General features: G+C 38.7%; 1 pseudogene; it reads left to right on the top strand.

Annotated features, from left to right (window-relative positions):
- Window positions 1–43,667: 43,667 nt before the first annotated feature.
- LOC147632594 (uncharacterized) lies at window positions 43,668–45,076 on the top strand (annotated as a pseudogene).
- The last annotated feature ends 27,013 nt before the right edge of the window (window positions 45,077–72,089 follow it).

Raw genomic sequence — 72,089 nt, 5'->3', positions numbered from 1 at the left:
TTTACTTTCATGCATAGAAGTATGCATAAAGGATAAATTTTTATATCAAAAGTGTTATTTTTACCATTTTTATTTCATACATAAAAGTATGCATAAAAGAAAATTTTTATATCAAAAGTGTTACTTTTATCATTTTTAATTTTCATGCATAGAAGTATGCATAAAGGAAAATTTTTATATCAAAAGTGTTACTTTTATCATTTTTAATTTTCATGCATAGAAGTATGCATAAAGGAAAATTTTTATATCAAAAGTGTTACTTTTATCATTTTTAATTTTCATGCATAGAAGTATGCATAAAGGAAAATTTTTTATATCAAAAGTGTTACTTTTATCATATTGGATTTCATGCATATAGGTATGCATAAAAGATATTCTTTTTATACTAAAAGTATGATTTTCCTCATAAATGGATTTTATGCTTAACTTAGATGCATAAGAGAAATTCTTTTATTCTAAAAGTATAATTCCCTACCAAATTGAAATCATGCATAAGAAGATGCATAAAAGATTGATTTTAATTTCGAAAGTGTTAGTCTCCTTAAATGGAATTTATGTATAAATAAATGTGTAGAGAAATCTTATATCAAATAAAAGAATTCTCTTAAAAAAAAAAAGATATGAAATGTGATAAGATGTGATAAGAGGTGTATGAGATGTGATAAGAATTGATAAGATGCGTATGTGATAGGATGTGATAAGAGGTGATAAGATGCTTATGAAATAAGTTAGGATGTGATAAGATGAATTAAGATGTGTATGGGGGGATGAGGTAAGAAGTGTATGTGATAGGATAAGATGTATATGGGTTGTGATAGGGCGAGAATGGATGTGATGTAAAAGATTAGATGTGAAAGTATATGGGGTTATATAAATGGGAATGTGAAAATGGATGTATGTATGTGGATGTGTGGATATGGAGATGGGAGTGTGGATGTATGAACATGAAAATGGATATATGCATGAAGATGTATATGCATAGATGTAAATGTGGATGTAGATGTGGATGTATAGATGTGAATGGATGTGGATGTATAGATGTGAATGGAAATGTGGATGTGGATGTATGTGAATGTGGATGTAGATGTGGATGTATAGATGTGAATGTGGAATGTGGATGTGGATGTATGTATGTATGTGGATGTAGATGTGGATGTATAGATGTGAATGGGAATGGAGATGTGGATGTATGTGAATGTGAATGTAGATGTGGATGTATGTGAATGTGAATGTAGATGTGAATGTGGAATGTGGATGTATGGGAATGTGGATGTATGTGAATGTGAATGTAGATGTGGATATATAGATGTGAATGTGGAATGTGGATGTGGATGTATGTATGTATGTGGATATAGATGTGGATGCATGGATGTGTATGTATGAATGTGGATATGGGATGTGGATGTATAAATGAGGATGTGAAAATGGAGGTAAGCATGTAGATGTGGATGCATGTATGTGAATGTGAATGTAGATGTGAATGTGGAATGTGGATGTATAGATGTGGATGTATGGGAATGTGGATGTGGATGTATGTGAATGTGAATGTAGATGTGGATGTATAGATGTGAATGTGGAATGTGGATGTGGATGTATGTATGTATGTGGATGTAGATGTGGATATATGGATGTGTATGTATGAATGTGGATATGGGATGTGGATGTATAAATGAGGATGTGAAAATGGAGATAAGCATGTAGATGTGGATGTATGGATGTGAATGTGGATGTGGATGTGGATGTATGGATGTGGATATGGATGTGAATATATGATATGTGATGTGAAGGAATCTGAAGTGAAGAGATGGAAAAGGAGGTGATTGGATGAGTACACATATACATGGAATGTGGAATAAGTAATGTGGATTAATGAGGGATAATGTGGAAAAATGAGAGTTAATATAGAAACTGTATTTGTAAACTGTTTGTAAATGCTGTTTGTAAATGGCTGTTTTATGTCAAGAATGCTGGGGAAGCATTTTGACCGTCTTGTGATTAAGGTCGTGGAGACCTAACTGATAAAGTTGCAACTGCTGACGGAGAGTCAATGGAGGACGTCTCGCGTAGCAAGGTCGATCGAGGTCTTGACCAGCCTCGGTTCGATTAAAATGGTGAGCTTCCGGTACGGTGGATGAGGGACCAAGGAAGCGGCCTATGAGTGAAGCGCTAGGTCACCTGCGAAGGATCCTAGAGGGTGCTGACCATACGGTGCTCGGGCTCTGGGTCGCCTAGGATACCCACGCGTGCGTCGAGGAAGATATTGGAACAAGGAGTAAGAGTTGTTTTGTGAAACCGGGCATGGATCTGGTTGACTGACCTTGCTGGTCCTCAACGGATGAGTCCATGGCTCTTTTATATGGATCTGTTGGTTGATCTTGCTGATCTTCAACGAGAGTCCATCTTGATAAGTGATTATATTGCCGAGTATTATGGGCTAGGAACTATGGAAACGGCCTCTGTGTGGGCAGGTGGTGAGCGTTCTAGTTGCCAATGATGCCATAGATACTCTGATGAAGGAATGATGGAAAATTATGAATCAACTGGATAAATTGGGAGATTGTGATCAGTGGTACTATGGTTTCATTAAAGGATTGTTTTAAAGTTAGCTGATGCTAAGAAAAAGGCAATTTTCATATTGGCTGTGTAAGTGGTGTGGCTAGTTTTATGTTTGCATGAAATTCCGGCTAGGGGGTCTTGGAACTCTTTTCCTTGGTACCCGGGACAAAACCTAACCAAATTCCAAATTGGATCCCATCACTACAGTTGTTGGGCGGTTGGCTAACCCATGGGATCGGATGGGGTTAGGCTAGACTGATGGATCCATAAATCGAGACTCAACTTTGTTTTTACGATAGATAAAGTAAATCCCGGATAGAAATTGTTCTATGGATAGGAATCAACGGCTGTGCCTCTTGATGGAGAAAAAAGTGTTGATCCCAATGATCCAAGTGCAAGTTTCTACCTTGATTTGACCAAGTACCGTTAAAGGTGCAGTCAGATCAGTTGATCCGTAATGATCTTGACTACGTTAGAGTAAAGAGTTATCCTGGTGGAATCGCCCATGCTTTCCGAGTAAAGGAAGTTTTTCCAGTTTCGGTTTTGGACAAACCGACGGATTAGTCTCTTGTCCGGATATCCGTGGGCGAGGCCCCGAGTGTGAGACCCCTACCCACGCGTGATGTGCTACTTCCGCTGCTAGTACCCCGAATCCGTTGCGCGGTGGGAACAGGGATCTCACAATTGGTATCAGAGCATTTGGCTAATAAAGATCAACTGAGAAACCAAATTTGTCAAAAACTTATCAAGAAACACAAAAAGGTTGTAATTGTGTGATATAAGTCATACAATTTGATATTTAAACTGAAATTCGTAAATTGGTAATTGGGTCTTCAGATGGAAGTACCGCAATTATATAGAATCCCTGACTTGCTTGAGACCTAGACATGATGGTATTTACCTTATAATTCCAAGGGCCGTGACTACCCGTATATACCGAGAGTATACTGCAGCTCTTTACTGACAGTATATACGAGTAAATCTAAGACTTGAAATTATAAGCGTTAATGCTATCCAGATGACGAATTCGAATGTGGTTGATATGATTTTTAATTCTGTTTGAGAATTGATGAATTGATTTGGATTCTGATTGAAAAATGATGATTTTTAAAATTTAGTTGAAATGTAATAACTGAGCGAAACCACAATGAGGATGAATGGGACGAGTCCCAGTGATGATATTCATAACTGGAATGATGATAATGAATTCAGCAAATCACTATGAGATTAGTGGGTTGTGCTGTCAAATTGTTACTGTTAACACTTGATCAGTAGATCAAGTTAAGGGATGACAAATTGAGAACTTGCTTGACTGAAATTCCCGTGGAGGAATGTTCAGAAGGAAATTTTTCGGTCTAATGGACCATTATCATGTTAAAGATATGAATGATATGATCTGAATATTAATGATGAGTTCTATATAAGGGATATTTATCCCAGTGTTCTGTTGGGTTGACCAGAATATAAGGAACCCCAAAATAAAATTGGATGTTAAGAAAAAGAGTTGTCCTCTACCTTGCGAGATGAGGACATCTCGCACTTTTTAAGTGGGGTAGAATGTAAGATTCCTCCCCATCCTTCGAGGTATACAGGAGTAAGAATCTCCCTTTCTGATCTTATAATTATTCCCTCTCTAAAATAAAAGAAAGTTCTGTTTAACAAAGGAAGACCCTTTTCCTAGAATACTTCTCAAGAGTCCCACCTGTTTTAAGGATTCAGAACAATGAGTTCAGAAGTGAGAATCGATGTTTTGGATATCAAGGTTTTGGTCTTCATTCGAGTACGGCCCAAAAGAAGTTCTTTATCTCTTGGGGAGTATATGAAGTTATCCCCCAGATATTGTGAGCCTTATATCTGAATTCAATGAAAGTAGGTGACTTAGCCTACAAGCTTCTTTTATCTCTTCATCTCAAAATTCTTAATGCCTTCTATAGAAAAATGTGTCAAACCCAAATCATGGAAAGACGGTAAAACTTCAGTGGCAAGTTACCGTTGGCTTCTAAGTTACGCTAGCTCCTTCCTTCATATAAGTCGTGACTTTTACTTGTCGCTCACAGTAATCTTACTTCCATCTATCTCCTTTCTTTCTTAATCTCCTTCATGGCTTGGCAACAAGAACTAGTTTTATCCATAATGATTCCTCACCTTCAAGGCGCAAGTGAATCTGTGAAGAAAGATTTTATAGAGCAGTATGAGCGCTCACTTTTCCCTCACTTGGAAACTTCTGTAGCGCAAACCAAATGGCGGACCTATCAAAACATAACTAGGGTAACACCCTGGGGTCAGCAGCACTTTCGTAACAATGTCCGCTTGGCCATGGTTATTGAAGCTTTGGGTTTGGGTCCCCGATATTACTGTGTCATGAGATCAAGGCATCTTGGGTTTTCTGAGCGGGTCTTCTTACTGGCATGTTTTCTTCCTCATGAGAAGATATGCCTTTATCCCGTTTTTGGCTTGCCTCTCAGAGGTCCTTTTGTTAGATCACCTCATACCACTGAGATAGGTGCAGCAATAACCAACAGAATTATTCCCATAGATGAGTTACCTTATACTTGTGCAGCTTGTGAAGACTGCTTTTGTGATCATATGATGGACGGGCTTATGGAAGTGTAAAGAGTTCTTCTATCTTTACTGTATAAGTTCCGAGAATGAATAAAGTTTAAATCTTGTTCTTATTTTGAATCTTGCTCTCTTTAAGACGTTTCTTGGTGGTTAATCTTGATTAAAATTTTTCTCTAAGTCTCATATTCGTGCATCTTGCGAAATTATTCCAAGTTGCGAGATGAGGACATCTCGCGTTTTTTAAGTGGGGTAGAATGTAAGATTCCTCCCCCAACCCCCTTTTGATGTCTAGTATCTTTCCCTGTAATCAATCCCTCTTCAGAAATATAAAGACCTTGTTTCTATCTGTTTTAGCCTAGAGAGAGAAAAATATTCTAGAGAGAGAATATTCAGATTTTGAATATTTTTGGATAGAAAAATATCTCTTCTAATTCAGATGAGTTCCCCTGAAACAGAAATTCAAAAAGAATTTTCCAATGTGCAATTGGAATTAATTGAAAATAGCTATAAAGAACCTTAGCCTAAGGGTCTAGATTTTCAGAAATCTTTAGACTATGGTCCAATTAAGGTTCCTATGGACCAATAACATCAATCCATGTGTAGGGAGGAGATAAATCCAACTTGTAAAAAGAAAATACCCAAAAATGAGTAAATGCTCACATAAGGTGAAGAGTTGAAAATGTACAAGGTTTATTAGTAAAAAAAACTATGAGCAATATTAAAAGTATGACATATGTAAGGAAGAGGAGTTCTTTAAAGGAGGTGCATATTTCACATAAGATGAAGAGTTGAAAATGTACAAGGTTTATTAATAAAAAATTATGAGCAATATTAAAAGTATGACATATGTAAGGAAGGGGAGTTCTTTAAAGGAGGTGCATATTTCACATAAGATGAAGAGTTGAAAATGTACAAGGTTTATGAATAAAAAATTATGAGCAATATTAAAAGTATGACATATGTAAGGAAGGGGAGTTCTTTAAAGGAGGTGCATATTTCACATAAGATGAAGAGTTGAAAATGTACAAGGTTTATTAGTAAAAAACTATGAGCAATATTAAAAATATGACATATGTAAGGAAGGGGAGTTCTTTAAAGGAGGTGCATATTTCACATAAGATGAAGAGTTGAAAATGTACAAGGTTTATTAGTAAAAAACTATGAGCAATATTAAAAATATGACATATGTAAGGAAGGGGAGTTCTTTAAAGGAGGTGCATATTTCACATGCTTGAATGAGTTTTAAACTCATAAAAATTGAGATATTTCATCTCTCCTCTCTCCTCATTCAAGTCTAGTTCCAAAAAGTTAGCTTAACTGACCTAAAAATGGTCAAATATTGACCAAACTGATTTAGAAAATTCTAGAATCAGTTTGTTTGGTTAGGAGCTCAATTTTTCCTATAAATAGAAGCCTCACCCTTGTTGAAAAATATATAGTGTTTATGCATCGTTACTCTACTCCACCTAAGCCAAGAACTGTGAATTCATTTAATAATTCACTAGTTTTTGGAGCTTCCCTCTTTCTTCAATCCCCATTAGTGGCTCCATCAACATACTTAACCAATTGATTGGTTGGGGGCCTCTACCGTGAACAAAGAATCAAGCAAGTTGTAAGGTAATTAGTGAATATTCATCTTTCTATAATTTCTCAATGTTTCTCTCTTCTCAACCCCTCTCAAGCTTGAGAAGTTTAATTGGTATGGTTTTTTTTAAATGCTATTGAAGTTTGAATAGTAGTGAAGAGTTACATAATTTAATAAATTCTATTGAAGTTAATTTTTATTTATGTTTAAATTCTAATGATTCTTATGTAAATTCTCTCTCTCACTCAAGAAATGGTCATACTCATGACCCATTCTCAATCCAAATCAAGCTTTTCATAAAGCTTTTCCTTAACCCAAGATAAAGCTATGCTTGAGGCCAAATTAATGGCTTTTTCTTATGCTTTTAGTTTATGTATATTGATGATTCAATCCATTATGGATTAAGGATCCAATTAGAGAATCATTTTAATTATTTCCTTAATGATAAGCTTTATCCCTTAGAAAAATTGAGATTTATCAGTCATAGCAGCGGAGCTATGGCAAAATTTTTATAAAAATTATGCATAAAAAATTTTCATTCAAAGCATAAAAAGAGGACTTCCTACCATATTCTAGGAATCATCATTCTAGATTAATTGAAAGAATTTCATTATAATCATGGAGAAATTGAATTTTAATATTATGCATAAAGGATAAATTTTTATATCAAAAGTGTTATTTTTACCATTTTTATTTTCATGCATAGAAGTATGCATAATGGATAAATTTTTATATCAAAAGTGTTACTTTTATCATTTTTACTTTCATGCATAGAAGTATGCATAAAGGATAAATTTTTATATCAAAAGTGTTATTTTTACCATTTTTATTTCATACATAAAAGTATGCATAAAAGAAAATTTTTATATCAAAAGTGTTACTTTTATCATTTTTAATTTTCATGCATAGAAGTATGCATAAAGGAAAATTTTTATATCAAAAGTGTTACTTTTATCATTTTTAATTTTCATGCATAGAAGTATGCATAAAGGAAAATTTTTATATCAAAAGTGTTACTTTTATCATTTTTAATTTTCATGCATAGAAGTATGCATAAAGGAGAATTTTTTATATCAAAAGTGTTACTTTTATCATATTGGATTTCATGCATATAGGTATGCATAAAAGATATTCTTTTTATACTAAAAGTATGATTTTCCTCATAAATGGATTTTATGCTTAACTTAGATGCATAAGAGAAATTCTTTTATTCTAAAAGTATAATTCCCTACCAAATTGAAATCATGCATAAGAAGATGCATAAAAGATTGATTTTAATTTCGAAAGTGTTAGTCTCCTTAAATGGAATTTATGTATAAATAAATGTGTAGAGAAATCTTATATCAAATAAAAGAATTCTTTAAAAAAAAAAAAAGATATGAAATGTGATAAGATGTGATAAGAGGTGTATGAGATGTGATAAGAATTGATAAGATGCGTATGGAAAGTGATAGGATGTGATAAGAGGTGATAAGATGCTTATGAAATAAGTTAGGATGTGATAAGATGAATTAAGATGTGTATGGGGGGATGAGGTAAGAAGTGTATGTGATAGGATAAGATGTATATGGGTTGTGATAGGGCGAGAATGGATGTGATGTAAAAGATTAGATGTGAAAGTATATGGGGTTATATAAATGGGAATGTGAAAATGGATGTATGTATGTGGATGTGTGGATATGGAGATGGGAGTGTGGATGTATGAACATGAAAATGGATATATGCATGAAGATGTATATGCATAGATGTAAATGTGGATGTAGATGTGGATGTATAGATGTGAATGGATGTGGATGTATAGATGTGAATGGAAATGTGGATGTGGATGTATGTGAATGTGGATGTAGATGTGGATGTATAGATGTGAATGTGGAATGTGGATGTGGATGTATGTATGTATGTGGATGTAGATGTGGATGTATAGATGTGAATGGGAATGGGGATGTGGATGTATGTGAATGTGAATGTAGATGTGGATGTATGTGAATGTGAATGTAGATGTGAATGTGGAATGTGGATGTATAGATGTGGATGTATGGGAATGTGGATGTGGATGTATGTGAATGTGAATGTAGATGTGGATGTATAGATGTGAATGTGGAATGTGGATGTGGATGTATGTATGTATGTGGATATAGATGTGGATGCATGGATGTGTATGTATGAATGTGGATATGGGATGTGGATGTATAAATGAGGATGTGAAAATGGAGGTAAGCATGTAGATGTGGATGCATGTATGTGAATGTGAATGTAGATGTGAATATGGAATGTGGATGTATAGATGTGGATGTATGGGAATGTGGATGTGGATGTATGTGAATGTGAATGTAGATGTGGATGTATAGATGTGAATGTGGAATGTGGATGTGGATGTATGTATGTATGTGGATGTAGATGTGGATATATGGATGTGTATGTATGAATGTGGATATGGGATGTGGATGTATAAATGAGGATGTGAAAATGGAGATAAGCATGTAGATGTGGATGTATGGATGTGAATGTGGATGTGGATGTGGATGTATGGATGTGGATATGGATGTGAATATATGATATGTGATGTGAAGGAATCTGAAGTGAAGAGATGGAAAAGGAGGTGATTGGATGAGTACACATATACATGGAATGTGGAATAAGTAATGTGGATTAATGAGGGATAATGTGGAAAAATGAGAGTTAATATAGAAACTGTATTTGTAAACTGTTTGTAAATGCTGTTTGTAAATGGCTGTTTTATGTCAAGAATGCTGGGGAAGCATTTTGACCGTCTTGTGATTAAGGTCGTGGAGACCTAACTGATAAAGTTGCAACTGCTGACGGAGAGTCAATGGAGGACGTCTCGCGTAGCAAGGTCGATCGAGGTCTTGACCAGCCTCGGTTCGATTAAAATGGTGAGCTTCCGGTACGGTGGATGAGGGACCAAGGAAGCGGCCTATGAGTGAAGCGCTAGGTCACCTACGAAGGATCCTAGAGGGTACTGACCATACGGTGCTCGGGCTCTGGGTCGCCTAGGATACCCACGCGTGCGTCGAGGAAGATATTGGAACAAGGAGTAAGAGTTGTTTTGTGAAACCGGGCATGGATCTGGTTGACTGACCTTGCTGGTCCTCAACGGATGAGTCCATGGCTCTTTTATATGGATCTGTTGGTTGATCTTGCTGATCTTCAACGAGAGTCCATCTTGATAAGTGATTATATTGCCGAGTATTATGGGCTAGGAACTATGGAAACGGTCTCTGTGTGGGCAGGTGGTGAGCGTTCTAGTTGCCAATGATGCCATAGATACTCTGATGAAGGAATGATGGAAAATTATGAATCAACTGGATAAATTGGGAGATTGTGATCAGTGGTACTATGGTTTCATTAAAGGATTGTTTTAAAGTTAGCTGATGCTAAGAAAAAGGCAATTTTCATATTGGCTGTGTAAGTGGTGTGGCTAGTTTTATGTTTGCATGAAATTCCGGCTAGGGGGTCTTGGAACTCTTTTCCTTGGTACCCGGGACAAAACCTAACCAAATTCCAAATTGGATCCCATCACTACAGTTGTTGGGCGGTTGGCTAACCCATGGGATCGGATGGGGTTAGGCTAGACTGATGGATCCATAAATCGAGACTCAACTTTGTTTTTACGATAGATAAAGTAAATCCCGGATAGAAATTGTTCTATGGATAGGAATCAACGGCTGTGCCTCTTGATGGGGAAAAAAGCGTTGATCCCAATGATCCAAGTGCAAGTTTCTACCTTGATTTGACCAAGTACCGTTAAAGGTGCAGTCAGATCAGTTGATCCGTAATGATCTTGACTACGTTAGAGTAAAGAGTTATCCTGGTGGAATCGCCCATGCTTTCCGAGTAAAGGAAGTTTTTCCAGTTTCGGTTTTGGACAAACCGACGGATTAGTCTCTTGTCCGGATATCCGTGGGCGAGGCCCCGAGTGTGAGACCCCTACCCACGCGTGATGTGCTACTTCCGCTGCTAGTACCCCGAATCCGTTGCGCGGTGGGAACAGGGATCTCACATAAACCTTGTATATTTTTAACTCTTCATCTTATGTGAGCATTTACTCATTTTTGGGTATCTTCTTTTACAAATTGGATTTATCTCCTCCCTACACATGGATTGATGCTATTGGCCCTTAGGAACCTTAATTGGACCATAATCCAAAAATTTTTAAAAATCTAGACCCTTAGGCTAAGGTCCTCTATACCCATTTCCAATAAATTCTAAATGCACATTGGAAAGTTCTTTTTAAATTTCTGTTTCAGGGGAATTCATTTTAATAATATGAGAAATTTTTCTATCTAAAAATATTCAAAATCTCAAAATTCTCGCTGTAGAATATTTTCTCTCTCTATGTCAAAATAGGCAGAGACAAGATCTTTTATATTTCTGAAGAGGGGATTGATTCAAGGAAAGATACTAGACATTTTGAGAGGCTGGGGAGGAATCTTATATTCTCTCCCACTTGAAAAACGCGAGATGTCCTTATCTCGCAAACTGGGGTAATTTCGCAAGATGCACGAATATGAGACTTAGAGAAAAATTTTAATCAAGATTAACCACCAAGAAAAGTCTTAAAGAGAGTAAGATTCAAGATAAGAACAAGATTTAAACTTTATTTATTCTCGGAACATATACAGTAAAGATAGAAGAACTCTTTACACTTCCATAAGCCCGTCCATCATTTGGTCACAAAAGCAGCACTCACAAGCTGCACAAGTATAAGGTAACTCATCTATGAAAATAATTCTGTTGGTTATTGCCGCACCTATCTTAGTGGTATGAGGTGATCTAACAAAAGGACCTCTGAGAGGCAAGCCAAAAACGGGGTAAAGGCATATCTTCTGATGAGGAAGAAAACACGCCAGTAAGAAGACTCGCTCAGAAAGAAGACCCGCTCAGAAAGGACCTCTGAGAGGCAAGCCAAAAACGGGGTAAAGGCATATCTTCTGATGAGGAAGAAAACACGCCAGTAAGAAGACCCGCTCAGAAAACTCAAGATGCCTTGATCTAACAAAAGGACCTCTGAGAGGCAAGCCAAAAACGGGGTAAAGGCATATCTTCTGATGAGGAAGAAAACACGCCAGTAAGAAGACCCGCTCAGAAAACTCAAGATGCCTTGATCTCATGACGGAGTAGTATCAGGGACCCAAACCTAAGGCTTCAATAACCATGGCCAAGCGGACATTGTTACGAAAGTGCTGCTGACCCCAGGGTGTTACCCTAGTTATGTCTTGATAGGTCCACCATTTGGTCTGAGCTACAGAAGTTCCCAAGTGAGGGAAAAGTGATTGTCATACTATTCTATAAAATCCTTCTTCACAGACTCGCTTGCGTCTTGAAGGTGAGAAATCATCATGGATAAAACTAATTCCTGTTGCCAAGCCATGAAGGAGATTAAGAAAGAAGGAGATCGATGGGAGTAAGATTACTGTGAGCGACAAGTAAGAGTTACGACTTATATAGAAGAAGGAACTAGCGTAACCTAGAAGCCAACGGGGTATCTTGCCACTGAAGTTTTACCGCCTTTCGATGAATTGGTTTTGGCACATTTTTCTTTAGAAGGCTTACATGAAATACATTAAGAACTTTGAGATGAGGAGTTAAAAGAAGCTCGTAGGCTGTCACCTACTCTCTTTAAATTCAAATATGGTCCACAATATCTGGGGGAAAACTTCTTATACTTTCCAAGAGATAAAGAATTTCTTTTGGGCCGTACTCGAATGAAGACCATATCTGCTTCTTTGAATTCTCTGACTGTCCTCTTTTTATCTGCTTCTTTGAATTCTCTGACTGTCCTCTTTTTATCTGCATACTGCTTCTGTCGATCTTGGGCAGTCTTTTTATTGATGACCAAAACCTTGGCATCCAAAACACCGGTTCTCTCTTCCGAACTCATCGTTCATAATCCTTAAAACAGGTGGGACTTTTGAGAAGTATTCTAGGGAAAGGTCTTCCTTTTTTTAAAACAGAATCTTTCTTTTATTTAGAGAGGGAATAAATTATAAGATCAGAAAGGGAGGTTCTTACGCCTGCATACCTCGAAGGCTGGGGAGGAATCTTACACTATCTGCACCTAGTCGAGTTTGCCTACAATGCTTCTTATCACAGAAGTATTGGGATGAACCCCTTCAAAGCTCTGTATGGACAAGATTGCTTAACTCCATTAACTTGGTCCGACCCATTGATTAGGGTTGAGATGTCCAGACAAATGCTTGACGACATGGAGCAACAGACGTCACATCACAAAGATATAAAAGCTACCTAGGATAGACAAAAGCAGTATGCAGATAAGAAAAGGACAAACAGAGAATTCGAAGAAGCAGATATGGTCTTCATTCGCGTACACCCCAAAAGAAGTTCTCTATCTCTTGGGAAGTACAAGAAGTTATCCCCCAGATATTGTGGGCCATATCTGATATCACAATGGGATTTCCCCCCTCATGAAGAAGGCACCTATTTCACATGTGTGGTGGAGTTTTAAATTATCAAAAATTGAGATATTTCATCTCTCCTCTCTCCTAATTCAAGTCTAGTTCCAAAAAGTAAGCTAAACTGACCAAAAATTGACCAAACTGATCTGGAAAATTCTAGAATCAGTTTGCTTGGTTAGAAGCCAACTTTTTCGTATAAATAGAAGCCTCCCCCTTTGTTGAAGCTTAATAGTGTTTTATGCACTGTTACTCTACTCCTCCCAAGAGCCAAGAACTGTGAATTTCTTAATAATTCACTAGTTTTTGACCATTCCCTCTTCTAAAGAATTGGTGGCCACTCTTGTTGCAAACAAGAGTAGATCCCTGAAACCATCAAGCCAAAGGAAAGCTCCCAGAATTCATGTAAGTTAGAAATCTTATATTTTTCTTTACTCTTTTAATGGTTTTCTAATTTTTTTTTTGTTGAAATGATAAATCGATGCTATGCCTTGTTGGGAAGGCTTTCCACCTCTCTCATTCTTAAAATCATCCCTTCTTTATATCCTAGTTAAGTGATCTAATAGTTGGAATTAAACTTTTCATATTGTTTCTCTTTTAAAAGTGAAAATTGATTAGTTTAGAGTGCTTAAAACCAATTGGGGTTAATTTTTAAGTAAATTAAAGTAGAAAAATTTGAAAAATGGTCATCCATATAAAGGAGGTTATGGCAAAATTTTCTAAAATTTTGTGAAATAAGTTTCATCTTTTATTATTCTAAAAGAATAATCCCTATCGTTTGTGTATTCTAAAAGTGTCATTTTCATTCTATGCATAGAAAAATGCATAGTAGAAATATATTTATTCTAAAAGTGTTATTTTCATTAGATATAAATTCTATGCATAGAAAGATGCATATTGGTTATTTTTTAGAGTGATTTTCATTAGATATAAATTCTATGCATAGAAAGATGCATATTGGTTATTTTTTTAATTATAAAAGAGTGATTTTCATTAGATATAAATTTTATGCATAGAAAGATGCATATTGGTTATTTTTTTATTATTATAAAAGAGTGATTTTCATTAGATATAAATTCTATGCATAGAAAGATGCATATTGTTTGATTGTTTTTTATAACAAAAGAGTTACTTTCATCAATATTGATTTTTATGCAAAAATAGATGCATGAAAGAATATTTTTTATTATAAAAGTGTTACTTTCATCAAAATGGATTTTTATGAATTTTGATCTGAGGATCAAGATTACAGAATTCAAGGAATTCTACTTGGGAATCCAGACCTGTGATCTAGAAGTCTTCGGATACGAAATTAAGATATATCCATTGTATTCAAATGAAAATCAAAACTGAAAACTTGCACCCTGTTTTCTTAAAGGACTGTCTTACGCCAGAATGCTGGAGGGAGCATTTCGTATATGTGTTTTTTCTAAGGGAAGTTCTGTTACAAAAATAGCTGGCGGGGAGTGTTCAAAGGACGGCTCATGCAACAAAAACCTGCCTAGGTCTTGACCAGCTGGGTATGGTGTAAAATGGTGTGCTTCCGGTATGATGGGCGAGGGCCGACGAAGCGGTCCCTGAGAGTGAAGTGCCAGGACACCTAAGGAGGATCCTGGAGGGTTCTGACCAGGCGATGCACGGGCTCGCGGTGCTTAGGACACCCATGCGTATGTCATGGAAGATGTATATATGAATGATGACGAAAAAATTATTGTAATCTGTTTACTGGATCTCGTTGTTGACCTACTGGTCTCTCAACGGAGAGTCCAGAGTGATATTGTTTTGTGAGAAACAAGGATTGAATGGAAATTTTGAGTTATGACATCTGTAACGAGTAATTTTGTCAATGGATTGTTTTATAAATTAAAGTTTAATGAGGAGTGTGTGAGTATCTGTATTCTAAAGCAAAAGCTAAGAAAGGCTTTCAATTATGGGTGGGTGAGTACTTGTCTGGTTCTACTATTCCAGTGGTTGGGCGGTGGCTATCCCATGGGCCGGATGGGGTTAGGCTGGAATCAGTAGAGTTTTAATAATAAAATTGATTAATAGGAATACGCTTAGAACTCGAGTAGTTAAAATTTAGAATCCTAAAGACTTCTCTAAAGAATAAATCAACCATTGTGCCCTGATTCAATTAGGAAAAAAGCGTTGATTCCTTCAAAGTTAAGTCTGTAATAGTTTCCCTTCTATCTGGTTTTATCAGATGAAATTAGTTCAATATCTTGACCTCGTTAAAAGAATTTGTTAAGAAAATAAAAATGGTGGAATCGTCCCCGCTTTCCGGGCATGGGAAATTTTCCCAGTTTTGGTTTTCGGAATGACCACTAGCTTAGTCTCGTGCGCGGACATTCGAGAGCAAGGCCCTGAGTGAGAAACCCTGCCCCGCGCAAGAGGAAGCTACTTCTGTTGCTACCATCAGGGAATCCGGTGCGCAGAGGGGGCAGTGGGATCTCACACCGATGGTTACTGGCATGCCCAATGCATGATGGGTGTTACCTAGGCATGCCAGTAATTTTCAATGCATGCCAGTAACTCCCGACATGCAACGGAAGCTCCCAATGCATATCGAGTGCTACCTAAGTATGCCGGTAGTTCCTGGCATGAACCGAGAGCACCGAATGCATGTCGGGTGCTACCTAAGTATGTCGATAGCTTCCAATGCATGCCAGTACTCCCGACATGCACTGAGAGTTCCCAATGTATGCCGTGTGCTTCCTAAGTATTCCGGTAGGTACCTGCATGCACCAAGAGCACCAAATCCATGCCGGTAGCTTTTTGAAAGATACATGCCCCCTCTACGCATCCACCAGGGAAAAGAGTCTTCAGGCCCCCTAGCCAGCACTCAAGCAAATTACAAAATAGACACATCACTTATGCAACCAATATGAAATTGCCTTTTCCACAGATTCAGCTGTCTTTAAAACAAAGTTGGAACGAAAGAGGAACGAAACCATAGTGTTTCCCATCACGATCCTCAGTATTTCATTTCCCAGTCCAATTTCCAATCATTTCTTCCTCGGCATACCTATGGCATCATTGGCAACTAGAACGCTCACCACTTGCTCACACAGGGGCCTTTTCAATAGTCCCTAGTCCATAGTACCTGGGAATATAATCACATAAAATCTATATGGACTCTCCGTTGAAGATCAGCTAGATCAAACAACAAGATCCATGTAAAAGAGCCAAGAACTCATCCGTTGAAGACCATCAAGGCCAATCAACCAGATCCATGCCCGTGTTCAGAAAACAACTCCAACTCATTTTCTTCCCTAGCACACGCGTGGATATCATGGGCGACCCAGAGCCCGAGCACTGTATGGTCAGCACCCTTTAGGTTCCTTCGCAGGTCACCTAGCACTTCACTCATAGGCTGCTTCCTTGGTCCCTTATCCACCATACCGGAATCTCACCATTTTAATCGAACCGAGGCTGGTCAAGACCTCGGCCGATCTTGCCACACGAGACGTCCTTCATTGACTCTCCGCGTCAGCTGTTGTGCAACCTTTTCACTTAGGTTCTTAACGACCTTATTTGACAAGATAGTCAAAATGCTTCCCCAGCATTCTTAACATAAAACAATTTTTAAAAACAGGTCTCAATTACAGTTTCCAACAAACTCCCATCTTTCCACATCATTCCACGTCATTTCTCATCATTCCACATTCTTCTACATAAATTCACATCACATCATTCCACATCCATTTACATCGTCCTACATCCATTCACATCCATTTATATCATTCCTCATCCATTCGCATCCATTCTCATCATCCTATATCCATTCACATCATATCCCATCCATTCACATCATCCTACATCCATTCACATCATTCCTACATCCATTCTCATCCATTCACATCATTCCTACATCCACTCACATCCATTCACATCATTCCTATATCCATTCACATTCATTCACATCATTCCTACATCCATTCACATTCATTCGCATCATTCCTACATCCATTCACATCATTCCTACATCCACTCACATCATTCCTACATCCATTCACATCCATTCACATCATTCCTACATCCATTCACATTCATTCTCAAATTTCTTAAAATAAAATATGCTCAATATTCTTCTTTTTGAATAAAAGATTCATGGGACTTACAAAATCAATTATACCCATATTTACTCTTTTAGTATAAACACTAATCCATTTATCGAAATGAATTATTTTCATAATTCTCATAAATTAAATGACTTTATAATTATTTTGCATAACCTTCTTTATTTTTTGACTATTGAATAATGCTCAAAACTTCACTTTTAGCATAAATTTTATTTATGCATGTACATATGTAAAGATAAATATAACAAAAATTTCTCTTTTCTCTATTTAAACAATTATGCATAAATACTATAAAACTATTTTCCATAAATATGACAAAAATCATTCTTTTAGCATAAAAATATCTATGCCTAGAATATGATGGGAATTCCTCTTTTTGCTTTATTAAATTTATGCATAAAAATAAGATTTATCTTTTTTCTAGAAAATTTTGCTATAGCTTTGCTGAGAATGTTCAATTTTCTAACTTTAAATGAATATTCATAATTGAAATATGATAAGAACTCCTCTTTTAAACTAAAATTTATTTATGCATACATAACATAATTATAATCATAATTATAAGCATAATTACAATTAAATCTCTTGATTATTCTCAAATATCCATTCCTCATTTCTAAAAATGTTAGGATAACCCTCTTTCAGCTTAAAATGAATTAATATGATTTTGTTTAATCATAAACAAGCTTAAAGAAATTAATCATCATTTTTAACTAGATTAAAATCATAAAAATACCTAATCTTTTTTCTCTAGCTTGTCAAGCCTAGAGTTTTGTTTAAGATAATGAGTTTATCATTAAGAACCATTCTTCTAACAAGGATCTAACCATAAAGATGATTAATCTTTCCAAAAAGAGAGTTTTACTAATAAAAATACTATAATTAAGCATAAAGATTAGTATTAAACCATTTAAACATTATGAATCATTAGAAAGCTTTATTTCAAGAAAAAACCATTTAATTGAAAGCTTCCCAAGCATTAGAGGGGTTGGGAAGGAGATAACCATTGAGAAAGATAGAAAAACCATTAGATTAAGGCTTACCTTTGATTTTGGCTTGATTCTTTAAAGAAAGAAGTGAAGCCCACAAAGTAAGATTTGGCCACTAAGTTGGGAAGGGTAATCTCCAAGAGAGGATGGAGAATTGTGAAGCTCCAAAGCTTTCAAAAGTAGAGGCAAAATAGAGGGATAATAGAATCACACTAAAAATGAAGATAATATTGGCATGTAATTACTCAAAGATGAAAATACAAAGGAATGAGGATCTATTTATAGGTGAGGGAGACAATTAACAAACTACAACTGGGATCTAGAGGCTTCCAGCTTCAGTTTGTGATCCATTTTGGACAAGTTTTGGACCAATTTAGCTCATTGTTTGTAGGAGGAGAGAGGAGTGATAAAAATATCTCATTTTTTTGAATTAAAAATGCAAGGTAATGATGAAAAAAATGTGCCTCTTTCATGAACCCTTTCCCTCCTTACTATGGTGTCAAATTTTAATTTTTTTTTACTAATAAACCTTAATTTTTAACTAATAAACCCAATACTTGATCAACTCTTCATCTTAGTGAGAGCATTTGCTCATTTTTGGAGGATTTTCTTTTATTCTTTGTATTTTTGTCATCCCAACACTTGGATTAATCCTATTGGCCCTTTGGAACCTTATTTGGACCTTAATAAAAAATTTCTGAAAATGTGGACCCTTAGGCTAAGGTCTCTTATACACATATTCAATTAATTTCTAATGCACATTGAAAAATTCTTTTTGAACTTATGTTTCAGGGGAATTCATCTTAAATATAAGGAGGAACTTTGTATCCAAAAATATCTCAATTTTATATTATCTCTCTCTAGAACATTTTCTCTCTCTAGGCCAAAAACAAGGGAAAACAATATTTTCTTGCATTTCGAAATAGGGGATGATTACAGAAACTAAAGGGGAGGTTTTTACATCTTTAAATCTCAAAATATGGAGGGAGGAATCTTACATTCTACCCCACTTAAAAAATGCGAGATGTTCTCATCTCGCAACTGGAGGATAATCTCTTTCATCTCTTTCTTCTTCTATTACTTCCAGCGTTACTGCCTTGGAAGTGGACAGCTAGTTTGGGAACTTCTCTCTTTGATTTTCCCAATTTTTAGACTGAGGTCTTGCATTACTTTGCATTGAAGCTAAGGGTTGGTTAGGGGGTCTACCCCTGGGGCTTACCTTGATTACTCTGGAAGGAAGGAGCTAGAATCTGGAATCTTGGTCCCTCACTTCCTTGTCCTGAAAACCTTGATCCAAAAGGAGTAAGGCAATCCATACTATGATGACCATATCCTTGGCAGTTAAAGCATTTAACTTCTTTGTTCAAGGGTGGAACTTCTGAAGTTGAATTCCAGGGGATTGTGTTGCGGGAAAAAGACCTTTCTTCCATTCTGGAATTTCCCATATCCTGAGTTTGACCTTGCTGTCTTCTAGGAGGTGGAAAGTTGGAATCGCCTTTCAGAGCTAGGAATCTTTTGAAAGATGATGATGTTGGCTTCGGTGGGACCTTGACACAACAAATCCCTTGGCGAAATCCTTTGCCATCCGCACTGCTTCAGCCATGGAAACTGGCTTGGCATTCTTTACTAGGTTATCCAAGGGTTTGTTCATTCCCCAAATGAACCTCGCCACATCAACTATTCTTCATCCAACGGTGGCGAGTATTTGAGGAGGAGAGTGAACACCTGGTGATATTCCTCTGTGGCTCGGCTTCCCTGGGTTAGCTTCAGAAATTCATTCATCTTAGTTTCTAGGAAGCCGAGAGGATAGAATCTCTTCTTGAGGTAAGCTTTGAGATCATTCCACGTTTGGGTGTTCCGATCCAAATGGTTTGTCTCAGAGTGGTTCCTCCACACTACCCTGGTTATTTCTACGATCTTCAACCTGGCAAGAGCCACCTTACTTTTTTCATTGTAACCAATGACACATCGAAGTACTCTTCCATAGCTTCGATCCACTTCTCTACTGTTTCTCCCAAGTGCTCCCCTTCACCTTTGGAAGGTCGAGGCTGAGATCTATGAAGAGCTTTGCAAACATCTAGGTCGAGCTCTTCCTCATCGCGTCAGGGGCTAACATTTCTACCACGATGACCTTGATCCATGATCCTATCAATACGAAACTTCTTATTAAGTCCTTTTTTCCAACTTACCTAAGATACTCTGGTGAAAAGACCACTTTATAATTTGAATCCAACTTTAGATCTAACTAATTCTGGGGCTCCTTAAAGTTTGGTCAACCCTCACAAAATCCTGGAATAAAGATCCCTTCTATAAGAAGAACATACAAAACTCATTATCAGAAAATAGTTCATTCATATCCTTAACACAATAATGGTTCATCAGACCCGTAATTCCATCTGAACATTTCCCATTAAAATTTCAGTTATACAGGTTCTCAATTTGTCATTCCTCAATTGGGTCCACTGGGTGAAAGGTCAACTGGCGAATAATCTGTCAGCATAATCCACTAATCTCACAGTGATTTGCTGAAAGACTTGATCGTCTACCCAGCTACCAACATCATTACTAGAATTCTCTCCATTCATCATCATCATGACTTATTCAGCTCATCATTCTGAATTCAGAAATCATCATCCTTCAATCAGAATCCAAATCAATTCATCAATTCTTAACCAGAATTCCAAAATCATATCAACTAGCATTTGAAATCATAATCTAGGATAACATTTTTTCTTATAACTTCAAGGTCTGGGATTCACTCATATATGTCGTCAATAAAGAGCTTTAGTTATACCCACGATATATACGAGTAATCACGATCCTTGGAGCTATAAGGTAAATACATCATGTCTAGGCCTCAAGTAGTCAGGGATTCCACACAGTTGTGGTACTTCCATCTAAAAACCAAATTCCCAATTTATAAATCCCCATTCTGAATATCAATTCGTAGGAATTTCAACACACAATTACAATCTTCTACTAGTAACTCATAGATTTTGTACATTTCTTTCTTCTTGGTTTATCAACTTTAGCCAATTCACTCTGATACCAGCTATGAGACCCCTGCCCCCTCTGCGCACCGGAATCCAGGGAGCTAGCAACGGAAGTAGCAACCTCTTGCACAGTAGCAACCTCTTGCACAGGGCAAAGCTTCCCACTCCGGGCCTCGCCCCACGAATGTCTGAGCAAGGGACTAGTCTGGAAGTTCCTCCAAAATCGAGACCAATAAAAACTTTTCTCACCCAGGAAGCACGGGCGATTCCTCCAGCAAAATATTCTAATGTAGTCAAGAGCCTTAACTTCCCTTTTGCATTCCGACCGAACCCGCGGATCACATGGCCGGATCAAGGGAGGAAATTACACTTGGATCATAGAGATCAACGTTTTTTTCCTCGTCAAGAGGCACAACCATTGATTCTTTTCCATAGAACAAGGATTATTCGTTATTTACTTCAACTATTGTAACTTGAACATAAATGAATTTTATTATAGGAATCCATCAATCTAGCCTAACCCCATCTAGTCCCATGGGCTAGCCAACCACCCAACCACTGTATTGATAGGATCCATTATGAAAATTTGGTTATGTTTTGTCCCGAGTACCAGGGAAAAGAGTTCCCAGGTCCCCTAGCCGGCACTCAAGCAAATTACAAAATAGACACACCACTTATGCACCCAATATGAAATTGCCTTTTTCACACAGATTCAGCTGTCTTTAAAATAGAGTGGAACGAAACCACAATGTTTCCCATTAGGATCGTCAGTATTTCATTTCCCAGTCCAGTTTCCACAGATTCAGCTGTCTTTAAAACAGATGCACCCAATATGAAATTACCTTTTTCACAGATTCAGATGTCTTTAAAACAGAGTGGAACAAAACCACAATGTTTCCCATCAGGATCATCAGTATTTCAGTTCCCAGTCCAATTTCCAATCATTTCTTCCTCGGCATACCTATCGCATCAGTGGCAACTAGAACGCTCACCACCTGCTCACACAGGGGTCTTTTCAATAGTCCCTAGCCCATAGTACCTAGGAATATAATCACATAAAATCTATATGGACTCTCCGTTGAAGATCAGCTAGATCAAACAACAAGATCCATGTAAAAGAGCCATGAACTCATCCGTTTGAAGACCAGCAAGGCCAATCAACCAGATCCCTGCCCGTGTTCAGAAAACAACTCCAACTCATTTTCTTTCCCGATGCATGCGTGGGTATCCTGGGTGACCCAGAGCCTGGGCACCGTATGGTCAGCACCCTCTAGGTTTCTTCGTAGGTCACCTAGCTCTTCACTCATAGTCCGCTTCCTTGGTCCCTCATCCACCCTACCAGAAGCTCACCGTTTTATTCGAACCTAGGCTGGTCAAGACCTCGGCCGATCTTGCCACGCAAGACATCCTTCATTGACTCTCTGTCAGCTGTTGCAACCTTTTCCCTTAGGTCCTCTCATGACCTTTTCCCTTAGGTTGTGAGAGGACCTTTTCCCTTAGGTCCTCACGACCTTATTTGACAAGATAGTAAAAATGCTTCCCCAGCATTCTTGACATAAAACAATCTTTAAAAACATGCCTCAATTATAGTTTCCACCCAACTCCCATCTTTCCACATCATTTCACGTCATTTCTCATCATTTCACATCGCATCATTCCACATCCATTTACATCGTCCTACATCCATTCACATCCATTTACATCATTCCTCATCCATTCGCATCCATTCTCATCGTCCTACATCCATTCACATCATATCACAACCATTCACATCATTCCTACATCCATTCACAACCATTCACATCATCCTACATCCATTCACATCATTCTTACATCCATTCACATCATTCCTACATCCATTCACATCATTCCTACATCTATTCACATCATTCTTACATCCTACATCCATTCACATCATTCCTACATCCATTCACATCATTACTACATCCATTCACATCATACCTACATCTATTCACATTCATTCACATCATTCCTACATCCATTCACATCATTCCTATATCCATTCCAATCATACCTACATCTATTCACATTCATTCACATCATTCCTACATCCATTCACATCATTCCTACATCTATTCACATCATTTCTATATCCATTCACATCATTCCTACATCCACTCACATCCATTCACATCATTCCTACATCCATTCACTTTTATTCACATCATTCCTACATCCATTCACATTCATTCGCATCATTCCTATATCCATTCACATCATTCTTATATCCATTCACATCATTCCTACATCCACTCACATCATTCTTACATTCACTCACATCCATTCACATCATTCCTACATCCACTCACATCCATTCACATCATTCCTACATCCATTCACATCCATTCACAACATTCCTACATCCATTCAAATTTCTCAAAATAGAAAATACCCAATATTCTTCTTTTTGAATAAAAGATTCATGGGATTTACAAAATAAATTATACCCATATTTACTCTTTTAGTATAAACACTAATCCATTTATCTAAATGAATTATTTCGATAATTCTCATAAATTGAATGATTCTATAATATTTGTGCATAACCTTCTTTATTTTTTTTGACTATTGAATAATGCTCAAAAACTCCACTTTTAGCATAAAATTTATTTATGCATGTACATATATACAGATAAATATTAAAAAAAACATCTTTTCTCTATTTAAATAATTATGCATAAATACTATAAAACTATTTTCCATAAATATGACAAAAATCATTCTTTTAGCATAAAAATATCTATGCCTAGAATATGATGGGAATTCCTCTTTTTGCTTTATTAAATTTATGCATAAAAATAATATATATATTTCTTCTGGAAAATTTTACCATAGCTCTGCAACTTCTGAGAATGTTCAGTTTTCTAACTTTAAATGAATATTCATAATTAAAATATGATAAGAACTCCTCTTTTAAACTAAAATTTATTTATGCATACATAACATAATTATAAGCATAATTACGTTTAAATCTCTTGATTATTCTCAAATATCCATTTCTCATTTCCAAAAATGTTAGCATAACCCTCTTTCAGATTAAAATGATTTTTCTTTATCATAAACAAGCTTTAAAAATTAATCATCATTTTTAACTAGATTAAAATCATAAAAATACCTGATCTTTTTCTCTAGCTTGTTAAAGCCTAGAGTTTTGTTTAAGATAATGAGTTTATCATTAAGAAACATCCTTCTAATAAGGATCTAACCATAAAGATGATTAATCTTTCCAAAAAGAGAGTTTTACTAATAGAAACACTATAATTAAGCTTAAAGATTAGTATTAAACCATTTAAACATTATGAATCATTAGAAAGCTTTATTTCAAGAAAAACCATTTAATTGAAAGCTTCCCAAGCTTTAGAGGGGTTGGGAAGGAGATAACCATTGAGAAAGATAGAGAAACCATTGGATTAAGGCTTACCTTTGATTTTGGCTTGATTCTGAAGCCCACAAAGCAAGCTTTGGCCACCAAGTTGGGGAGGGTAATCTCCAAGAGAGGATGGAGAATTGTGAAGCTCCAAAGCAAAGCTTCCAAAAGTAGAGGAAAAATAGAGGGATAACAGAATTACACTAAAAATGAAGATAATATTGAATGAGGGTCTATTTATAGGTGAGGGAGGCCACTAACCAAGTCCAACTAGGATCTAGAGGCTTCCAGCTTCATTTGATCCATTTTGGACAAGTTTTGGACCAGTTTAGCTCACTTTTTGATCCAGTTTGCAAGAGGAGAGATACAAATATCTCATTTTTGAATTTAAATCGCAAGGTAATGATGAAAAAAGGCTCCTCCTTCATGAGCCCTTTCCCTCCTTTTACTGAGGTGTCAAAATTTAATTTTTTTACTAATAAACCTTAATTTCTAACTAATAAATCCAATACTTGGTCAACTCTTCATCTTCTGTGAGCATTTACTTAGGGAGATGTTCTTTTATTCTTTGTATTTTTGTCATCCCAACACTTGGATTAATCCTATTGGCCCTTTGGAACCTTATTTGGACCTTAATAAAAAATTTCTGAAAATGTGGACCCTTAGGCTAAGGTCTCTTATACACATATTCAATTAATTTCTAATGCACATTGGAAAAGTCTTTTTGAACTTTTGTTTCAGGGGAATTCATCTTAAATATAAGGAGAAACTTTGTATCCAAAAATATCTCAATTTTATATTCTCTCTAGAATATTTTCTCTCTCTAGGCCAAAAACAAGGGAAAATAATATTTTCTTGCATTTTGAAATAGGGGATGATTACAAAAACTGAAGGGGAGGTTTTTACACCTTTACATCTCCAAATCTAGAGGGTGGAATCTTACAGCTTCCAATGATGCGGATAACTACTGACATGTACTGGGAGCTACCGGCATGCACCAAAAGCACCCAATGCATGTTGGGTGCTACCTAAGTATTCTTTGTGGTAGTGGGTAATAGAAGATGAAGTGATGATGATGCAAACTTTGGTGACAAGGGTGCTGCAGTAAGTGAATGGTCATATACCACTCAGGACATAGCCCACTCTGCTCTCCATCTACCACTCAGGACACAGCCCACTCTGCTCTCCATCCACCACCTCAGGTACCGTAGCACCCTTGCATCAGAGCTTGCATCACCTCATCTTTCACTGCCACTACCACCTCGGAGTGCCTATACATCCACCACTGACGTGAGCCTTTAACACCGACCACCTTTGAGAGTGCTTTTCCTCACATTGACGCGTGAGCCTTTGTCATCGACGATGCTTCTGCTTTGCTGTGTTGTTTTTCAATGATCTCTCGTACATTTGGTCCTTTCGTCCTTTTGCCCTCACATGGTATCACATCTATCGAAAGCACACAGCATGGATCGTCTACCCGCACTCCTAGAGAACCAATTCTTCTCACCAGAAGTTGATTCTCCAAACTCTGATCTGGACCACACAGGGAATGGGACTTCTTACTCAATGGACTTCTTTGCCACTCGGAAACGGCAACACTCTCTACTCTTCATCTACCACCTCATGTACCGCAGCACCCTTGTCACCAGAGCTTGCATCACCTCATCCACTGGGACTACCACCTCGGAGTGCCGTTGAATCAACCAATGTGAGCCTTTGACACCACCCACCTCTCGGAGTGTTGCTTGGTTTGAGATGATCCCAAGCTCGTAGTAAACTGGCTACAAATCTGTCCTTACTAGCCCACAAAAATTTGTGGATCAATCATTGAACTTGCCTAATGCAGGCCTGTGAGAAGGCCCAACAAGAAGTGATCTACCACATGGTGGTAAGAAGAACCTGGTTTGCCACCACTACCTGGCCGGCTAAGGAAAGCCTCATTAAACTCCAGTATAATTGCTTCTTTTGATTGCTCAGAAGAAAAGGAGATAACTGCTGGGAGATATTGATGCCCACCTAGCATAGGAGAATTGATGCTTTTATTGTCATGTAGTAGGCCATTCTAAGTCAAAGCGTCCCAAGAATGTCAGTAGTGTCATCCATTTTTTGTTGCCTTCCTTTTCCTTGTGGTACATTAGTGATTAGTTGATCATCCTCCTCATTACTCCATAATCGTGGCATGGAAGGATCTATTCGATCGAGAGAGATATTCTGAGATATACACAAGAGACTCCTACATTAACCATCCCTCCACCATGCTTGCTTCTGACCTTGCTCTTTGTCTTACAGAGTCTTTTAAGGTTTTCATCAACCTTTCAAGGAAAAACATCCATCGAACATGAACAACACCACAAAGTGTCACTTCATCAACCAAATGTACCACAATATGTAATGGGCTAGTGAGTATTGTTCTAGGAAAGATTTCCTTGATCATACACACTACCTCAATAGCATTTAGATGAGCCATCTCAATGGATTTAGGATCTATCTCCTTTGAGGATATATACCTACATATATAGCAATCATGTATGTAGGTATATATCTCCTTTGAGGATATATACCTACATACATAACAATCATGTATACTATTTATCATACACAACTTGTGATTGCATGAGAAAACTAAATATTAAATGTAACTTAAATAGTGAATTCAATAGAAGATTCATACCTCACCAATCTTCCCATTTTGTAAATAGCCTCTCTCACCTTCTTATCTCAACAACCAACTATAGCTATTGGAAGAATACACTATGCTTTGAAAAAATATAAAGTTAGTATACAAGCCTTTAAATTAGGTACCATAATTAGAAAATGAATAAAAGAATGTTTGAATATTTGTAATATCTGTTGCCAATCATGTGTCTTCAGGCCATATAAATGCTCCTCTCCGGCTTTCTTTTTTGGTTTCTGTGAAGGAACCCTTCAATGAATGCATTACTCCCGTTGGTGTACAAAAAGAGACAATCATGCTTTTCACCTTTCTTTACTTCTTCTTCTTGATCAATACCCATGGTGACTTTGATGGGAACATGTTTCCACTCTCTTTTATAATTGGCCATGCACTTTAAAGGCGACCAATGTTTTACGAGTCATCCTTCATGCCCTTGGTATCTCTTTTACCAATTACATGGTACCAAATATTTGTTGCCACATTCTTGAGGATGTGCATAGGGTCTAAGAGACGATTGATCTTAAACTTACACCAATATGGGAGTCCAAAGAAGATTAAGTGTCTTGCCATCCCATGGGTTGGTGGATTTGGAATGCTTCTCCATACCTCAAACCAATCTCTACCTCTTATCACAAGTGGGGAGATATCATGCGGCACATGCTTGGGATGTGAAGGGGCAAGAAATCGATGATGTTTGTCATACACCACCTTCTTTAGTGTAGAGAGCCTCTCTAAAACAAGTTATGCTCCACAAATCGGACATGCATGATGTCTAAAAAGGTTGTAAAATCTATTATGAAATTAAGATGATTGAGAGATAGAGTAAGAGAAGTTTGAAGTTTAAAGCTAGAAGGTTCAAGTATGTACCTAAGCACTCTGAGAATTCGGGATAGTCATGCATCTCCAAAGAAAAACTCTTTTCACCTCCATATCACACCTATTTATTGGCCTTGAGACATCATGCACTTTAATACCTTGCCATAGTGCCTCAAACTCCTCAATCAAAGGCTCAAGGTATATATCCATTTTTTTCACCTTATACTTGCCTGGTACAAGGAGAGTACGCATGACATGATCTTTCTTAATTGCCACCCATGGAGGGAGGTTGTAATTCACGAAATAGGCCAAGTATACCATGATGTGGACTTCAATCCAAATGGGTTAACACCATCCATGCCTAAGCCAAGATGTGAGTGACGGGGCTCATCTTTAAAGTCTCTCCATTAATGGTCCACATGTTGCAACCTCAGTGAATCAACTATGATCGTCATGATGCCATCGACGTTGAGATTGATAGAAAAGTGTATTAACACCATCCATGCCTAAGCCAAGATGTGAGTGACGGGGCTCATCTTTAAAGTCTCGCCATTAATGGTCCACATGTTGCAACCTCAGTGAATCAACTATGATCGTCATGATGCCATCGACGTTGAGCAATGAGTTGCATGCCATGTCATGAGTTCTACAATACCCTTATATTTAAACATGTGTAGGATTGATAGAAAAGTGTATCAACACCTTTCGAGGAATTCTGTCTCCTTGTTGCAAATCATGTCTATATCGACTCTCTCCACATTGTAGACATTATTTTGCATCTTTATTAACCCCTCTAAATAGCATGCAATCATTGGACATGCATGTATTTTTGTATAATCCATACCTAGCATAGAGAGAAATTTACAAGCCAAGACCATATTAGGAAGTTTCAGAAAATCCCAATTTCCCCCTTTTAAGATTTTGTCAAAAACCCCTTATGTGACATATCGTTGGAAAGCTCTTGAAGAGTAGGTTCTAAATCCATATTCTCTAATAACTTTTGAATTGGTATGCTCAAGATACACCAAAAAGTGGATTGAAAAGTAAATTCCCAAAGTAATGGGATTTTTCCAAACTCCCTAATATGGTCTTAGCCCCATCTCATGAGTCCGGAAAATAGATTTTGAGGGGGAATAATCTTCTTGAGAAGACTACAACATAACATAAGAAATCATATGTTAAAATAAGGGACATTTTCTATTTCAAACAATATAAAAGAAAATTATAAGAGAGTATAAAACAAGAGACATTTTCTATTTAAGAGAATATATTGATTGGATATTACTTAAGAAGACTTGTAACACTTGCATCACTCCATGCATAAGTTTTTTGCAACTTTAATAGCTCCAAGTTTGCTCGGAGTGTAGAGTACGAACATCCAGGTCACCCCCTAATGTCTCAGGAGAATAGCTACCACAAGTATCCTAATGAAGTCGAGACTTGGTAGTGGCTCAAACGCGAGAAAGTGATCACACTAATCGGATATCCATAAAAACGAGCTCACTAGAACAGCTTAGTGAGTAGTTGAACTTGAATTTTAATTATCACCAAACTTGTTTTGCTTGTGGCTAACCTTTTTAAATTGTATCACTATTTAATGTAGCAAGATGATGTTGAAAGTGATGGTGGTGATGAAGGTGGTGGTGCACGTGGTGAAGATGTGGGTGTAGATAAAGATGAAGAAGAAGATGATGCATTAATTGAATTAGTTTTGAATGTCTTCATCTTTATTTATTTTTGGACATGAACACCTTATGTAATTTACAACTATGTATATAATTTGCAAAATAATCCATGACATTGTTATATTACAATTATTTTTTATGTTTTACATGTTTAAGTGTTTTTAAAAAATGTGATTGAGTAGTGTTTAAATAATGTGATTTTAAAAAAGCGTGGATAGAATGGAGGAGAGATGTGGAGACACATGTCCCCATATCTCTCCCCCATTCTGTCCCCCATTTTTTTCTTGTAGATAGTTAGAAGCTATACCCTGCTAAACAAACGCAACTATATATGCATTTATATGCGCGACTTTAGCCGTGTGCTCATAGCCACAGGAGTATAGCCACGTTGATAGTCACGTAAATTTTTTTTTCCATATATATATTCTTCTAGATGCGGCTGTTTGTTGTAGTCTCTCGCTCTCTCTCTCTCTCTCTCTTAGTAGTATAGGAATCACACATATTCTAGGCAAAGAGATCCCATGTTCAAGTTGCAATCCTCACACTTCAATGCCATTATATACACCTTATGAACTTGGCTATGATGTAATGCTCTCTCTCTCTCTCTCTCTCTCTCACACACACACACACACACACATGTGATGTACTTGGCTACACCCTACTAGACTCACTAGTGTCATCATTAAATAAAAAGTGTTTCTCTCTCAAGAAAAGGGTTAGCCTCCTCCACATCCAACAATGACAAAGCTTCAAAATCGAATTTCAAATTAAGTCATGGAGAAGAGTACTCAAGCTTGAGAAAAAAGGAGGTAAGCTAGAATTTCAAATTAAGTCATGGAGAAGAGTACTCAAGCATGAACACCCCCACAACGGGCACTCCAGCATCCCTCCATCGGTCTCCGGTGAACTGCCTCTCAAAACACCGGCCGGAGGAGATGACTAGGTGCCACTCTAGCCTATACATGGCTCTTCAACTTCCCATGCTTCCACTAATGGGATAATCCAAGGCACCTTCTAGCCATAGATCACACGCTCAAAATCGCCAACCTTCCAACACCCTCCCTCGATTCGAGGCTCTGCGCTGCCGCAAGCCACTGAGGCGTGAGGGGGTTGCACAGGACCACACATGCCTGAGCTGCCCAGGACCACACACGCCCGGGCTCTGATACCATGTCAAAATGTGCAGTGGAAGACTAATGCGCGTAGGAGACACATCACCATTGAGCTCCACGAACACCCCCACCATTAGGAACTCAATGGAGTCTTCTTGGGCCCTTTAATTTGCCATGAGGTTATGGAAATGTTTAACTTTTTGACAAATAGGAGCCCGCCATGTAAGCAAAAACCATTGGTTTGTAAGAGAGGTGTAAGAGTGGTCAAAGGGTGCACTTTTTCCCCCAAAAAGGGAGGGGGGCAATTTTATAATTTTCGGACCTCCATAACTTCTACATACAAGCTCCGATCTAAGCGGAGATTACAGATCCGTGATCTACGCATCAAGAGCTTTCCATAGATATGTTACATGATATGGTTTTATCCGCTAGATTTTAAATTCCATTTTTCCCCCCAAATTCAAATTCGAATAAAGTAGCCGTTTTGAAGCTTCAAATTAGAAAATGTTTCTTCTTAAGAGAAAAGGTTTGACTCCCTTAAACTGCCAAATAAAAGGGCCCAAGAAGACTCCATTGAGTTCCTAATGAATGGGCACTGCAGCATCCCTCAACTGGGCTCCCATCTCTTGGTGAGCTGCCTCTCCCAAAACACCGGCCAGAGGAGATGACTATGACAAGGTGCCACTCTAGCCTATACATGTCTCTTCAACTTCTCATGCTTCCACTTATGGGATAATCCAAGGCACCTTCTAGCCAAAGATCACACGCTCGAAATCGCCAACCTTCCAACAGCAGTTTCATACATGGCAAACAAAGACCATGTATTTGCTCATGAGGAAAAAATTGTGGGGGTTAGTTGAGAGAAGAGATGAATGCCCAAAGGTGATTGGGGAGAATGAGTGGAAGAGTAGGAATGAGAAAGCATTAGGACTCATTGCACTCAGTTTAAATGATGAAATCTTTCTCCACATCACAAGGATACAACGGGCTAAAGATGCATGGGACGAACTCAATAAATTATTTGGCACTCAAGCCAAAAATTCAAAGATAAATCTAATAATGCAATTCTACAAACTTGACATGAAGGAAAGTGAACCTCTAACCACACACTTTAATAAATATAAAAGCATTAAGCAACAACTGGCAGCCATTAGTAAGAAGGTAGAGGATGATGAGGCACTAGCAGTGCTTCTAAAGAGTGTGGACAAAGGAGAATATGAAAACATCATGGCAACCTTAAATAATGTACCAGAATTGAAGCTACATGAGATAGAAGGAGCTCTACTAGAGCAAGAGACCAAGGTCAAAGAGAAGAAAGAGGTGGACCCAACAACTAGAGAGGAAAAAACATTCTTCACCACCCAAGGAGGATTCTCATGAGGATGAGGATGGGGAAGAGGCAGGGGAGGAGGAAGGACCTTCACTTGCCCCACAACTGTGGGAATCCAGGACACATGGCAAGAGACTACTACTACAGAAAACTTCATGGAGACTCCTAAGGAAGTGGAGTCAGATCATCGTTTCTGAGAGAGAAAGAGAGAGAAATCTCATAACCCAATGTAACCTACCCCAACATAGTAAAACCACCTCTAAGCCACCGATGATGTAGGCCATGTGGTAGATGTATGTGTGAGCACTTTAGTCAAGGTCACGGGCACTTGTAGTAAGCCTTGGACACATAGAGAGAGAGAGTGTGTCAAGGACTAAGAGTTAAGGACTTGAGGCACTGGTCGCGGGCTACCAAGTAAGGGGGAAACTTAGTATAGGGTCCAGGTGTGCTAAGATTATTCACTTGAGGGGAGGATATACAAGTGAATGGGTGTGTGTGCGAGAACAAGCCCTTAGCAAGAGACTGTAAAAGAGAGTCTGTAAATGAGTGGGTAATAGTAGTGAAAAGATGAGTGGAATCTACTGGGAGAGAATAAAGGGTAGCATGAGAAGATCTAGGATGTGTGGAGATATTCTGGGAAAAGTGAAGAGGTAAAGTGAATCAAGGATGAGGTGTCCCCCCAGATGCAGGGGAGGTGGCACAAATCAAGGAACAAATCAAGGAGCAGATCATGGATGTAAACACTATAAATTGAGGGATTGGCCTAATGAGTATTTGCTAGTTTTTGAGTATCCCTGCCTACATCAAGCTATCAGCTCATTGCTCACTAATCTTATCCTAATCATTATCTAATCACTCACTAATGATGTTGATTCTTGCATTTGATCCACCATAGCTCATCACTTTGCTGCAAATTTAACTAGGCAGTGGGTAGCAGGTGCCAGCCGCCGCTATGATTGATCCTTTGCTTCAGCTAAGATGAGAACGTAGATGGCTCCTGCAAACTCGTGGGAGCCATTTGATTTGTGTTTTTTTCCTAATTTCCTAGTGTGTCACTTACACGACATCTGTATAAGTGATGTTGTGTAAGCTGCGCAATGTAGTATGTAGTCGTTTTGCTACTATTGTCCTTCAAATGATGATAAATGAGCCGTTGTGTGAATGACATCCAAAGAGACGTTTATTTGCCATTATTATTTTTTTAAACGTTGCTTATGCGATGTTCCATCATCGTTTAAGTGATGTGTTTGAATAAACTCGTCATTTTTACCCGGTCACTAAGGGGGGGTTTGTTCTAGTGATTGCTAACCACCACAAAACGCTAAGGACTCACTGAAAGATACTTGTAATGGTAGCAATCATCCAACCATACATGGTCTGCAAGTTTAGTAACTCCAAGGTTGCATGAAGGTTGGAGTATGCACACCCTTTGTACAGTGGAGTACAAGCAAATTGTCGCAATTGATCTTCGTCAAGTTTTCGGATCCTCCTCTCCTTATTTCTTAGAGAAGTCATCCATCATCTCGTCCATGACCAAATCTTCATCGAATTCATGTGCCATTGATGGAGGTGTTTCTTCCTCATGTCGAGCATGTGGACTCACACCAATTACATCATGGAGGTCTTTAAAGCCTTTACATAGGTGTCCACTCATCATAGAGTAATGAGACATAGACTCCCTCATTTTACAACATGTAATCTCTTCATCCTCTTCCTAAAAAACATGGAATACATTATCAATACCTAAATCATATGCATCAGAACATGCACATGATTTAGTGAATAATTTAGTGAATATATACACTCACCAAACTCTCTAGATACCGTCGTACATCTTAATCTTAAAATTGATCATAATCTTGCACATGCTTTATTTTGATTCATCTTAAACACATGATTATTCCCTTGCATATCTCACATGGACATGGAATGACATAGCCACTTATGTCGACTTTGCAGAGGTTCCATGTCAATATCAAAAGAAGAAGGCATCAACGGTCAACTATGCATGGTGGGCACCTAGTTGTCAACATCCAAAATACAAAAGTGGATGGACACTCCATTCCATTTCATCAAACAAAAAATTAGCTCTCTCATTAGGGGAAACTTGGACTCAATTTTGGGCCTTTTAAGCCCTTGGGGATTCTAGGGAATATTCCATGAGGACCAATGAGGATGAGGTTTCTGTTTTTACGAAACTTTTGAGATTATTTTTTGGTGGGATGGCCATAACTTGAGCATTTGAAGTCCAAATTTGTCGGAGGTCAATGCATTAGAATCTTCTCATTGAGATCTTTCCAATGATAGGTTACATGTACTCAATACCCTTAGCAAAAGGTAGCACATTATGCGAGTCAACTGCTAAAGTACAGTGCGACAAAGTATGGATCTGGAGGAAAGGCAAGATGGCTTGCAGGATTTGTAAGTTTTCTCTTTGGAAATTTTCAATAAATTTATTTTGTCTTTTGTCGTGAATTTCATATCTCATGCATGTTGTAATTTGTTGTAGGAAAGGACAACAAGTTGCCCCCCAATGTCTCAGGAGAATAGGTTACACCATAAGTATCACAATGAAGCTGAGACTTGGGAGTGGCTCAAATGCAAGAAATTGGTCACCGATGCAAATATCCACAACGAGTTGAGCAAGGCAACTTAGTGAGTAGTTGAACTTGAATTATAATTATCACCCAACTGGTTTTGCTTGTGGCTAACTTTTTTGCGTTGTATCATTATTTAACGCAAGAAGACGATGTTGAAAGTGACGGTGATGATGAAGGTGGTGGTGCACATGGTGAAGATGCAAGTGAAGATGAAGATGATGCATTAATTTAATTAGTTTTTGATGCCTTCATCTTTATTCATTTTTGGACATGAATACCTTATGTAATTTTCAATTATATGTATGTAATTTGCAATTATATGTATGTAATTTACAATATACTCCATGTCATTATTATACTGCAATTATTTTTTATGTTCTAAGTGTTTAAAAAAATATTAAGTAGTGTTTAAATAATATGATTTAAAAAAAGGTGGGGAGAGATGTGGGGACATGTGTCTCCACATCTCTTCCCCATTATGTCCCCATTTCTTTTTGCAGATAGTCTGCGACTATACATGCTGCTCTGCAAGCACAGCTATAGCCGTGCTGATAGCCGCGTGTATAGCCATGATGATAGCCACGTAATTTTTTTTTCCATATATAGATGCTTTTAAATTTGTGTTGCTCTAGACGTGACTGTGCTCTTCGTTTGTTGTAGTCTCTCTCTCTCTCTCTCTCTCTCTCTCTCTCTCTCTCTCTCTCTCTCTCTCTCGTAGCAATATAGGAATCATACATAGTCTAACGAAGAGATTTCATGTTCAAGTTGCAATCTTCACACTTCAATTATGCCATTATATATACTTTATGCACTCAGCTATGATGTGAAGCTTTCACTCTCTCTCTCTCTCTCTCTCTCTCTCTCTCTCTCTCTCGTAGCACTATAGGAATCATACATAGTCTAACGAAGAGATTTCATGTTCAAGTTGCAATCTTCACACTTCAATTATGCCATTATATATACTTTATGCACTCAGCTATGATGTGAAGCTCTCTCTCTCTCTCTCTCTCTCTCTCTCTCTCTCTCTCTCTCTCACACACACACACACACACACACATACTTATAAGCACCCTGAAATAGCACACAATTATTGACACATGCATGTATCTCGGGGGGTTCGCCTAAAAATATGTAAGTGTAGCACGTGAGTTCATCAAGAGGGGTATATTAATTAAAAAAAGTTACATAATTACATTTACAAGTGGGGTGTTTTAAACAAATTTTGAAAAAAAATCGTAACTTTATGAAGAAAAAGGGGTCATTTTATTCATAAAAGAATGTAAGTGTAAGGAGTCTTTAAAATACCCCTTGAACGTGTGATACATAAAATTTCTTAGAGGTGAAACCCTCAAGGCATGTATACGTTCGTAATCCATGCCAAGTCTTGTCAATACTCTCCTATCATGTGTCCCTATGTTTAGCATCTTGTTGTCGGAAGGAAGCATCCTTTTCATGAGCCTACAATGGATTTGAGAGAATTTCAAATATTATTTATTAAGGATATGATATGTCAAAATTATAAGGATATTGTAGGTTCTTGAAGAATGCTTGTGGCTAAGCTTTTTACATTGCATCACTATTTAATGTAGCAAGACGATGTTGAAAGTGATGGTTTGGTGATGAAGGTGGTGGTGCACGTGGTGAATATGCAGGTGTAAAGTCAATATTAGATAATTTGGAAAAAATCTCATATTTTGGGAATCAATTACTCCATATATTTTTGGCCATATCTTAAACATACAAACTCCAAATTTGTCGGAGATCATAGATTTAGGTTCTACTCTTCAAGATCTTTCTAATGATATGTCACATGAGGGGGTTTTGACAAACTGTTCGATAAGTTCACCATGATCCCATTTTTCAAATGGAAATGGGATTTTTCCCAAATTATCTAATATGGTGTTTGTAGATAAAGATGAAGAAGAAGATGATGCATTAATTTAATTAGTTTTTAATGTCTTCATCTTTATTTATTTTTGGACATGAACACCTTATGTAATTTACAACTATGTATATAATTTTCAATATAATCCATGACATTATTATATTACAATTTTTTTTATGTTTTACGTGTTTAAGTGTTTTTTAAAAAATGTGATTGAGTAGTGTTTAAATAATGTGATTTAAAAAAAAGCATGCATAGAATGGAGGAGAGATGTGGAGACACATGTCCCCATATCTCTCCCCCATTATGTCCCCATTTTTTTCTTGTAGATAGTTAGAAGCTACATACGCTGCTAAACAGACGTAACTATATATGCATTTATATGTGCGACTTTAGCCATGTGCTCATAGCCAGGAGTATAGCTGCGTTGATAGTCACCTAAAGGTTTTTTTCCATATATATATTCTTCGAGATGCAGATTTTTGTTGTAGTCTCTCTCTCTCTCTCTCTCTCTCTCTCTCTCTGTAGTATAGGAATCCTTAGTAGTATAGGAATCACACATATTCTAGTGAAGAGATCCCATGTTCAAGTTGCAATCCTCATACTTCAATGCCATTATATACACCTTAGGCACTTGGCTATGATGTAACTCTCTCTCTCTCTCTCTCTCTCTCTCACACACACACACACACACACACACACACACATGCGATGTACTTGGCTACACCCACTAGACTCACTAGTGTCATCATTAAATAAAAAGTGTTCTCTCTCAAGAAAAAGGTTAGACTCCTCCACATCCAACAATGACAAAGCTTCAAAATAGAATTTCAAATTAAGTCATGGAGAAGAGTACTCAAGCTATTTAGAAAAAAGAAGGTAAGCTAGATGTGAGGTGAAAATCTCAAAATTTGTAATTGAGGCTTGCGTAGAGCATCACTTTTTCAAAAGACAAGCGTGCTTTACGCCATAGAGAACATACCAAAGTACTCTCCATATCCTGAAAAGTTATTCATTGTCCACATCCAAATTATCTTCACCTCCGTGCTACATTGTGTAAGCGTTCGGGACACATCATGCACTTGGATGCCAAACCATAGTGTCTAAAGCTCCTTGATAAAAGGTTCAAGGTACACATCCATGTTCTTGACCTTGTGCTTGTTAGGCAAGAGAAGAGCTTACATCACATGACTCCTCTTTATTAACTTCCAAAGAGGGAGATTGTAGTTTACTACTACCACTAGCCATCTCGATTTGAGACCAAATGGATTGAATCCATTTATACTACTACCACTAGCCATCTCGATTTGAGACCAAATGGATTGAATCCATTTATACCCAATCCAAGTCATAGTGACATGGCTCGTCCTTAAATTCGTACCACTCCTCTTTTATGTGTTGCCATGCTAGTAGTGAATTAGTAGAGGAAACCTCATTGTGCCATCGACGATGGAACAATTGTATGCATGCCATGGCATGAGTTCGGAAATAAACTTGGCATGAGTTCGGCAATAAACTTGTACCAGAACATATGTTGAATATATGGAGTATGATAGAAAAATCCCTCGATAGCTTTTGAGGAATCATCTTACCTTGTAAATCACTTCGGTAATAAGACTTTCCACATTTCGGACATTGAGTTGCATCTTTATAAGCACCCTGAAATAGCACACAATTATTGACACATGCATATATCTCAAGGGGTTCACCTAAAAATATGTAAATGTAGCACGTGAGTTCATCGAGAGGGATATATTAATTAAGAAAAAGTTACATAATTACATTTACCAAGAGGGTTATTTTAAACCAATTTTGGAAAAAAACCATAAGCTTATGAAGAAAAATGGATCATTTTATTCATAAAAGTATGCAAAATACATAATGTAATAAGCTTAATGCATTAGTGCTTAATATATAATGCATTAAGCTTATGTATTATGAGCTATGTATGCACATGTTTATGTGTAGCTTATATTGCATTAAGCTTAATACATTATGCATTATGTATTAAGCATTAAGGCATAAGCCTAATACATTATGCATTATGTATTAAGCTTAATGCATTATGTATTAAACTTATTGCAATATTTATTATGCATAATGCGTTAAGCATATACTTAATGCATTACCTTAATGTATTAATGCTTAATGCATTATGTATTAAGCTTATTGCATTATGCATACTACATATGCTTAATACATGAATGCTTAATACATTATGAAATAATGCATTAAGCTTAATACATTATGCATTATGTATTAATATTATGCATTATGCATAATGCATTAAGTATATGCTTAATACATTATGCTTATACATTATGAGCTATGTGTGCATATGTTTATGCGTAGAGCATACACATAGCTCAAATGCATAAGCTTAATACTTAAGTTAATGCAATAATGCTTTATGCATAGGCTTATGCATAAAGCAATATTGCATTAACTTATGTATTAAGTTGATGCATGGTTTGAGCTATGTATGCATATGTTTATGCATAGAGCATACTCATGCTCTTTATAAGCTATGCATGCATATGTGAGCTATGTATACTTTATGTGGGCTATGTAATATCTCACTTCTATTTTGCCTACCCTTCACTCTTCCACTTTCCCTAGCATGCAGCATCCTCACGCGACGCTACTCAAGTGGTGATAGCTTGAGGGCTTCTTAGAGCTGTCAAAAATCTAGTAGTGGGGGAGGTGGGTGCGACAGATGCTTTAGGGTGAACTCTCACCTTCACCTATTGGCGACAAAAACATACCCGAGGAGGGTGGTATGATTTACTATACCCTTGATGAGGAGTGCGGTCCTTTTGTGGATGACACAAGGGATGACGGTTTTATTATACCTTTGTCAACCAAACCTCTAAGGATGCCTTAAAACCATGGGGAGAGTAGAAGGATAGAAATTTCATGTATGTGGTGGTGCAATGTATGCATGAGGAGTTCCCAAACCCACCACACATGCGTTTTTTTGACAAGTGGGTGAGGAATCACATAATACAGATCCTTAATAATAGAAAGTCTCACACAAGGAGGTGCACGAAAGATGGTTCACAAATACTCGCCAATTGCACCATTAAGGAGTGGAAGAAGGCAAAGAAAGAAGCTAGGGAGGATACTCAATACCCTCAGCAAAAGATAGCACATTATGCAAGTCAACTACTAAAGTACGGTGCGATAAAGTATGGATTCGGAGGAAAGGCAAGATGGCTTGCACGATTTGTAAGTTTTCTCTTTGGAAATTTTCAATAATTTATTTCGTCTTTTGTCGCTCGTGAATTTCATATCTCATGCATGTTGTAATGTCTCAGGAGAATAGGTTACACCATAAGTATCACAATGAAGCTAAGACTTGGGAGTAGCTCAAACGCAAGAAAGTGGTCACCGATGCAAATATCCACAACGAGCTGAGCAGGGCAACTTAGTGAGTAGTTAAACTTGAATTATAATTATCACCCAACTGGTTTTGCTTGTGGCTCATTGTATCACTATTTAATGCAAGAAGACGATGTTTAAAGTGATAGTGATGATGAAGGTGGTGGTGCACGTGGTGAAGATGCAAGTGAAGATGAAGATGATGCATTAATTTAATTAGTTTTTGATGCCTTCATCTTTATTCATTTTTGGACATGAATACCTTATGTAATTTGTAATTATATGTATGTAATTTAAAATATACTCCATGACATTATTATACTGCAATTATTTTTTATGTTCTAAGTGTTTTAAAAAAATATTAAGTAGTGTTTAAATAATATGATTTAAAAAAAGGTGGGGAGAGATGTGGGGACATGTGTCTCCACATCTCTTCTCCATTATGTCCCCATTTTTTTTACAGATAGTCTGCGACTATATATGCTGCTCTACAGGCACGGCTATAGCCGTGCTGAGATAGCCGCGTGTATAGCCATGATGATAGCCACATAAATGTTTTTTCCATATATAGATGCTTTTGAATTTGTGTTTCTCTAGACGTGACTGTGCTCTTTGTTTGTTGTAGTCTCTCTCTCTCTCTCTCTCTCTCTCTCTCTCTCTCTCTCTCTCTCACACACACACACACACACATACTTATAAGCACCCTGAAATAGCACACAATTATTGACACATGCATGTATCTCGGGGGGTTCTCCTAAAAATATGTAAGTGTAGCACGTGAGTTCATCAAGAGGGGTATATTAATTAAAAAAGTTATATAATTGGGTTGTTGCAAGATCAGGGTGTCCAGTTTTATCCAGTTTCTGCTGGACTGGGACAATGCTTGGAGATCAAATTTTGGGGGGTAAGGTACTTAAAATGAGATCAAGCAAATAATAGAAAATATGCTTGCCCTTAAATTAACCCAATATAACTTAAATTAATATGAATTAGTCTTATTAATCAAAATTAATTAAAAATATGATGAAATGATAAACAAATGATCTTTCCATACTTAGAGTGATCCAGTTTATTTTTCCATAGATGCACCATTACAAGTACACTAGTCCCTATAGGTTTTAGATGATTCACATCAAAAATGTAATTTTACTAATTAGATTATTAATATTTGCAGGCCTTCTGATAGTCTGGAAGAATTTTGAAAAAGAGATCATTAAAAATCCAACCATTGGATTTGCAATTTTTACTAACCACCACATTCTACTAATGTCTCAGTATCTACCCACTCTTTTGATCTACAAGATTGAGGATTTTAAGTGGTAGCTATTGTGGGTACAAAAAGTGGCGTATATTATAACACTTTAAAGACCTTGAAATATTTAAAGAAAATAGACAAATATCTTCAAATTTTCTCAAAAATTCAAGTTAAGCTCCATATTATGTGAAGATCTAAGGTACAAAGTGGGAATCTCATATGAGTTTATATGTAAAATATATTAGCATTTTATGGAATCAGCTCAAATTTGGGACAGGGTGTATACATTGACTTTGTACCTAAGAAAATGAGGACTTTTGACTATCTAATGCTTAATCAAATTATGCAACTATATTTCCAACTTTGAATATGATGTTCCAACAAAAGAACTTGAAACGAAATTCCTTCATTTACTAGGAGAGATTAGCCACTAAAGGTAAACAAATGCCTATTTTTTTACTGTTTACAGGAGGCTTGAGTGGACAAAACTGGGCACCCTGATCTTGCAACCACCCAATTACATTTACAAGTGGGGTGTTTTAAACAAATTTTGAAAAAAAATCGTAACTTTATGAAGAAAAAGGGGTCATTTTATTCATAAAAGTATGTAAGTGTAAGGCGTCTTTAAAATACCCCCTGAACCCCTGAACGTGTAATACATAAACTTTCTTATTAGAGGTGAACCCCTCAAGGCACGTGTACGTTCGTAATCCATGCCAAGTTCTGTCAATACTCTCCTATCATGCGTCCTTATGTTTAGCATCTTGTTGTCGGAAGGAAGCATCCTTTTCATGAGCCTACAATGGATTTGAGAGAATTTCAAATATTATTTATTAAGGATATGATATGTCAAAATTATAAGGATATTGTAGGTTCTTGAAGAATGCTTGTGGCTAACCTTTTTACATTGTATCACTATTTAATGTAGCAAGACGATGTTGAAAGTGATGGTTTGGTGATGAAGGTGGTGGTGCACGTGGTGAAGATGCGGGTGTAGATAAAGATGATGCATTAATTTAATTAGTTTTTAATGTCTTCATCTTTATTTATTTTTGGACATGAACACCTTATGTAATTTACAACTATGTATATAATTTTCAATATAATCCATGACATTATTATATTACAATTATTTTTTATGTTTTACGTGTTTAAGTGTTTTTTTTAAAATGTGATTGAGTAGTGTTTAAATAATGTGATTTAAAAAAAAGCATGCATAGAATGGAGGAGAGATGTGGAGACACATGTCCCCATATCTCTCCCCCATTCTGTCTCCATTTTTTTTCTTGTAGATAGTTAGAAGCTACATACGCTGCTAAACAGACGCAACTATATATGCATTTATATGCACGACTTTAGCCGTGTGCTCATAGCCAGGAGTATAGCCGCATTGATAATCACCTAAAGGTTTTTTTTCATATATATATTCTTTTCTAAACGCGGCTTTTTGTTGTAGTCTCTCTCTCTCTCTCTCTCTCTCTCTCTTGTTGAAATATACAAGTGAATAGGGTGTGTGCGGGAACAAGCCCTTGGCTAGAGGGCTGTAAAAGAGAATCTGTAAATGTGAGAGAACCTGTGAAAAAGCCTCTAGCCCTTGGCTAGAGGCTGTAAAAGAGAGTCTGTAAATGTGAGAGAACCTGTGAAAAGGTGAGAAGAATCTACTGGGAGAGAATAAAGGGTAGCATGAGGAGATTTAGGAGGTGTGGAGATATTCTGGGAGAGGTGGAGAGAATCAAGCAAAAGAGGTAGAGTGAATCAAGGAGAAATCAGTGGGATTAAATGCTTGGATGTAAACTCTATAAATTGAGGCATTGGCCTGATGAGAACTTGTTGGTTTTTGATTATCCATGCCTATATTAAGCTATTAGTTAATTACTCACTAATCACATCTTAATTATCATCTAATCTCTTTGTTAATGATGTTAATTCTAGCATTTGATCCACCATAGCTCATCACATTGTTGTAATTTTAACATGGTATCAGAGCCTAGCCTAGAATCAAAAATGTGCTCTTAAATACTAATTATATTTTTTAAATACTAATGGTGATCTTAATCACCCAACAAAGTGTTTTTTAACACTAATGAAGCTAATCCCCATCAAAATTAGTAATTGGGCACAAACCCTAAGTGTGCTAAACCGTAAAAATTACTATTTTAATCTCCTATTTATGCAACATTCTTGACTTGATTAGGGTTGTTGCACTCTCATATGCCTTTCTCTTTCTAATTAAGCCCGAATATCATAAAATTCTAATTTTTTTATTAGCTGCTTAATCAATCTGTTTCTATTATTTATATAAGTATATGGCTGGTCCTACTGCTGCTGCAGCCGATGCCGATGCCGATGCCGATGTTTCATCCGTACGCGGCATCGGGCATGAAGCTGGCTCTGTGCCTACTGCTATGCATGTCGACAACTCGACGTTTGGTGTTTGGTGGTGAGAAGCTGGTGATGATTGGGCCAGCACCGCACTGCCCACCCCCCGTAGAGGTGGTAAAGGTGCCCAAAGTGGTGACGGAGTACCCCATGCCGGGCGCCATGCAGACACACCAGATGGCCGTGGTGGGCGAGCACCTGCTGTTAGTGAGCCAGCAAACCAACAGCAGTCTGGTGAAGGTGGAGCTGGACCCGGCCACGGGGTGCCCGCTCTCCTGCACCAGGTTCACGGTGGGCAACTTCTGGGCTGGGTTGCACGGGCTTGCCGCGTCTCAGGAGCAACCGGGCCACGCTACAGTTCAAGGCCGCCCTCATCCGCCTGAGCCTGGCCGCGGGCAAGAAGGCCGCGGGCAACGATCCCGCGGTGGTGCAAATCATACAACTCCCCGCCTCCGTGGAGGGCCCCCACTGCGTCCTCGAGAATGGGGACGACCTCTGGACCAGCTGCAAGGACAGCCGGCACGTGGTGCGCGTGAACCACCGCAACACGTCCGACGTGTCCGTGTACCCGTCCAGCGGCCGCCCCATCTTCGTGGCCATCCACCCCACAAGTGGCGACGTGTTCGCCAGCCTGGACCAGAGCAGCAAGATCTGGCGGTTGGATTCGGCCACCGGCCAGGCCGTCGAAGAAGACATCCCGGCGTCCGAGGGCAGCACGCCGGTGGGGCTGATTTCCGGGCCAGACGGCAATGTGTGGTTTGTGCTTCTGGGTGGCGCCTCGGGTGGGACAGGGACGTTCGGTCGCATCTCTGGAACGGGCGAAATCAAATGGTTCCATCTCAGCACGCCTGCGGGAGCCAATGCCGGCCTCATCCACCTGGCATTTGATTGGGATTATGAGGCCGCCAAGAAGCTGAAGCAGGATGCCAAGCTCCAACCAACCTTACGAATATGGCTGCTGGGCTCTTCCTTGCTCTCCCACAGCACCGGTGCGGATGCCATCTTCGCCGTCCAGCTGGACGGTAATCGGGTCACCAGCGAGCACACCATCACTCTGGCAACGCCGCGCTGCTTCACGCACCGCATCCTGCCCCACCGCACGGGCCTGTTTGTGTCAGAGCTCGGCGTCTCGGCCCTTGCTCACGTTGCCGGAGCGGCCTCAGCAGAACCTGAGCGACTTCGAGGGGGAGACCACTGATGTGTACGCGGACTTCGGACTGGGCATAAGCTCATCACAGTACCGCTTCTCGGAGAAACACCCTCCCACATCCCTCGCAGCTGCTCCCGCAGTCGCCTCCCGCGTGGCGGCAACTTATGCTGCCGCCGCCGGAAGCAAGCGCCCACGCGAGTTCTAATAAAAATAAAATACGATCGACACCATATATATATATATATATATATATATTATGACTAGTATTATTTACTAATATATGTAGCAATGCGCGAAAATGATACAAAATGATACGATGTAACACTGTCTACATTAGTTAAACAATTAATTGAACATATCAATTAATCCCAACGTCGTCTTGAGATATAGACAACCCATAAGTATTCAAATAATAGCCACACACATGTTTGCCAGGCATAAGTAACCCGGGAATCACCCCTCCATACGAACCAATTGAAACAAATAGTGGAGGCCCAAAAGCATGCCATATACGGGCGATGTCGTGCCATGGCACGTCTATGGTGTGAAACCATGCATGTCAGGCCATCAAATGCAAATCCAGATGCATGGGTTAAGTGCCATGACGAGTCATTATATGATGCCATGTACATATGTTCATATTGTAAATGAGGTTCAATAAGACGAGCTGAGGCTGAGCCAGATCTCGGAGATTTTGTATATGAGTGTGGTGGGTGATGGTTCTGCTGTTACTCAGAGCTCATGGGTAAGTTGGAAACATTCAGTTATATATGATGGTATGAGTGGCTCGCCAAAGGGATATGTTAATGATGTTAATGGCTTCCCATGTGCATAATGTGTAGTAGCTTCTTTATGGTATCGATGGGTCGAGTTAGTGAATACCTCTTATGGGAGTATAAACATGAGGGCATGCCAATGCACAAGGGAATGCATTTATGAAGACATGGAGATATATTTGAGTGAATAATTGGGGGATTCTACAAATCACATAGTCGATATGATGACATTATAAACCATGGAGGCATCAAGAGCAATGGAGATCCAATGGGGCATTAGAGTGCCGAAGTCTTATCGAATGCGGGAGACACAATTGGATGATCAACTTTGTATTGGAAAGCTTGCCTTGATGCCAATGTTAGGAGCATCACACACCTTATTGAATGTAGATTATAATCAGGGATATTAAGAGGGCAGCTTGCGAGGCATTAAAAGGATAAATAATCGAAAGCATTAGAAAAGGAAAGGTGGCGCATGAGTATTTTGGGAAGAGGGAAAATGCGGGAAGATAGCTGCAAAAGGTGGGGAAGCGCCGAACTCCTTGCGGGAAAGTATAGAAAAATCAGAGAAGTGGGGTGGTGCGCATAGGAGAGGGAAGTCTGCAGAAAAAAGAAGAGAACCAGTGCGCCTTCGACCAGAGGCTCTAAATCCAAACTGGCGGCTACCATTCAACGCTTGTAGGAGTTAGAATTGATGAGTAAATTGTGTGCTATCTAGTGATGGGTTTTTCAATAAATATATGTTTTCTGCCTTTCACGGCCTACAGCGAAGCGCCGTTTGGAAATTTACAAAAATCATGTGAAAACCGCCTTTCCACTTTCAGATAAGTGTTAATTTAATTTATTTTTGTTTCACTATCCTACCTACCCACGATTTGAAAAAATCGTGGAGTCTATAAACCTTTAAAGGTTTTGTAAATCAAGAGGGACTTGATATGAAGAGTTGTGATATTAATGCATCAAAAAACATGAAATCAAAGTATCAGAAAATACAGCAAGGATTCTGGTAAATTTGATTTTGTTTCTACCCTAGTGGATCTGGAATGCAAGCCTTGGAATTTCTTAAAATCATGTGAGCATGTTATAGTTATGCTATATATCACCTTGTGTTTGTGAGTTGTTGGAATTTATAGGCAGGTTTTCAGGTGATAAAGAACATCATGAGATAATGGGAATGGAGACACTGGATGTATGGAATGAAAATGGTTACATGTATGTTGGAATTATTTGAAGGTTATGTTATGCCTACATGTGATTGGCTTGAAGGATTTGGAAAAAGAAGCCAGTGAATCTATGTTTGGAAAGGGACAAGCACTTGGTACACAATTTTGTGCAATCATCAGGATGAATTCAAGGATGTATTGAGGTGAATTGACACATGTATATGTCATTAAAAATGGATATGTCCTATGCTCCTTGGAGAATTTTGTGTGTGAGTTTCCTTGTTAAATTTGGTACCTATTCTCACAGCTAGAAGTCTCGTACTTTCCCAGCGACATCGTCCACGTCACGACAGCTCTTTGGTGAACTCGACGTGAAACTGCTGGGGTGAGAGTGTGGTGAAATATACAGGGAAGCTATGGCTGAGAGTTCTGAGGGTCAGGGGGTTCATTTTGATCCCGGAGTTATGCAGATGTTTCAGATGTTTACTATGTACATGCAACAGCAGCAAGCTGCTGAGAGGGGACAAATTTCCACGACCAAAGCACTACAATCAATTGTGAAAAAGGTGGATCAATTTGATGGAAAGGATATCACAAAGTACCTGCGCAATTACATAAAGGAAATGGAGCTAAACAGGGTGACTGAGGAGGATATGGTTCGAAGTTTTGAGCTGGTATGTGTTCCTGAAATAAGAGAGCACATAAGAGGATTGCAGAGAGCACATGGTGGCAGAAATTGGGAGGAGCTCAAGCTTGCTTTAAAGGACGAATATTTCATGGAGGATTCTGAGCGAGTGACCAAACGAACTTTCTTGGAATGGGTCACAAAACCTAAAATGGGAATTTCTGCCACCACAGAGCTGCTAAGAGAGTTTGAGAAGCGCTATGCCCAGCTGTCAAGGATAGAGCGTACAACTTTGGATAGAGAAAAAACAGAGCTCTTCTTACAAGTAGCTGGGAAAGATCTCCAAGAAAAACTGGAAATTCTCCTCGAGGATAAGGATACAGAGCAGGGACTAAAGAGTGATTGGAATGATGTTGAGGATGCTGTCACTATGCTAGCAAAGCGGCAACGAAGGAGGGATAAAATGGTGATGAGCTCGGGAACTCCTATAATTGCTGTTACCCCTGAGAATCTACCAAAACCAGCTGCTACAATCCCAAAGGTAGAAGGGCCGATGGATGAGCTTATTAAGGGTATGCGAGACCTAAAATTGAAGATGTCCAGGATTGAAGAAAAGGAGCTACCATTAGGGCAGGCTTCTATGCAAAGGCCTCAAAGCAAAGAAGGGTTTACATATAGATGCATATGGTGTGATGACCCAGAACATGCAAAGAAAGATTGTGCTAGCTATAAAGAAGCCCTTAAAAATCAACTTGTGTTTTTCAAAGATGGGAAAATCCACCTTACAGAGACTGGTCTTCCATTGAGTACAAACTTTGGGAAAGGAGGGATGAAAAAGTTGGTTGAGGATAAGGCTGCTAGTCATGCGATCTCTATGGTTGAGGCAGCAACCTATGGATTAAAGGTTGGTCAATCAAAGCAGGGATTTGAGAATGATGAAGATTATGAGAATGAGGATTTTTGGCCATCAACAATGGAATTAATTGCGTCAAAGAAGGTGTCTAAGCAAGCTTTGCATGGGGCAGGTGATTGTATACGTCTTGAGACTGGCTGGGAGGAGCCTGTGGATTCTTTATCTGTTCATACCTACATTGCTAAATGCCAAAATAATGAGGCACAGGTAGAGGAGAAGCGTAAAAGGGAAAATGAGGAAGGAGGGCCATCAAAAAGAGTTACACGTGGAAGTGAAAAGAAGGATCCTGGGCCATCACATATGCCTCCACCGCATAGCAGACCTCCACAGGAAGTATCAATGGAAGAAGTGCCAGCAAAAATGAAGCATGAGAAGGAGAAGGATAAAGGGAAAAGTCCACTCTACAAGCTTCAATCTAATATTGAAGCTACAACAGATCTCAAAAAGGTGCTTGAAGAGAGGATTCTAAACAGCAGGGTGGATCCGAAGAAAATTGGGCATAAGTTTACACAAGAAACTCTAAAAGAGCTGAAGATTGGTGAGAAGGATTTTCTGTTGCCAGTTGAAAAGAAATGCTTTGAGGAAATGCTTGTGAGACATGGGAAAGCCTTTGCTTTTCAGCCGCATGAGATAGGCTGTGTTGATCTAAGTGTAACAGCACCAATGGTGATCTTTACTGTTCCACATGTGCCCTGGAACCTGCAGCCAATTCCAGTGCCAAAGGCTCTCTTGCCAAAGCTGATGGAATTACTAAAAGAAAAGATCAGGATGGGAATTTTGGAGCCATCATGCGCTCCATATTCCAACAGATGGTTTACTGTGCCAAAGAAAAATGGGACATTGCGCTTTATTCAAGATATGCAACCTGTAAACAAAGTCACAATCAAGAATGTGGGAGCAGGTCCGATTGTGGATGAGTTTGCAAAGCATTTCCAGGGAAAGCTATATACTCTATGGGTGATCTGTATTCGGGATATGATCAGTTCCAGCTGGATATACAAAGCAGGGACTTGACCACAATGAGAACTCCTTTGGGATTAGTAAGGATGTGTACCTTACCACAGGGAGCCACCAACTCAGTGGCACATATGATGAATGGAATGAATAAAGTCTTACGAGACTTCATACCACAAATAACTATGCCATTTTTGGATGATGTGCCAATAAAGGGCTGTGATGAGAAAGACAAAGATGGGGATTTGGATTCAAAGGGGTGCCGCAAGTTTGTGGCAAATCATATAAAGGATTGTGATATGATTCTATTCAGGCTTGAAGAAGTGAATCTTCCTTTGTCTGGGCTGAAATCAGTGTTTGGAGTTGGTGAAGTGCTAATAGTGGGACATCTTTGTAGTACTAGTGGACGCCGACCTTGTCCAGCCAAGATAGATGCAATACAAAGAATGAAAGAGACATGCATTAATGTTACAGAGCTGAGGAGATTTCTTGGAGCATGTGTCTTTTATGTTATTTGGATCCCAAATTATGCACATGTAGCAGATCCTCTTTATCAACTTTTGAGGAAAAATCAAAAATTTCTGTGGAGTGCAGTACATATTAAAGCTATGCGGAAGCTGAAATGTTTGCTCCAATCATCACCTACTCTGAGAAAGGCAGATTATGAGTGTGGCAGGCCAATGATTGTTACAGTTGATACTAGTCCTACTGGAATAGGATGGGCAGTAGGGCAAGATGATGAGGATGAACACAGGTATGTAATCAGATTTGGAGCAAAGGTATTAAGCATCCGACAAAGAAAATATCCGCAGATCAAGAGAGAGTTATGGGGAATAGTTACTGCTCTAAAATGTGAAAAAAAATATCTTATTGGGGCATCTGTACTTGTGGAAATTGATTGCTTGCCACTTATTGGGATGATAGCAAGTTGTACCACTCCAGATATTGCTATGCTTAGGTGGATTGCTTATATCAAGTCACTAAATCCTGAGTTTGAGCATATTGCGGGAAAAGATAATCCAGTTGCAGATATGCTATCAAGAGCCAGGTATAAAGATGAAAAAGAGATGATTAGTAACATTGATGATGTGGGTACAAAGTTCTACACTACTACATATGCAAAAGGGGACCATATTTGCCTATCAAATGCACTTGAGTCTTTTACTGAGGAAATGTATGAAGGAGATTGGCTGCTTATTGGTCAATACTTGAGTACTCTGACAAGACAGGAAAATTGGTCTGACTCAGAATTTAAGAGGATCCGCAGAAAAGCATATGGTTATTTTCTAAAGGATGGGTACCTCTGGAAGCATCCTAAGCAGAGGAATGCTATGCCACAGAGAGTCATATGTGATAAAGAGACTCAAGGGAAGCTTGTAAAAGAATTCCATGAGAGTCTCTGGGCTGGACATCGAAGTGTGTGGGCCACCTTTACCAAAATAAAGGAAAAATATTGGTGGAAAGGAATGTACAAGGATATTTCCCAATATGTGGAAACATGCATGGTATGCCAAATGTACTCAAATGTGCGGCATTGTGATGGCTTGCAACCAACCTACCCACCTGCCATGCACTACAAATGGGTAGTGGATCTAGTAACAATGCCTTTTGGAATTTGGCAGATGCGGTACATAGCACTTGCAAGAGAAGATTTGACAAATCAGGTAGAAGGGCGTGCTCTTAGAACAAAGAGTACAGAAACAGTATGCGAATTTCTCTTGGAAGATGTGATTTGTCGGTATGGTTGTATTGGGAAAATAACAGCTGATAGGGGTGAGCTAGATGTTGAAGAAGAAAGGGAATTCTTCTCTAGAATTGGCATCAAACTGTCCCTAACATGTGCTTACAATCCTAAGGGCAATGGTAAAAGTGAGCAAGGACATCCTCCAATCATTAAAGCTTTGGCTAAGGCATGCAGAGAAAGAATGCGAGAGTGGCCAAGGCTGCTACCATATGCCTTGTGGGCTGACCGTACAACTCATAGCTCAGTATAGGATACATGCCTGCAGAATTAATGTATGGTCAGAAGCCAGTAATGCCAGTTGAAGAAGTAGTTCCAACTTGGAATGTTTTGCCCTGGATGGAAGGATTGAGCAGGGAAGACCTCCTTGCATTGCGAATAAGGCAACTGGAGAGAAGGCCAGAAGATGTAGAGCTTGCTAAAGCTCGCTTGAAAGATGCAAGGTTGAAAAATAAAGAAAGATTTGATAGAAGATACAGACTCCGGCCAAAACCTATTGAAGAAGGTGATTGGGTACTAATGTATGATAGTAGCCTTGACAACCACTTCACTGTTCAAAGGAAGTTTGCAAAAAGATGGTTTGGCCCTTACATTGTCAAGCATGTGCATGGAAATGCCATGTATACTCTGTGTGAGCTTGATGGAACAGAGATAAAGAATCTTGTAGCAGGCAAAAGGATCAAGATGTTCAAAAGAAGGCTTGACAATGATCCTTTTGATTCACAAGGAACTCAGGATAAGAGGCTTGATAATGATAACATGGATATGGCTGAAGAGGAAGAGAATGATTTTCCTAATAATGTGGAAGATGAGGACGACATCCAGATATATGTGGATCTTGATGATGATTTGGCACATACCAGATAATGTGCAGGTTTAGAGGGGGTGGATGTCGTGCCATGGCACGTCTATGGTGTGAAACCATGCATGTGAGGCCATCAAATGCAAATCCAGATGCATGGGTTAAGTGCCATGACGAGTCATTATATGATGCCATGTACATATGTTCATATTGTAAATGAGGTTCAATAAGACGAGCTGAGGCTGAGCCAGATCTCGGAGTTTTTGTATATGAGTGTGGTGGGTGATGGTTCTGCTGTTACTCAGAGCTCATGGGTAAGTTGGAAACATTCAGTTATATATGATGGTATGAGTGGCTCGCCAAAGGGATATGTTAATGATGTTAATGGCTTCCCATGTGCATAATGTGTAGTAGCTTCTTTATGGTATCGATGGGTCGAGTTAGTGAATACCTCTTATGGGAGTATAAACATGAGGGCATGCCAATGCACAAGGGAATGCATTTATGAAGACATGGAGATATATTTGAGTGAACAATTGGGGGATTCTACAAATCACATAGTCGATATGATGACATTATAAACCATGGAGGCATCAAGAGCAATGGAGATCCAATGGGACATTAGAGTGCCGAAGTCTTATCGAATGCGGGAGACACAATTGGATGATCAACTTTGTATTGGAAAGCTTGCCTTGATGCCAATGTTAGGAGCATCACACACCTTATTGAATGTAGATTATAATAAGGGATATTAAGAGGGCAGCTTGCGTGGCATTAAAAGGATAAATAATCGAAAGCATTAGAAAAGGAAAGGTGGCGCATGAGTATTTTGGGAAGAGGGAAAATGCGGGAAGATAGCTGCAAAAGGTGGGGAAGCGCCGAACTCCTTGCGGAAAAGTATAGAAAAATCAGAGAAGTGGGGTGGTGCGCATAGGAGAGGGAAGTCTGCAGAAAAAAGAAGAGAACCAGTGCGCCTTCGACCAGAGGCTCTAAATCCAAACTGGCGGCTACTGTTCAACGCTTGTAGGAGTTAGAATTGATGAGTAAATTGTGTGCTATCTAGTGATGGGTTTTTCAATAAATATATGTTTTCTGCCTTTCACGGCCTGCAGCGAAGCACCGTTTGGAAATTTACAAAAATCATGTGAAAACCGCCTTTCCACTTTCAGATAAGTGTTAATTTAATTTATTTTTGTTTCACTATCCTACCTACCCACGATTTGAAAAAATCGTGGAGTCTATAAACCTTTAAAGGTTTTGTAAATCAAGAGGGACTTGATATGAAGAGTTGTGATATTAATGCATCAAAAAACGTGGAATCAAAGTATCAGAAAATACAGCAAGGATTCTGGTAAATTTGATTTTGTTTCTACCCTAGTGGATCTGGAATGCAAGCCTTGGAATTTCTTAAAATCATGTGAGCATGTTATAGTTATGCCATATATCGCCTTGTGTTTGTGAGTTGTTGGAATTTATAGGCAGGTTTTCAGGTGATAAAGAACATCATGAGATGATGGGAATGGAGACACTGGATGTATGGAATGAAAATGGTTACATGTATGTTGGAATTATTTGAAGGTTATGTTATGCCTACATGTGATTGGCTTGAAGGATTTGGAAAAAGGAGCCAGTGAATCTATTCTTGGAAAGGGACAAGCACTTGGTACACAATTTTGTGCAATCATCAGGATGAATTCAAGGATGTATTGAGGTGAATTGACACATGTATATGTCATTAAAAATGGATATGTCCTATGCTCCTTGGAGAATTTTGTGTGTGAGTTTCCTTGTTAAATTTGGTACCTACTCTCACAGCTAGAAGTCTCGTACTTTCCCAGCGACATCGTCCACGTCACGACAGCGTCCCCGATATACAATTGCATAAACACATCAGAGGATGGCTTCATGATTGGTGTGGAAGACTAGATATACACATAATAATGCATATGCAATGAACCAATCAAATGAATGTATGTAAGATGAGTTTAAGTGTCCCATACCACATAGGTGCATTGCACATACACACATAGGATGGTAAAAGATAGAAAACATAAATGTGTCTAGAGTAAGTATATGAAACCAATTTGATGTCCCATGCTACCAGATTAATTCCATACATCACTTCCTTTAGAATAGAAGTTTGAGATGGAGTGGCCAGTTCCCTTTGAAACTTAAATTCTGAAATAAATTTTCTATATCTAGAAATTTTATTTAAGTTACTGAACTTAAAATAATCTTAATGTCAAATCTATGGTTTATTAATTAGGTTCTAATTAGATTGGAAAAATATTATAGATTTATATTTATGAAAAAGTTGTATAAAAGGAAGTGAATATATATACATACCTCCATCGTTGGTGTCATTGAAATTATTTATCAAAAGAATTTTTATACTCAAAGGTACGTGAGTTGTTAAAAAAAATCCACAAGAAACTTAACATTATAACATATAAATTGATTATGGATAGGAAATACTAACCTTGAGTTGAAAAGCTACTAGAGAGGGTGTGAGATTATGAAGAGTAGATAAAATGGATTTTTCAATACATCAAAAGTTTAAGCGCAAATATAAACATGAATGACTAGTACAATTCTAACAATCTTGATTAAGTGAACAAGTCTAAATGATGAAAGATTAATTTACATTTGAAGTTGAAATAAACTTGAATAATAAAGATGAAACTTAAGCGTAAGAGAGTCGTACCTTTTATATATTCGATTTTAATGATGGTCTACATTGAGAAAAATGAGAAACAATGCAAATGGATTGAAATATAATTATTCTAAATGGTGGAATCATCTCCGCTTTTCGGGCATGGGAAATTTTCCCGGTTTTGGTTTTTGGAATGACCACCAGCTTAGTCTCGTGTGCGGACATTCGAGGGCGAGGCCTCGAGTGAGAAACCCTGCCCCGGGCAAGAGGAAGCTACTTCCGCTGCTACCACCCAGGAATCCGGTGTGCAGAGGGGGCAGTGGGATCTCACACAAACGACGGTACAGATGGCGGCACAGCAGAGCATAGGCTACGCAGAAATCCGTGCTGCTGTCCATGGAGCATCCCGGGGGTTTATAGAATTGTGGGGTACGGGTATGGGCGCTGCACAAAGCAAGGACGAAAGGATGGTGTACCAGCAAAGGCTGTAGATCAATGGCTTGCATGGCTCAGGGGGAAAGGTACGGTGTCGATTAACAGGGAAAGGAGTGGTACGCATGTACCTTATCTGGTCAGGGATAGCATGGGTGTCCACGTAGTGGTGCGTGTGGACCACACAGTGGGTGGCTATCCCGGTTCTTGTGTGGCCATCGTACGGGCACCCCGATAAGTGTGTACGGTCTAAATTTTGGGGCGAGGTCCCTAAATTTGGGGCGTCGGCCTCGATTTGCGTGTCAGACCGCCCCGGGGGACGATTTTGTTTTTTTGTTCAAGATGTTCTCCTGGTCCTTGGGGTACAGACCGTTCGTCAATCAGACGCCCGGTCGTGCATTTATTAAGGTTTAAAGGTCGTCGCTTTTTAATTCAAAATAGCCAAAATTTACGTATAAGCTTGATCCGGTGTCTGTTTTGGATGCTGTAAAATCCTATATTAGGGTAAAATCACACGTAGATTCCAAATTTGGGCTCAAAATTTAAAGATTCTAAGTAGAAATGTCTCATTTAATAAAATCATTGATTTTTATACCATAAAAACTCATAAATTTATCTATTACATGGACATTTCTTTATTAGTGAAGATGGGTCCTTCCCCCCTTAAAGAAATCGAGATGTCCTCATCTCATCATGAATTGGGGATAATCCTTAAGAGTGTAGCTTCATCTTCCCAATTTGCATCCTCTTCAGGGTAATCTTTTCAATGTACTAGATGTTCTACAAGAGTTCTATTTCAGAGTTGCCTGTCCCTAAAATCTATGATCCTACTGGGCTGTAGTTCAAGGACTCCTTGAGTAGGGATTACAACTTGTTCATCATCAAGAATATGATCGAGACTGGGTACATAAGGTTTTAACAAACTTACATGAAATACATTGTGGACTTTAATATGGGCTGGGAGTTGGAGTTTATAGGCACTTTTACCTAGACACTTGATAACTGTATAGGGAGCACAATACCTAGGGCTGAGCTTCTTATATTTCCCAAGTGATAGAGAACTTCATTTGGGCCGCACTCATAGAAGAACTTTGTCTCCTTCCTTGAACATCCTTTCAGACCTCTTGGTGTCAGCATAATGCTTTTGTCGATCTTGGGCAGCTTTAATATTGTTTTGGATTGCCTTGGTTTGTTCCTCCATCTCTTCGAGCATTTTCCTAAATGCCTCAACTCTTATGGTCGGATCAGAGAAATTTAGAGGAGACAAGCATTCTTGCCTATAGAGTGCTTTGAATGGTGACATTCATATGCTCAGATGATAAGACGTATTGTAGGCAAATTCTACCAGAGAGGAAGGTATTAAATCCACCTTCTTGGTTCCCATCCACAATATGCTCTGAGAATGTCTTCAATTACTTGATTGACTCTCTCAGTCTCGCCATCGGTCTTTGGATGATAAGATGTGCTAAAGCAAAGTTGAGTTTCCAGGGCTTGAAATAAGGACTGCCAAAACTTTGAAGTCAGAATCCCAATCACTTACTATCCTTTTTGGGAGACCATAAAGTTTGAGGACTTCCTTGATAAATATTCAAGCAACATCAGAAGCTTTGAAGGTCTTCTTTGCTAGTATAAGGTGTTGAGATATCGAGCTCGTCTAGTGAGGCGGTGGACACTGATGACCCGCCTGGTGGATAGGCCCCACACTTACACCACTGGCATGGTTGGTGAGATCTTGGGTGATATGCAGCCAGTGGAATGATAGGCTATGTGACAGCCATTCTAAAGACTGGCATAGTTATAGCGCCAGCTCATTTAGTTGGATTCACACTATAGAGAACCCTTGTATGTATTGGTTGAGTACCTTTCATATTATGTGTACTCTTATCTTGTATATGGTGTGTTGAGTGTTGAGTAAAGAAGAAGAAGATTTTCAGCCTCTCAACTGGTGTGTTCTCTATTAGGGTTTTGTGAGTGTGTGTGTGCTTGCAAGAGCTCAAGCTCTCTTCCCCCCTGCATCTTTTAATGGTATCAGAGCCAAGTTCATGCTAAGGGCTGAGCTGCAAGCAAGAGAACCACAGGAAGCGGTACAAGGGTAAGATCTTCAACTACTCTTCCCTATTTGTGTTGGTGACTACACCCTTGTCGGGAGCTCTACAGGAGGCACCGGCAAACGATCTCTGATTGAGGAGCTTTCTTCGTGGGAGTAAAGCTATAGGGCAACTATACAGTCTTATTGGACAACATTTTCGAGGTCGAAAACACGTTTCGAGCGTGTCTAGACCTCCGTTTTTCACAAAGCAGGCGATTTCGAGCACTGCGGGTAAGTCATCGATTCTCTGCAGAACTCTGTTTTAAGAACTGCAGGAAGATAGATTGGCTGTGCAGACACTGTGGGTGCTGTAAAGAGGTCAATAGTGGCCATTGGGTGTATGTATGCACATTGAGGTCACTGGTTGTGACATTTGAGTGTACTATAGTACCGCTGTAGAAAATACAACAGTTTGTGCAAGACAAACCAGAGTGCTGTTTATGGTAAATTTGTGTGTCTGGCAAGATGTCAAATGATGGCATAACCCAGATTGTGGCTGAGAAGCTTGATAAGAATAACTTCTATGCTTGGAGGTTCAGGTTGACGAATTTTCTAATAGAAAAGGGCTATTGGGACTACATAGAAGGTGAGCATGAAGAGGCACCGGAGATACCGGATATCAATCCGACTGCTCTGCAGATGTCAAGGAGTTCAAGGATTGGAACCAAGGAGCCAGAAAGGTTATGTATTGGCTCTCCATCAGTATACAGGACACCATGATTGGGCACATTCAGGATGCCAAGTCCCCTAAGGAGGCATGGGACACCTTGGTTAAACTCTATGAAACAAATACCAAGGCACGTAAGATACAGTTGAAGAACAAACTTCATACTGTGGAGAAAAAGAGCATGTCTATGAATGACTATGCGTTGAAGATAAAGGATACTGTGGAATTCCTTACATCTATTGGTGTGTCAGTAGATGATGATGATAAGGTGGAAGTCTATCTACGTGGTCTCGGGCCACAATACAAGGCGTTCAAGACGTCTATTCAGACTCGGGAAAACATTCCCAATTTTACAGATTTGGTGTCTATGCTGATTATAAAAGAGAAGAGCTTGGGTGAAGACCAATAGTCTTCACAAAACAAAAACAATTCAGAGCAAGAGGCCTTCTACACAAGTTCAGGAAGAGGACAAGGTAAAGGAGGCTGTGGACGCGGTCAAGGAGGTGGCCGAACAGGTAATCAGAATTATGGTCAGCAGCAGCAGTAACAACAACAGTCCCAGAATTCACAACAACAACAACAACAATAACACACAGGTGGAAGAGGCCAATTCAGAGGCAGGGGGAGTCAAAGAGGCCGTGGAAATTGGCAAAGGCAGTATAATGATGCACGTGGATGCTTTTATTGTGGTAAGCCTGGACATGTGCATGCACAGTGTTATAAGAAGCAGGTCGACATGCAAAATGGGAAATTGCAACAAAACAACTATGCATCCTTGAGCAGAAACAATGAGGATAATGAAAGGTTGTTTGTTATGCAGCATGTCATGAATGCCATGTCTGAAAATGTTGAAGCAGCACAAAAAGATGATGTATGGTATGTTGATTCAGGTGCTTCAAACCACATGACAAGTCATGGGGAGTGGTTCAAGGAGATGAAACACCCGGAAAGACCAGGTTTTGTTGAAACAGAGGATGACACTGCTCATCTAATTGCCCATGTTGGAGATGTGCCATTGTCTATGCAGGATGGCAAAGTGAAGTACCTTGCAGATGTACTTCATGTACCGAACATAACAAAGAATCTCGTTTCAATTGGCCAAATGATTGAGCAGGGTTTGTAGGTTCAGTTTAACCCTGATGGTGGTTGTTATGTTGAAGACTTTAAAGACAAGTGCAGGTTGGTTGCAAAAGGCAACAGAGTGGGCAAAATGTTTACGTTGAATGTAAACATGCTTGAAGTGAGTGCTGTGATGTTTGCAAATGGTTCAGGAATCGTTTTGCAGACACAGACATTTGGCATAAAAGAATTGGACATGTGAATGTGCAGAGAATGAAGTCTATGCAGACTAAAGGAATTGTGACAGGGCTGCCAAAATTTAAAGTAGGAGGTATGCAGAGAATATGTGAAGCATGCCAATTTGGAAAGCAAACAAAACATGTATTTTCACGTAACAGGTATGATAGCAAAAATGCACTAGATGTTGTGCATTCAGATATATGGGGTCCTACGAAGACCGTGTCTATGGGAGGCTGCAGGTACTATGTCACATTTATTGATGACCACACAAGGAAAGTGTGGGTATACTTCATGAAGGAGAAGGGTGAGGTGTTCACTCACTTTTAAGAATTTCAGAGTTATGGTTGAAAAGTAAACAGGGAAATATGTAAAGTGCCTAAGGTCAGATGGAGGGGGAGAGTACTCCAATGAGTTCTCTGAATTTTTGAAGAAGAATGGTATTCGGAGACAGTTTACATGCAGATACACTCCGCAGCAAAATGGAGTTGCTGAGCGGAAAAACAAGCACATTGCTAAGATTGCGCGAGCATTGATGGAAGAGAAAAATATGCCGCATAGCTATTGGGCTGAGGCTGTTCTCTATAGCAGTTTACATCATGAACAGGACTCCAACTGCAGCCATACATGATGTAACTCCAAAGGAGAGGTTTACTGGAAGAAAACTTGATTTGTCTCATCTGAAAGTTTTTGGATGCATTGCATATGTGCATGTGCCAGATGAGCTGAGAACTAAGCTGGATCCAAAAGCTGAAAAATGTGTGTTTATTAGATATTCCCTTGAGCAAAAGGGATACAGGTGTTATAACCCTGCTACACGTGAGTTGAGGGTAAGCAGGGATGTTGTTTTTTATGAGATAAGCAGCTGGTATGCTACTGAAAAAGAACTTGTTGGGGCTGATGTGAGTGGAAGTGTGGTTGCACAAAATGCAAGTCAGCAATCTCACAGACTTTGAGTGGACCAGGAGAGTCCTCATCTAGTGGGTCTATTGATAGACCATGGAATGGGCAGGCTGCATCATAATACCAGTCCTGCAAAATGTGGTTAGTACATCACATAAAGGAAAAGAGAAAGTGGTTGAGCCCCTTGGTATGCCTGACATTTTTGCAGGGCATTCTCATGTTGATGGAGAGTCTAGTGGCTCAAAGATGAGCCTTGATGAGGAGCTTGGGATCCCAGCTATGAGAACACCTGGTGTAAAGAAGGCTATGGAAGCCATGAATGCAAAGCTGCGAAGATCTGGGAGAGTGAAAAACCCTGTGCTGCAGAGGTTTACCTATGATGGTTATGTGGCACATCATTATGCATATATGGCAAAGATTGTGCAGGTTGTAGAGCCCACATGCATTGATGAGGCTGTTGGAAATGTGTGTTGGGAGAAAGCTGTGGATGAGGAGATGGATGCACTATATTGAAATGAAACTTGGGATTTAGTGCAATTGCCTAAAGGCAAGAAAGCCATTTGATGCAAATGGGTGTACAAACTAAAACATAACAGTGATGGAAGCATAAATAGGTATAAGGCTAGATTGGTAGCCAAAGGATATGCGCAGACATATGGCATTGATTATGAGGAAACTTTCAGCCCAGTTGCCAAGATGGCAACAGTGAGAGTTGTGATAGCAGTGGCTACGTCAAAGCAATGGTCTTTACATCAGATGGATGTAAAGAATGCATTCTTGCATGGGGATTTGCAAGAAGAGGTGTATATGTTGTAGCCACCTGGTTATGAGGATGTGAGTCACCCCGAACATGTTTACAGGTTGAAGAAAGCCTTGTATGGCTTAAAACAAGCACCAAGAGCATGGTCTGACAAGATTTCTGAATATCTTGTCACTATTGGCTTTCATGTAGCCAATGCAGATTTCTCGCTGTATGTGAGACATGGTGATAGAGGGGTTGTGCTTGTTGTCATCTATGTAGATGACTTGATCATTACGGGGGACCATGATGCAGAGATCTTTGATGTAAAGATCTTGCTTAGACAGAAGTTTGAGATAAAGGATGTGGGGGAGCTTAGATATGTAGATGACTTGATCATTACGGGGGACCATGATGCAGAGATCTTTGATGTAAAGATCTTGCTTAGACAGAAGTTTGAGATGAAGGATGTGGGGGAGCTTAGATATTTCTTGGGCATTGAGGTGATTAGGTCACCACATGGTATTGGATTAGATATTTCTTGGGCATTGAGGTGATTAGGTCACCACATGGTATTGGATTACTGCAGAGACAGTATGGCTTGGACATGTTGTCCAAGTATGGTATGACAGGCTGTAAGCCTATCTCAGTGCCATTGGATCAGAATGGCAAGTTGAGTGTAGACTCAGGAGACATTTTGGAGGATCCTACTATGTATAGGCACATAGTAGGAAGCTTGATCTATATGACAATCACCAGACCAGATTTGAGCCATGCTGTTGGGTTGGTGAGTCAGTTTATGCAGGTCAGAAGATCTACCAGTGGATTCATGTTTTCTTTGGGGAGTGCTGCTGTGACTTGGAGCAGCAAGAAGCAGCCTACGGTTGCTCTATCCAGTACTACAGAGGCCGAGTACAGAGGAGCTGCTATGGCAGCATGTGAGGTAGCTTGGTTGAGAAAGCTACTTGCAGATTTGGGTCTATCAATGGATAGACAAGTTGTCATTTTCTGTGACAACATTAGCAGTATACAGTTGGCTAGGAACCCAATTTTTCATGCTCATACGAAGCAAAAAAAGGTCCACTGCCATTTCATCAGAGAGAAGGTCTTGGCAGGAGATCTTGACCTTGTTTATGTCAGCACAGAGGATCAGGTAGCTGACATCTTCACCAAAGCATTGGGTACAAAGAAGCTCCGCAGATTCAGGGCTTCGCTTGGTGTACATGAGATGGAGTTGAGCTCGAGGGGGAGTGTTGAGATATCGAGCTCGTCTAGTGAGGCGGTGGACACTAACTCACCCGCCTGGGGGATAGGCCCCACACTTACACCACTGGCATGGTTGGTGAGATCTTGGGTGATATGCGGCCAGTGGAATGACAGGCTGTGTGATAGCCATTCTAGAGACTGGCATAGTTATAGCGCTAGCTCATTTAGTTGGGTTCACACTATAGAGAACCCTCGTATGTATTGGTTGAGTACCTTTCATATTATGTGTATTCTTATCTTGTATATGGTGTGTTGAGTGTTGAGTAAATAAGAAGAAGATTTTCAGCCTCTCACCTGGTGTGTTCTCTATTAGGGTTTTGTGAGTGTGTGTGTCCTTGCAAGAGCTCAAGCTCTCTTCCCCCCTGCATCTTTTCATAAGGTGAGCTACTTTGGTAAGTAAGTCCACTACTACTAGAATGGAGTCATATCCTCCTTGTACAATGGGGAGACTTGTGACAAAATCTATACTAATGCACTCCCACTTCATTTGGGAAATATCCAAGGGGTGAAGTTTCCCAGGCATCTTGACCCTTTCCACTTTGATCCTTTGGCATGAGAGACATTGCTTCAAGTACTGAAGGACATCATTTTTCAAGCTTGCCCCCAATGAAAGCTCCTTCTTACGGCATTTAATGTTTTTGTATAGCCTGGGTGTCCTGCAGCAAGACTATCATGAGCTTCATGGAGGATTAGTTTCTTTAAAGCAGGATCCTTAGGGATTGAAGTAGAGGCTTCCTTCATGAGTAGAGTATCCCTTGATTAGATTCTTCTCTTTCTCTGAATTTTTCCCTTCTTCTACTAACTTCATCATCCTCTGATAACCTGGATCATGAGATGAGACTTCTTCCACCTTGACCAGTATGGGATTATTTGGCATTGAAATTTCACTTAAGAAAGATTTGCGGCTAAGTGCATCTACTACCACATTATCTTTCCCAGGGCAGAATTTGATGTCAAAGTCATATTCTTGTAGAATTTCAATCCATCTCCTTTGCTGCATGTTGAGGTTAGACTGGGTGAAGATCCACTTCAAACTTTTGTGGTCAGTTATTACAAGCTAGAATTTTCCCCCCAAGAGATAATGTCTCCATAATTTGAGGCAATGAGCAACTGCTAAGAGCTCCAAATCATGGGTGGCATAATTTGCTTCGTATTGCTTCAGCTTGCGGGAAGTATAAGCGACTGGTCTTCCTTTTTGGCCTAATACACCACCAAGTGCTAGACTACTAGCATCAGTAACCACTTCAAATTCCTTGGTGAAATCAGGAAGTTTCAAGACTGGGGCAGAAGTAATAATGACCTTGAGCTGATCAAAACTATTTTGATGGATTGGCAGAGCCACACTATTTTGTAATCCTTCTTAAGAAGATCCGTCGAAGGTGCAGCTACCAAGGTATAATCTTTGATAAAAATCCTATACCATCCCATGATTCCCAAAAACCCACGAACTTCATGAAAACTGATTTAGGGGGTGGCCACTCCACAATATCTTTGACCTTGGCGGGGTCTACTGAGATGCCATCTTTGGTGTAAGATTCCTCCCTCCAGTCTTTTGAGGTGTACATGTGTAAGAACCTCCCCTTCTGATCTTGTAATTATTCCCCTCTTTGAAATAAAAGAAAGATTTTGTTTTACCCTGTTTTGACCTAGAGAGAGAAAATGTCTAGAGAGAGGCATTATCCATAACGAATCACAGAGATTGTATATCAATGGTAGACCTTACGCTCAAGGAAATATATCAAGGCTAATCAAGAGTAGCAAAGGAAGGAATGAAAGAACTAATTGTACTTTTGTGGAGTGTGACATTGGTCATGAGCAAGTGCACATGAGTAGAGATGTACCTAGATACATTGTAGTCAATGCTATTGGATCATTGCATTTTGGTGAGGAGTTTCTAGTGAATTATGGTTGACAAAGGCAACCATGAGCTCCACATTTTTTGCTTTTGTAACAGGCTTTGATCCATGACATTTTACTTGTATATTTATATTTTTCACTTTTTATATCTTGTGGTGCCAAAGGTCCTATTAATTTGAGTATATTTAAAACAGCATGTGTACATGATGTTAGAATTTAATTTGATGAGACTTTGCAAATGTGTTTACTCATATTGGATCACAAGTTCTATCTTTATGATTGTCTAATTTGTATTGGATCATAGGTTCCAGACTATGATATTGCAGAGGATGTGCCCTTATATTATCAAGGTCACTCTCGATTGTCAGTAGAGTGTATGTGGATTCTTAAAGCACAGGATCCTAGTACTTTTCAAAGATTGAGACAACAATACACATGTCAAACAGAGTAACCTGATGATGCGGGGCATGATGCTAATGACATGAATCGATTTCTTGATGATTGTTTTCAGAGTAATATGGATGACAGTGATACTCATGAAAAATATCTCCGAGAAGAAGCACTCACAAATATATATGAGGGTTCTTCTATGATGAGATTATCTATGACCTTCCTCATCCTGAATCTCGAAGCTCGCTACTCCTGAAGCAATGTATCAGTTTCAGCATTACTAACGTAAGTGGATCATATACAATTATACATGGATCCTAAGTGATAGGGTATGTTTATTTTCCTAATAAACTATTGTTGTTGCCAAATTCCTTTCTAGTAAGATTCTACTGCCTACCGCCAATAACACCATCCCAAAAACAAGGAACGAGGTACAAAAGTTGATGTGATGAGTCTTGGACTTGACTACAAAACGATCCATGCATGCATCAATGATTGCATTTTGTATCGAGGACAGCATCAAAACTTTGTTCTCTGTCCCAAATGTGGTGCTTCACATTTTAAGGAGGGAGCAACACTTATTCCTCTCATAAGGTTTTAAGAGATTTTCCATTATCCCCATGAATAGAGTACCTATTTTGGAGCTCGAACTTTTCAAAGCTTATGGATTGGATAACAAAGAATGGGAGCACAGATGGGAACCTACGCATTCCGTTTGATTGTGAAGCTTTCAAGCACATTGATAGAACATGGCCAGAATTTAGTCAAGAACCATGTTACTTAAAACTTGGTGTTGGTCTCGATGGAATCAATCCATTTTCTCATAGATCAACTAAGTGGTCAACTTGGTCGGTGGTGCTGATCAATTACAACCTACCACCATTCATGTCCATAAAGAAGGAATTGAGTTTACTAATTCTAGGTATATGCACAAGCAACATGGTCTGAAATTGTATCCACTCAATATGTTATACTTCTTGAAAACTTTGACTCGATAAAGCACTTCAATAATGTAGGAAAACGACAAGTCAAAGACATCAATGTGTACCTAGCACCACTCATTGAAGATCTACAACAACTTTGGAAAGGGATAAAAGTGCTTGACATGTCCAAGCCTATAGGCAAACGAGGCTTTAAGGTTCGCGGCATTCTAACATGGACTATTCATGACTATCCTGCCTACAGTTATTCTTCAAGTACATGATTGGAATTACTTTGTTTGTATTTAAAGTGACGTGAAATAACAATTGCACTAAGACTTTAATTGTTTATAGGTCTATCAACAAAGGGGTAAAAGGCATGTCCACCATACGGAGATTGGCTACATTCAAAATAATGCAAGAATCTCGGCAAGAAGATATATCTCCGACATCAAAGATTTCTTCTTGGGAAGGACACATATTGCGATCAAAAGAACTAGCAAGACATTTCAATACAAGGATTGAGAATGGAGCGGGTCCCTATACGAATGACTCCTATGGACTGGTGCAAAAAATGGACAATTGGATCTATCATAGATCTAGATGATGAGCTCACAAGCAATGAGGAAGACGAGGATTGTCAAAAAGATAGAGGGAAAAAATCAATGACACCTGAGATCTCAATATGGTATAGTTTAGAATATTGGAAAGAACTGAAAATCACACATATTCTTGACCCCATGGATATTTTTAAGAATCTTGGACACTCACTTTGGAAACATCTTGTGTGGGTATCAAAGATACAGAGGCTACGAGGGCGGATTTGAAGAAACAAAACTATAAACCATCTTTATAGCCTATAGTAAGTCCTAAAATAGGAAAGACAACTTATCGTCGTGCACCATGGGTACTGACAAAGGATGAGATGAGTATGATCAATGATAGGATGAGATCGATCCGTACACCTACAGGTTATGGTGCATCATTACGAAACATGTTTATTATGGATGATAACAATCTTTCTATATTCAAGACACATGACTGGCATAACTTTCTGAAGGTAGGCCCTGGCTCTTATCTTATTCTTGACATTTGTTAATTTTTATGAATATTAACGTCAAAGGTGGACTACGTGCAACATATCTTGCCACTTATAATTGATGGATGCTTAACCCCGTGGGCATTCAAGATATCATATACCGTTTGGGTTTGCTTACAAGGTATTGCTCCTTCAAAAATGTGTCTAGAATTCTTCTTTGCAATTGAAGTTAGTTATCGATTGGTGTTTTATCATTTTCTAGGTGGATCATATCGAAGGAAATAGACGCTTGAGAGATTCCACAAAAAAAAGTTGGAGTGCATAGAGCTCCTATGCTTGATGGAAAGAGTTGCCTACGTCCCTTTTTTTACATCCAAGTCCATGTGCTTATCCACGTCATTGAGAAGGTGGAGCTTGCTGGAGTTATAAGCACACGATGGATGTTTTGGGTTGAAAGATTCATGGGAGTCTTGAAGGGTTTTGTGCATCAGATGGCAAGGCCCGAAGGATCTATGGCAAAGGGATGGTTGCATCATGAGTGCATGTACTATCTCTCTGAGTACGTGGTGGTTGTTAATGAGGAAGCTCCCCATGTTTGGATGGCAAAAGAATTAAGTAAAATATCAGAAGAGTTATTATGTGGAAAGGGACTCCCAATACGTCTTGATCACGACCGACGAACGAGAGAATTTAAGTATTTTTGTGATCTACAATTCAGAATGTATGCAAAAATGGATCAAAGAGCACGACAAAGAATGGCAAGAGAATATGCGAAGAACATGGAAGAGGCAACGGGTGATTCCCATCATGTCAATGACATGGATACAAGAGCGAATAAATACCCTGGCTATTTCTACGATCTTCAACCAGGCAAGTACTCTTCCATAGCTTTGATCCACTTCTCTACTGTTTCTCCCAAGTGCTCCCCTTCATCTTTGGAAGGTCCAGGCTAAGATCTATGAAGAGCTTTGCAAACATCTGGGTCGAGCTCTTCCTCATCGCGTCGGCGGGGGCTAACATTTCTACCACGACGACCTTGATCCATGATCCTATCAATACGAAAATTCTTGTTAAGTCCTTTTTTCCAACTTACCCAAGATACTCTGGGGAAAAGACCACTTTATAATTTGAATCCAACTTTAGATCTAACTGATTCTGGGATTCCTTAAAGTTTGGTCAACCCTCACAGAATCCTTAGATAAAGATCCCTTCTACAAGAAGAACATACAGAACTCATTATCAGAAAATAGTTCATTCATATCCTTAACACAATAATGGTTCATCATACCCATAATTCCATCTCAACATTTCCCACGAAAATTTCAGTTATACAGGTTCTCAATTTGTCATTCCTCAATTGGGTCCACTGGGTCAAAGGTCAACTGGCAAATAATCTATCAGAACAATCCAATAATCTCATAGTGATCTACTGAAAGACTTGATCGTCTTCCCAGCTACCAACATCATTACTAGAATTCTCTCCATTCATCATCATCACCTCATGACTTATTCAGCTCATCATTCTGAATTCAGAAAATCATCATCCTTCAATCAGAATCCAAATCAATTCATCAATTTTCAACCACAATTCTAAAATCATATCAACCAGCATTCGAAATCATAATCTAGGATAGCATTTTCGCTTATAACTTCAAGGTCTTAGATTCACTCATATATATCATCAATAAAGAGCTGCAGTTATACCCACAATATTTACGGGTAATCACGGTCCTTGGAGCTATAAGGCAAATACCATCATGTCTAGGCCTCAAGCAATCAGGGATTCCACATAGTTGTGGTACTTCCATCTAAAAACCCGATTCCTAATTTATAAATCCCCATTCTGAATATCAATTCGTAGGAATTTCAACACACAATTACAATCTTTTACTTGTAACTCATAGATTTTTTACATTTCTTGCTTCTTGGTTTATCAACTTTAACCAATTCACTCTGATACAAGCTATGAGACCCCTGCCCCCTCCACACACCGGAATCTGGGGAGCTAGCAGTGGAAGTAGCAACCTCTTGCACAAGGCAGAGCTTCCCACTCCGGGCCTCGCCCCATGAATGTCCGGGCAAAGGACTAGTCCGGTAGTTCCTCCGAAATCGAGACCGGAAAAAACTTTTCTCACCCAGGAAGCACGGGCGATTCCTCCAGGAAGATATTCTAATGTAGTCAAGAGCCTTAACTTCCCTTTTGCATTCCAACCGAACCCGTGGATCACATGGCCAGATCAAGGGAGGAACTTGCACTTGGATCATAGAGATCAACGTTTTTTTCCTCGTCAAGAGGCACAGCCGTTGATTCTTTTCCATAGAACAAGGATTATTCGAGATTTACTTCAACTATTGTAACTTGAACATAATTTAATTTTATTATAGGAATCCATCAGTCCAGCCTAACCCCATCCAGTCCCATGGGTTAGCCAACCGCCCAACCACTATATTGATAGGATCCATTATAAAAATTTGGTTATGTTTTGTCCCCGGGTACCAGGGAAAAGGGTTCCAAGGCCCCCTAGCCGGCACTCAAGCAAATTACAAAATAGACACACCACTTACGCACCCAATATGAAATTGCCTTTTTCACAGATTCAGCTGTCTTTAAAATAGAGTTGGAACGAAACAACAATGTTTCCCAGGATCATCAATATTTCATTTCCCAGTCCAATTTTCGATCATTTCTTCCTCGGCATACCTATGACATCATTGGCAACTAGAACACTCACCACCTGCTCACACAAGGGCCTTTTCAATAGTCCATAGCCCATAGTACCTAGGAATATAATCACATAAAATCTATATGGACTCTCCGTTGAAGATAAGCTAGATCAAATAACAAGATCCATGTAAAAGAGCCATGAACTCATCCGTTTGAAGACCAGCAAGGCCAATCAACTAGATCCATGCCCGTGTTCAGAAAACAACTCAACTCATTTTCTTTCCCGCTGCATTTTTAGATAAAATAATAAAGATGAAGCAATCCCAGGCCCGCTACTTTTTTATTTCCCCAATCAACGTTAAAAAAATAGTGTCTGATAAATTCTCTACTTCTACGCTGTGGAGTTAATGGTCAGTACCCTCTAGGTTTCTTCGCAGGTCACCTAGCGTGTCACTCATAGGCCGCTTCCTTGGTCCCTCATCCACCGTACCGAAAGCTCACCATTTTAATCGAACCTAGGCTGGTCAAGACCTCGGTCGATCTTACCACGCGAGACGTCCTTCATTGACTCTCCATCAGCTGTTACAACCTTTTCCCTTAGGTCCTCTCACGACCTTATTTGACAAGATAGTCAAAATGCTTCCAAAGCATTCTTGACATAAAACAATCTTTAAAAACAGGTCTCAATTATAGTTTCCACCCAACTCCCATCTTTCCACATTATTTCTCATCATTCCACATTCTTCTACATAAATTCACATCGCATCATTTCACATTCATTTACATCGTCCTACATCCATTCACATCCATTTATATCATTCCTCATCCATTCGCATCCATTCTCATCAGCCCACATCCATTCATATCATATCACATCCATTCACATCATCCTACATCCATTCACATCATTCCTACATCCATTCACATCATACCTACATCTATTCACATTCATTCACATCATTCCTACATTCATTCACATCCATTGACATCATTCCTATATTCATTCTCATCCATTCACATCATTCCTACATCTACTCACATCAATCCTACATCCACTCACATCTATTCACATCACTCCTACATCCATTCACTTTCATTCACATCAAATTCCTACATCCATTCACATTCATTCGCATCATTCCTACATCCATTCACATCATTCCTATATCCATTCTCATCCATTCACATCATTCCTACATCCATTCACATCATTCTTATATCCATTTTCATCCATTCACATCATTCCTACATCTACTCACATCAATCCTACATCCACTCACATCTATTCACATCACTCCTACATCCATTCACTTTAATTCACATCATTCCTACATCCATTCACATTCATTCGCATCATTCCTACATCCATTCACATCATTCCTATATCCATTCTCATCCATTCACATCATTCCTACATCCACTCACATCATTCCTACATCCATTCACATTCATTCACATCCATTCACAACATTCCTACATCCATTCACATCCATTCAAATTTCTCAAAATAGAATATGCCCAATATTCTTCTTTTTTAATAAAAGATTTGTGGGATTTACAAAATCAATTATACCCATATTTACTCTTTTAGTATAAACACTAATCCATTTATCTAAATGAATTATTTCCATAATTCTCATAAATTAAATGATTCTATAATATTTGTGCATAACCTTCTTTATTATTTTGACTATTTAATAATGCTCAAAAACTCCACTTTTAGCATAAAATTTATTTATGCATGTACATATATAAATATAAATATAAAAAAATTTCATCTTTTCTCTATTTAAACAATTATGCATAAATACTATAAAAGTATTTTCCATAAATATGACAAAAATAATTCTTTTACCATAAAAATATCTATGTGTAGAATATGATGGGAATTCCTCTTTTTGCTTTATTAAATTTATGCATAAAAATAAGATTTATCTTTTTTCTGAAAAATTTTGCCATAGCTCTGCAACTTCTGAGAATGTTCAATTTTCTAACTTGAAATGAATATTCATAATTGAAATATGATAAGAACTCCTCTTTTAAACTAAAATTTATTTATGCATACATAACATAATTATAATCATAATTATAAGCATAATTACAAGCATAATTATAATTAAATCTCTTGATTACTCTCAAATATCCATTCCTCATTTCCAAAAATGTTAGCATAACCCTCTTTCAACTTAAAATGAATTAATATGATTTTTCTTAATCATAAACAAGCTTAAAGAAATTAATCATCATTTTTAACTAGATCAAAATCATAAAAATACCTAATCTTTTTCTCTAGCTTGTCAAGCCCAGAGTTTTGTTTCAGATAATGAGTTTATCATTAAGAAACATCCTTCTAATAAGGATCTAACCATAAAGATGATTAATCTTTCCAAAAAGAGAGTTTTACTAATAAAAATAGTATAATTAAGCATAAAGATTAGTATTAAACCATTTAAACATTATGAATCATTAGAAAGCTTGATTTCAAGAAAAAACCATTTAATTGAAAGCTTCCCAAGCATTAGAGGGATTCGGAAGGAGATAACCATTGAGAAAGATAGAAAAACCATTGGATTAAGGCTTACCTTTGATTTTGGCTTGATTCTTTAAAGAAAGAAGTGAAGCCCACAAAGCAAGCTTTGGCCACCAAGTTGGGGAGGGTAATCTCCAAGAGAGGATGGAGAATTGTGAAGCTCCAAAGCTTCCAAAAGTAGAGGCAAAATAGAGGGTAATAGAATTACACTAAAAATGAAGATAATACTTGAGGGTCTATTTATAGGTGAGGGAGGACACTAAGCAAGTCCATCTGGGATCTAGAGGCTTCTAGATTCATTTGATACATAAGTTTTGGACCAGTTTAGCTCACCTTTTGATCCAGTTTGTAAGAGGAGAGAGGAGAGACAAAAATATCTCATTTTTTGAATTAAAAATCCAAGGTAAGATGAAAAAAGGCTCCTCCTTCATGAACCCTTTCCCTCCTTACTGAGGTGTCAAAATTTGATTTTTTTACCTAATAAACCTTAATTTTTAACTAATAAACCCAATACTTGGTCAACTCTTCATCTTATGTGAGCATTTATTCATTTTTGGGAGATTTTCTTTTATTTTGTGGGGTGAGCATTCTGGTTTGCCAATGATGCCATAGGTACACTGATGAAGGAATGATTGGAAATTAGAATTCAAGTTGGATATTTTGGAGGATTATGATTCTATTGGCCCTTTGGAACCTTATTTGGACCTTAATAAAAAATTTCTGAAAATGTGGACCCTTAGGCTAAGGCCTCTTATACACATATTCAATTAGTTTCTAATGCACATTGGAAAAATCTTTTTGAACTTGTGTTTT

This window comes from Cibotium barometz, chromosome 13, assembly GCF_041138505.1.
Source record: "Cibotium barometz isolate CiBa-2024 chromosome 13, ASM4113850v1, whole genome shotgun sequence".
Classification (NCBI taxonomy): Eukaryota; Viridiplantae; Streptophyta; class Polypodiopsida; order Cyatheales; family Cibotiaceae; genus Cibotium; species Cibotium barometz.
Note: the sequence above shows the minus strand (reverse complement) of the source record. Positions and strands in the feature narration are given on the sequence as shown.